This window comes from Calliopsis andreniformis, unplaced genomic scaffold, assembly GCF_051401765.1.
Source record: "Calliopsis andreniformis isolate RMS-2024a unplaced genomic scaffold, iyCalAndr_principal scaffold0001, whole genome shotgun sequence".
NCBI classification, from domain to species: domain Eukaryota; kingdom Metazoa; phylum Arthropoda; class Insecta; order Hymenoptera; family Andrenidae; genus Calliopsis; species Calliopsis andreniformis.
In genome coordinates, this window is record NW_027480422.1 from 40331075 (window position 1) to 40403163 (window position 72089).

General features: G+C 38.4%; 3 protein-coding genes across 4 annotated transcripts; 2 read left to right on the forward strand and 1 right to left on the reverse strand.

Moving 5' to 3' along the window:
- Nucleotides 1-8718: 8718 nt before the first annotated feature.
- LOC143186471 (uncharacterized) lies at nucleotides 8719-14901 on the forward strand. The gene is made up of 5 exons (XM_076390147.1): nucleotides 8719-9806; nucleotides 9851-10800; nucleotides 10869-14001; nucleotides 14043-14675; nucleotides 14733-14901. Exons 1-5 carry the CDS (start codon nucleotides 8719-8721, stop codon nucleotides 14899-14901), a joined length of 5973 nt encoding a protein of 1990 aa, XP_076246262.1.
- Nucleotides 14902-19239: 4338 nt separating this feature from the next.
- On the forward strand, nucleotides 19240-23998 carry LOC143186503 (MKI67 FHA domain-interacting nucleolar phosphoprotein). 2 transcript variants are annotated; one of them, XM_076390182.1, is made up of 4 exons: nucleotides 19240-19502; nucleotides 22565-22786; nucleotides 23577-23685; nucleotides 23763-23998. In XM_076390182.1, the coding sequence occupies exons 1-4, from the start codon at nucleotides 19368-19370 to the stop codon at nucleotides 23996-23998; spliced, it is 702 nt and encodes a 233-aa protein (XP_076246297.1). In that variant the 5' UTR covers nucleotides 19240-19367. The 2 variants fall into 2 exon arrangements, with proteins under 2 accessions (XP_076246297.1, XP_076246298.1); XM_076390183.1 differs by having other exon boundaries at nucleotides 19419-19646.
- A 129-nt stretch (nucleotides 23999-24127) lies between these two features.
- Btn (buttonless) lies at nucleotides 24128-29832 on the reverse strand (the record flags this gene model as incomplete). Its single annotated transcript, XM_076390148.1, has 3 exons — nucleotides 24128-24267; nucleotides 25512-25672; nucleotides 29499-29832. Coding segments are annotated over 3 exons (585 nt in total), but the record flags the coding sequence as incomplete, so codon positions are not given.
- Between the last annotated feature and the right edge of the window lie 42257 nt (nucleotides 29833-72089).

Sequence of the window (72089 nt, forward strand, 5' to 3'; positions counted from 1 at the left end):
CGCGACGGTGGGGTACCATCTCCGGTGGGAACAAGTCCCGTAGGGGTGTACACCCCACCGTTTCATCCCATGCCGCCTCCCTTCCACCCTGGCATGAGGCCTGGACCCCGCCCAGTCCAGTAGTGCCCCCCTCCCTACCCCCAAGGTGGCTCGAATGGCGCCTCCGCCTCCCTCTCGAGCCGACGCTCGTAATCCTCCTTGGGGCCGAGAGTGCCAGCGCAGAATCTTACGAAACTGCGCCAACACTCCCGGCTGACCAAGGCCGCCCGAACGATGGTCTCGGGGGTTACATCGCCCTCGAGCGCCAGCTCGTTCAGGAGGCGGAAGCGCGCTCCCTCCCATCTTCCACACCGCGCAAGGTGGTGCTCCAGAGCGTCCTCCTCTCCGCATCCGAACCAACAATCCCCCGTAGTGGATTTGCGGATCCGATGCCGGAAGGAGTTAAAACGCCCGTGGGCGGTTAGCACCTGCGCGGTGTGGAAGTCCAAATTCCCCGCAACGACCGCTTTTCGCCTCGTCCCATCGCCGCTGCCAGGCCTCGAGGGTCTGCCGTCTGGCTTCTACCATCCGGGCGGAAATCCACCCCCGCAGTTCATCGATGTCGATGGGCCGAGCAGACGCGCGTGTGGCGCGTGGATTTTATAGGTGGTCTCATAGACCACCCGCCTCTCCATAGCCTGAAGGGCTATGGGAGGCACCCCCGCTAAAAGGCACAACGCGTCATATCCGACGCTCCTGTACGCGCGAACCACGCGAACGAGGCCAAGGCGGTGTGTTCTGTCGAGCATCCGTCTGTTGGCCTCGTCGTGCAATGCGTGGTCCCAAATAGGTGACGCGTACAGGATCACCGACTCGACTACCCGCAGGTAGGCCCGTCTCACGACGTATCCGGGACCCCGAGGTTAGTCATGAGACGAGCCAAGGCAGACGCCGCCCGGATCGCCTTCTGGGCGATCCTGGCCATATGAGCCCTGAAGGTTCTCTTGGGGTCTAGTAGGACCCCAAGATACTTCAGCTTCGTCCCAGGCCGCACGGCATGGTCGTCGTGCCGGATGTTGAAGGACCGAGGTACCCTCTTGGAATTCAAGAAGATAGCCTCAGTCTTCTCACCGGCAAGGGATAAACCCTGTTCGACGAGCCACGCCTGGATGAGGCGAATTGCCTCATCTGCAACCTGGGACAGCCTCTCCAGGGCATTTGCTGCGACCAGCATCCCGATATCGTCGGCAAAGTCGACGAGACGACAGCCCCCCGGCAAAAGTTGGCGGAGCAGGCCATCATACACGAGGCACCACAGGAGTGGACCGATCGCCGATCCCTGTGGCACCCCCATGTACACCGGCGTGGTCCGCAACCCCCCCCCCCCCCCCCCCCCTCCAAAATACGCGACCCTGCGCCCCTCGAAATAGGAGTGCAGGACGATCCGCAAGTACCGCGGTACCCCGCGAAGCCGGAGTTCACGGAATATCTCCGTCCATCGCAGCGAGTTGAAGGCGTTTCGGACGTCGAAGGTCATGAATAGACAATAGAGGCCCTTCATCGCTGCGGTTTCCGCACCGGCCGCCACCAGGTCTAAAGCCTGGACAGTGCTACGCCCCTCCGGAAACCAAACTGGTTCTCGGCCAGGGAATCCGGGCCGAGAAACGAGAGTAGTCTCTCCTGGAGAATATACTCCAGCAGCTTGGCCCCGGAGTCGACGATGCACAGCGGCCGGTACGCCTCCGGCTTCGCGGGGTCTTTCCCCGGCTTCCTGATCAATATCACCCGAGTGGTTCTACAGCGCATCGGGGACACCCCCCGCTCCAAGATGCTGTTATACAGCATAAGGAGACGGGAGGGGTCAAAATTCCCGATGCCTCGGAGGACAAGGGCAGGGACACTGTCCCACCCGGGTGATTTCCCCCCCTGGATGCGCTCGAGCGCCGCGCTCAATTCCTCCCCCCTTATGACCCGCTCACGGGGGTCGTCGGTTAGAGCGAACTCCTCACGCTCGACCCCCGCCAGCGGGTCGCGACCAGCCGCGACCTCCGGGATCGGACAAAGTTTTTCCATCACCCGGTGAGCCATTTGCCTGGACAGGTAGGGCGGGGGTTCCCTGGCCTTAACGGCCTTGGTCACAATCCGATAGGGACGCCCCCACATGTCCCGGTCCAGGTCCTGGCAGAGCTCGTCCCATTCTTTCGCCCTTTGGCGAATCAGGGACGAGCTCAGGTCGCGGCAGGCCCGCTTATAATCCTCCCCCCGGGAGGCCCGGATCACTGGCGACTTCTTAGCAGCACGCTGCCAAAGCCGCCGGGTCCGGTTAACCTCCCTTCGGAGGGCGGCGATCTCCGGGGTCTAGCCGACGTCGCCTGCAGCCTTGGACCTACGAGGAGGGTGAACCCTCCTCATAGACTTTTCGCACGCACCCTCGATGGCGTCAAGGTACAAATCGACTTGTCGATTGCCCCATGCGCCACTGAGGGACAAGCTGGCCACGAGCTCGTCGTATGAACCCCGGAATCGATCGCCGTCAAAAGTTTTGACGTTCCAGCGGAACACCGGGACTGAAGGGGTTACCTCCAGCCCCCCCCCCCCCCCCCCCGCCCCCCGCCCGAGCACATGGAGCAGGTACCGATGGTCCGACAAGGTCGCCTCACCGAGTACTCTGCTCCGCCCGGCAGCCCTCGCGGTGGTTGGATCGCAAAAAGCGAAGTCCACCGTCGAGGACCGGTTGCCCTGCTGAAACGTAACCCCCCGCCCTATGGGGAAAAAACGAGGGGTCATCTCGGTGCCCGCACTGGTCATACTGACCACAGCCTGGGCACTAGCCTCGGCGTACTCCAATTCGAGCGTTCTTCATTCTCGCTCTTGACGCCGGATCTTCAACATGTTCCGAAGAACACTTGCCGCATCATTTAGGCGATACAGCTGCGTTTTAATCGCCTCCTTTATGTTCATACGAACATAATGTGAGGCCTGGGCGAAGAGGTCAACTTCCTCCTCGACCTCTAGTGCATTGGCTATTAGTTCCAGGGCCCGGATAATCCCCCTCTCCAGACACTCCTGTCCTCCCACAGGCGAGTTGGAAAGCTCAGGGAAGTCATCTCTGAACCTTCCAGTCGGCAGGATTGGGGCCCTCACTTTGGAGGACATCTTCGACTGTCAGGCTGTATGAGTGTCGGACGGTCCTGCCGTAGGGGTTTCGTACGTCCCCTCTTCGTCCGTATCGGAGTCGCGAATAACAGCCGTGTGTCTTCGACGAACTATCCTGGGAGGCTGTATAACTCCATCATCCTCGGAGTCGTGAGCAAACACTTGGTCCCCCTCCTCTTCTTCCGGGACACACACTATTAATCTGGAAGTAAAGTTAATATAAATGGACTAAGTCTAGAAGCTAATTTTGGGACGGCACAAACCCAAAAAATTAAACTACCTAGCCCGCACCACTTAAAACTAACCTATATCTCCACACCAAGAACTTAAGCCTAGTTATAAGAACTATTTCCTAAACTTACCGGTTGCGCCACCTATCGCAGTGCCAATACGGCGCTGTGGCTTGCACCACTGTGTTTCCCACACCAAAACATATACGAGACGGAAAAAATCCGGTCTCTCTAGGACAATTTTGACCCAAACCACCCTTCACCGGCAAAACTACCCCTATGAAGGGGGTGTCGGGATATGGTCACAGGGTTCCCACAGGGGAGCACTGGGCTATTGGGGGGGGGGGGGGGGGGGGGGGGGGGGGCGAAAATTGAAGGATTTTCGCCTCCGAACCCTCCTTCACCCCGAAAAGTGCGAAAAGGGGTTTTTACCCCTTTCAACCCCTGTAGCTTCGAAACCAGGGGGTGGAACAGGTGGAAAACCGGTCACCACCCTTCTGGTAAGGTCCTAGAGAGGGTTCCCCCAGACGTAACCAGGGTTTTAGCCCGCGGGACACTTAGCCGCCGAAAATAAGGGTTTTTTACCCCTAAAAACTACCCCTTGATAGGTAGGGGTGTTTACCCTACCACACGAAATATAGCTCGTGCCAAGAGCTATCCTCCAGAAAAAAACCCGTCTCTCTACGTGGATTTCGCCAAAATGCCCTATAGACGCGCACAGTATATCTCCGTAGGTAGCCATACAAGAGAATAGGCACGATCACGACCCTACAGTGGCGTAGAGCACTAAGTGCTCTGTCGAGCCGTCTCAGCCCAACATCTATGTCTTTGCGACGTTGGAATTATTGGCTGATGAGGTAAAATCTCCCAAAAGAACATTCTATGCTAACACAGGAGAGGTGCGTGTCGCAGAGTTGCGAGGTTTTGACCACGGACACCCCTGGGTTTTTGACAGATATTGCTGCTATCACCGGGACTGCGCCCGTGACTACTTTCGTCGCAATCCCAAGGGCGGGGACTTTCCGACAGACGCCGTAGGGCTCCTGCACGAGCAGCACGTCAACACTCCTGCTTCGCATTAGACTGTTCACTTCGTCTGTGACATCCCGGGCGCCTCGCATATTATGCTGCAGCACCCGGAGTCTAAACATTTCATCATCGTTCTCGGCTCTAGCCATAATTGGTTCGAGAGATTACCTTCTCCCAAGCGGCCTTGTAGGACGCACAGGTTGTGTCTCTCGTACTGTGGCTGTACTTCTTACCTCCTGCTTTGCAGGTGGCACAAACGGGAGGTTTGTCCCTGCTCTTACAGGAGGCAAAGGTATGCCCGTTCTCGGAGCAGTGACCACATACCTCAGACGACCTGCAGCGCTTCGATGTATGGCCAAATGTCTGACATCTAAAGCACCTAACAACACTGACGAAATCCTGCGCTCGGCTGGATCTCCAGTCAATGTAGACTCTCTCCTGGGCCTTCAGTCTGGTTCGCACTTCCGGACTGACTTCAGTGACCCAGTTGGCAGCCTCCTTATCGCCATTGGACCCGTTTGAGAATTGGGATTTGATAGCAGAGGACACATCCTTCTGGGTCAAGTCGGGAAGATTCTGCTTCCAGCTGCAGCGCGTGACCTCTTCCTTCTTCATCCGTTTAGGAACGTCGTACACGATAAGCGACGGGTTCCTCTTGGACGGGAAGGACACGGAGAGACCCGCTTCCTTGAGCCAGTTATTCCCAGCAATCGCATCAAGATCCTCTTTGCGTACGGTCTCGACGACGATGCCACAGGAGTGGATGCGTCGGACCGCCTGCACGCGGTTCTGCGATTGAGCCGGTTTCACCAAGGAGAGAACGGTGCGCTTGGTGGCCTCACTGTCCTGCTCCTTACCCTTCGGCGGGAAAATGCTCACCGAATTAGTCGGTGGGCGCACCGCGTCTGGGACGACTCTCAAGCGGTCGACCTTTACCTTGTCGGTATAGGTCATCGCACTTGTCACCGTTTGGGAAGATGCCGCCGGACGAACCTTTAGCGTCTTCCGTACCACGTTGTCTACGGCCGCTTGCGAACGTTTAACCTCGCTGAGCACCGCTGCCAGCTGCCCTTTGAGAAAGCTGTTCCGGAGAAGCAGCTATTCGACGAGCTAGCAGAGAGCGTCGGTTTGTCCAAGGATCTTCGAACTGCATCCCTTACTGACCTTCGACTCCGGTCGAAGACAAACGTTACGGATGTCCATCACCTTGGACCTCGCATCGTCTGTAATGAGACGTAAGGGTCTAACAGATCCTTCTTTGAGCCCAGGCGCAGTCTTAGACAGCATCTTTCTTGCGTGTCCGCCGGGGGGAGCGAGGAAGAAGGTGTCGCCTTAGTCGGGCGCCGGGTTCGTGTAGCGAATGAAGGGAGTCAGTTATATCTCGGTTGTGAACAGTCCTTTATTGCTTTCTGGCAATGCGCGGCGGGAGAGGCCGGGTGCCCCTCGTGTGTGACTCGGAGTGGGAGCCGCTGCTCCTTCTCAGCGGTCGGGGGGTGGGGAGTCGCGTTCCCCCATTTAGTCGCTCGCGTTGAGAGTCGTAGCTCCCCGGTTAGTCGGTGTCGGTAGGTTGGGAACCGCTGTTCCCTACGGCACGCGGTAGGGGGGATCGGGTATCCCCAACGGCGATGTCGGCGAGTGTTGGGAGCCGCTGCTCCAAGCTGTGCTCACAGTACGCAGGGGAGTAGGATCATCGGGATCGGAGTCGGAGGCTGATGCTACAGGCCACGGCGGCTACGCCACCCGTTGACCTTGGCCGAAGGGCCCGTTGCCTGTGTCCACCGGGTTACACTACGGGTGGGGCACAGAGACCCGAGGTTGGTGACGCGGAGAGATAACTCTCCCGTCGAGGATTACGGTTATTACCACAAGGAGCGGTTAGAACACCACCTCCAAGGCTCCGTTGGAGGACTGAGGACAGTCTATTACAAAAGAGAGAACCAGCTTGTGTGCTCATTGCGGTATCGCTCGCTGTAGGCACGCTCGGTAACTGGAACGCTCTGCCGCATGGTCCGGCCTGCCCGCCTGTTGTTCTCGCGGTGTCGCGATTTCACTCGCGAGATCGCGAGACTCTGCGGTTGCCGCCTGGCGGACGCGGCGCGAACCAGGGCGGCCTCGAGTGGGGAGTTCGCGACCTTCCTCTTACTCGTTACAAACCTGATCCAAAGAAACTGGAAGCCGTAAAAAATTTCCCAATCCCTAAAACACAGAAAAATGTAAAACAATTTTTGGGACTCTGTGGATACTATCGGCGATTCATTAAAGATTTTTTTAAAATTGCAAGACCTCTAACAAATTTAACAAAAAAGGACTACACTTTCGAATGGACAGGAAACCAGCAGAAAGCATTCGAATTTCTACGGGATGCACTTTGTAAAGAACCCATCTTACAATACCCTGAATTCAACAGAATATTCAACATTACAACTGATGCATCCGGCTTTGTTGTAGGTGCTGTTCTCAGCCAAGGAGAAATCGGCAAGGACCCTCCCATAGCATATGCATCCAGAGTCTTGAACGATGCCGAAACAAGATACTCCCCAACAGCGCGAGAAATACTTGCAGTAGTATATGTCGTACATCACTTTAGGCCTTATGTATATGGCAAGAAATTCCTCCTTATCACAGACCACAAACCACTAGACTGGTTACAAAACCTGGCTAACCCAACGTCACCACTAATGCGTTGGAAATTAAAATTAGCCGAGTACGATTTCAAAATCATCTATAAATCCGGCAAATATAATAGAAACGCCGACGCCTTATCCACAAATCCGACCTCACTTCCTGTATATGCAAAACGAGCAATTACTCACTCTACCTCTGCTTAAAAAGCGGTTATATAACGGGCGATTGGCTCGTCCGTGAGATTCGTGATCTGTTGGTATACGTGACTGACCGAAGGTTGCTTTCAGTAGGAGAATCCGTTGTCCCAGCAGCAAAACACGATCAGTTGTCGTATGACTCGTTTTTATCGTTCAAATTGAAGTTCAAACAAAGTAAGCACTGTCGAGCAACGGTTTTGAACTCCAGGCCCGATGTCGAGTGGGGACATCGGAGCCTGAAGGAGAGAGAGAGTACATCGTACTACATTAGAACGAAATAAAAGATAATTAGTGAGCGCCGCGTAGTGGTAAAATTTAGCACGTTCCCCGCTTTGCGGAGACACACGCGGCTCTTCGCCGATCGTCAAGCATCTCTGAGCTTAGCCAGTCTAACGATTTCAAGTAGTTTGGTTGCCAGACACTTGAACTCTCACTAGCTTTCAACAGCTGAAACATTGTCTCCCGCAACTAGGAATCTGCTCTGCTCGATTCATACGTATAATACGTACGACACAGCACCTAGTTCGTCAAAGGTGATAATTTGGCGAGATTTGCGTTCTTGGAATCGGGGGCTACCCTGATTCTCTGAGTTTCGTCTTCGTCGAGGAGCAACAAAGGCCGCTGTCTGGTTGATCCCTGAGAGACGGGTTACAACAGAGAGAGCTAACGTACGTGCCTATCACCTCTACGTTACTCGCGCTCTGCCACCCCGTTTAGAAGCAACCCCCGTGTGACGAATAGAAGCACCCGGTGAGGTGAACGGAGTCGCGGAGCCTCTGGCCGTCCTCAGCCTCCAGGACTAGCAATTCGCTGGTTATAGCGTGTTCCTCCGCTCACGAATCCCTAAGTTATCGGGATTCGTACGAAACGAACCTTTCCAAAAGGTGCAAGGCGAAGAGAAGAGGTCCCTCCTCCTCTCAAGCCACTCGCTCATCGACTTCTTCGTCGCACCAGAAGAAGAGTCGATAATACAGTCCACTGCATTACCTTTGCGTTACAGGCAAGGTATTGCTATCCCCTCCACATAGGCTCGTGAGCGAAGCCTCGAGTCGGGAATCTTTGGTATAGCTAGACTTCCACTCTCGCTTACCGCCTAGGTCCCGCCGCTATCTCTCTTTTTCAGACGCCAACGTCGCTAAGGGGAGTAAAGGCGTCGCCACCAACAGCAAGGACCCTCCGATGGACCGCCGACCACCTGAGCCGCCGAGGGCCGAAGCCAACCAACCCCCCCCCCCCCCCCCCCCCCCAACCCCACGAGATTTACTATTTTCAATACAGGTCGTTGAAAAGCCCTTATCAGGGCCGACAAAGAGTAAACTTGTGTATTCGTTTCTTTCGTACACCCTCAATCTCACCCTTATCCGGACCTCCGTTGGATCTCTTATTTTAAGCGATTCCAACATAAGGTCCTTCGAGCCGGATAGAAAGGTTGAGAAAGGGTGAAAGAAACGTTCACTTCAGGTTGACCTTCGAGCAGTGTTTACCTCTCGAAGTATATCACCATGTCGAACCCCACAAAGGAGCAGTTGACTCTTCCTGCCCTGGAGGTTGAGATGGAGGATATTCAGTCACGAATTCGGGGAATGACCCGACTCGTGACTAATCTGAAGAAAAAGGGGCGAAATAATTACACCATCTCTCTCCTCAAGCAGAAGTTGGAGTATGTGACTGACGTTTGGAGGGACATCCAAGAGCGAGTTAAACAGCTCAAAAAGGAAGTCCCTGACAGCAAACGGAAGGCCATACCCTTCTTCAGCGAGAGTACGATGGATGATGCCGAAGATGCGTTCCATGAAGCTCAGAACTTCCTGATGACGGAATTGGACAGCCTCATACAGGAAAAGGGATCGGCTGGATTCGGTAACCCCGGGAATACCGCGGGTGCCGGAGCAACCGGCCAGCCTAGTACGCTTGAGCTTCCCAAGCAGAATTTACCGAGATTTAGCGGAGATCCGCGAAAGTGGTGTCACTTTGCGGATCTGTTTACCGCAAGCATAATAAAAGATCAACGGTTGTCAGATGCACAACGTTTGCAATATCTGAACGGCTGCTTGGAAGGAGAGGCACTCGCATCGATTGCCACGCTTGAAATTGCGGATCGTAATTTCAAGCCGGCGTGGGATACCCTGACCGAAAAATTCGGGAACCCACGTCGTATGGTGCTTCAGCTGCTCGCAACGTTCACGAAGCTGAAGCCGATCAGGACGGGCGACATAGAAAGCCTGCAACAGGTCACCGTCGGCTGGAAACAAACGCTCGCCGCGCTCCAGAAGCTGGGACGCAAGGTAGAGCACTACAGCGACGTGTTGGTCATCCTGATCAAATCAAAGTTGGACCAATCCCTAGAATGGGAGTGGGAGGGCACACAAAAGCTCAATTCAGAAGTCCCCTCATTTAATGAGATGTTGGATTTTCTCAGGGAGCAAGAGCACAGGCTGCACGTGTTGATTAACCCGCTAGACAAGAAAGCGGGTGACCCCACATCAAAACCTCGCATACGACAACATAATGCCGTCGTCGAGAACATTCACACTACGTCTCATGGATGCGTGTTCTGTGAACAAGCGCACGAAGTTACTTCGTGCAAAAAGTTCAAGTCGTTTACTCCAGAACAACGCTTCCAATATATTAAAGTCACCAGTGTTGTCTAAACTGCTTGGCTTCCACTCACACAGTTACGCACTGTCCAAAAAGCGCAGCCTGCGCCAAGTGCAACGGGAGGCATTATGCACTCCTGCACTTTGAAGCAAGAAAATCTGGTACTGGCAATCGTCGTTCGACGAATAAGCCACAGCAGGGCAAGCGGGAAGCGGGACGCAATAACGTTTCTGCACGCAGTCCTGCAAACGTAAACACGGAACCTCGTGCTTCTACGTCAAAGGCCGCGGTGACGTCTCACTGTAGTGCGACAGAGAGCGGTACCAGAGCTGTGTTTCTGGCAACAGCGAATGAGCGAGTTCATGGCAAGGGAGGCACGTCGCGTATAGCGCGTGCACTCATTGACCAAGGTTCAGAAGCTTCGTTCATTTCCGCTACTTTAGCAACTGATCTAAGACTAGCGAGAAGGAAAACCCCGGCCACTGTATTGGGCTTGGGGGACGGATTGACTCAAACCATTTCGCACAGCGTGGACATGGAGTTCACTTCGACGAGTTGCACTGCAGAGGCGTTCCGCACCAGTGCATACATCGTGTCGAGGATCACCTCATATGTCCCGCCGTCAGTTCGCGTACCGGCATGCACCGTGCTGCGTGGGCTGGCGTTGGCGGATCCAGACCCTGCATCGGATCGCCCCATCGAGGTACTGATCGGTGCAGAGGTCTACGCCAGTCTTATTCGACAAGGACTTCGTCGGATAAGCAACAAAGGACCGGTCGCTCAGGAGACCGCTTTGGGCTGGGTTTTGTCTGGACCGGTCGGCACAGCAACCTCTGAACCAAACCCCGTGAGGACGCTGCATTGCAACGTCCTCGAATCACTTGATAAAGCAATACGGAAGTTTTGGGAAATAGAGGAGATTCCCTCGAAGTTGGTAAACACCAAGGCCGAGGAAGAATGCGAGGCTTACTTCGCAAACACCGTCGGTTCATCGTCCGTTTGCCCTTTAGCCGAACGGGCCCAGACGAGTGTTTGGGTGAATCTCTCCCAATAGCTCTCTCCGCGTTGACAAGGCTGAGAAAAAAATTGGACCTTGACAAAAATCTCGTGCGAGAATACAGTGAATTTCTCACTGAATATGAATCGATGAGTCATATGACTCGCTTAGAGTCGCTAGACAAAACTCGACTTTATATTCCGCATCGAGTCGTCATACGAACAGAGAGCGCTACGACAAAGCTGCGCGTCGTATTTAACGCCTCCAGTAGAACAGCGGGAGGACACTCGCTGAACGACATCCTACACGTAGCACCGAAATTACAGAACGATATCACCTCTGTACTAACAAGGTGGCGTCTGTACGAATACGTGTTGGTAGCGGATATCGAGAAAATGTTTCGACAAATTCTCGTCGCTCCAGAGGATCGTCGTTTTCAGAGCATCGTGTGGCGCACGCCAGAAACCGAACGCACTATCGCGTTCGAGTTAAATACCGTGACCTACGGTACGGCGTGTGCTCCATACTTATCGATGCGAACTCTTCTCGAGTTGCAAAAACAGGACGGCGACCGTTACCGGCTCGCCGCTCCTATCCTCGAGAAGGACGTCTATGTAGACGATGTGTTTACGGGAGCTCCTGACAAACCGTTATTAGAGCAAATCCGTAAACAAACGTGCGAGCTCCTACAGCGAGGTGGATTTAACCTTCGCAAATGGGCTGGAAATTCGTCAGATTTATTACGCAATATTCCACAGAGCTCGCACTCACATGCAGTCAACCTTAATTTGTTTGATGATTCCGAATTAAAGGTACTCGGACTGCGGTGGATTCCATCCGGAGATTTTTTCTATTTCAATCTACAACGATTCCAACCATCTGCAACACCGATTACAAAGCGCACTTTGTTTTCGGAAATTGCAAAATTATACGATCCTCTCGGCTGGCTTTCGCCAATCGTGATTCGCGCAAAAATCCTGTTGCAATCCCAGTGGCTGGAAAGAATCCAGTGGGATGAGCATGTTTCCGCGGAGACACTCAAAATGTGGAACATATTTTGTGCAGATTGGACCAGATTGAATAATTGGAGACTTCCCCGATGGATCCGATATGGAGCCGACACGATTTCCGTGGAGCTGCACGGATTTTGTGACGCATCACTCGCAGCCTATTCTGCCGTTACCTACTTAAGTGTGACAACGACAGACAATGGTGTGTTTACATCACTGTTGATGGCAAAAACGCGAGTGGCTCCTATAAAAACACAGTCGATCCCAATACTTGAATTGAACGGAGCCGTACTGCTCGCCGAGCTAATTTTGCATGTAACAAATTCACTTGCAATAAAGACAGATCGTGTCGTTTGTTGGACCGATTCCGCGATCGCTCTCGCTTGGCTGAAAAAACATCCATCGACATGGAAGGTTGTGGTAGCCAACCGCGTGTCGAAAGTACAAACATCACTTCCTAACGCTGAATGGCGCTATGTTCCTACACGTTCAAACCCTGCGGATTTGAATTCGCGCGGGATGGACGCTGCAGATTTTTTGCAGTCGGAATTGTGGATGTTTGGACCGACTTGGCTGAAAGAAACGGAAGCGAGATGGCCAGCCATCCCCGCTTCCGTTGAGACCGATGAAGGCAAGCGCATAGCGCATGCACACGTAGCAACTCCGAAACCGGAATGGAATTTTCTATACCGATTTCAATCATGGAGAAAACTGTTACGCGTAACGGCGTACTGTCTTCGTTGGCGAAGACCGTCGCGCGTCAATCAAAGGTCAAACGCCGGTCAAGTAATCGAGGCGGCAGAAATGCGTAACGCAGCTGAGCGCCTCGCACGCCATATACAGGGCTCGCATTTCGCAGAGGAATACCGATGCTTAAAAAATCATCGCAGTATCCCTGTGAAGTCTCCCTTGAAAAGTCTCAACCCGTTCCTCGACGATAAGGACGTCATGCGAGTCGGTGGAAGACTGGAGAATGCGACGCTTGCATGGGAAACCAAGCACCCGATAATCCTGCCTAAGCATTATGTTTCTACATTAATAATTAGGCAGTGCCACGTAGATACGTTGCATGGGGGCTTGCAGTTGACCTTGCACACTGTCAGGCAAAATTATTGGATCCTCGATTGTCGAAATGCAGCGAAAACCGTGGTCAACAAATGCATGCGATGCGTAAGGTGGCGAGGCAACACGTCCACGCAAATAATGCAGCATCTGACCCCGGAGCGCTGTCGCCCGTCAAGAGCATTCGACAATTGTGGAGTGGATTACGCGGGACCTTACCGTGTCCGCGACTCCGCGGGCCGAGGCAAAACAGCTCACAAAGCGTACATCGCGGTGTTTGTTTGTTACGCTACGAAGGCTGTCCATATCGAACTCGTCCATGACTACACGACGAGCGCGTTCTTAGCTGCACTCGATCGGTTTGTTGCACGACGAGGAATCCCGTCCTGCATTTTCAGTGACAATGGAACCAATTTCGTCGGTGCCGATCGAGAATTACAACAGCACTGTCGTGCAGTATTTTCTGCAACAGATACGCATAATAAATGCGGTGCTATGGGCATTCAGTGGCGGTTCAATCCACCCAGTGCCCCACACTTCGGTGGAATGCAGGAGGCCGGTGTGAAATCGGTGAAACACCATTTGAATCGCACGTTGGGCGAGTTCACACCACTGGGAGAGGAAATGCAGACGTTGCTCTGCAAGATCGAAGCGAGTCTTAACTCTCGACCGATCGCTCCCCTGAGTGACGACCCAGACGACTATGCGTCTCTTACGCCCGGTCACTTCCTGACAGGCGGACCACTAAATGCGATTCCGCTGCAGTCCGTGGAAAATGAAAAACTCTCGCGATTGTCGCATTGGAGAGCGATTCAGAAATTTCACGAGCAACTGTGGAGGCATTGGACGCGCGATTATCTCACGCACCTCCAAAATCGCTACAAGTGGCGCGCCACCCAACTGCAACTGCAACTAGGAGATCTGGTGCTAGTGCAGAATCCTCTTCTTCCCCCCAATGAGTGGGAGATGGGAAGAATTGAGGAGGTGTACCCGGGGAAAGACGGAAATGTACGTGTGGTAAAAGGACGTACAGCGAAGTCAACATACACACGCCCAATTACAAGGATGTGTAGGTTACCCGTGGATGAGCCCGCTATGACGACCGACGCCGAGGTCGAGCGGCCAAAATAAATTGCCAAAACAATTTTGGAAAAAATAGGGGAGACACCAAGGTGAGACCGATTGTTCTAGAAGAAAATCGAACGATCGGGACCCCCTCTTCCTTGACCCCCAATCCCCTTGGGAGGGGAGACGAAGTATTTCCGTCTCTATCTCTCCAAGGGAAAAAGCGCCCCCGCGAAATCGCGGGCGCTACCGAAATCGGTTGTGAGCGTCGCGACGGCCGAATCAGTAGAGATCAAGCAATGGAGAGCGACGGACAAAGCACACAAAGCCAAATCTCGGCGACCTTCGACCGCTGCTTAAAGATCGGGGAGCAGGCCCTACAGCAAGAAACGCTCCCACCCACGCCACCGGAGAAGTCGCACCAGGAAGCCGTGCAAAAACCCACACCGGAGGAGTGGGTAATAACAATCGGCCCGCCAAGCATCGGCCCGCAACAGCTAAGGGTGCCGGAGCACGTTCCGCGTACCACGCGGCGGTATCGCTGCAACGTCCCAGGAGGGCGGTACGCCCTAAGATGGGATCGAGAGCAGCGACTAACGTCACTGCTTTGGAGGCCGGCGGTGGACCCCCCAACGCCGAGGAGCCAGGAAAGGAGTGCCGCCCCCGCGGCTGCAACGAGCCAAGCGGGCGGGAAATCACCCAACCGGCCCCGACCGAAGACGAGGGAGTAAAACCGGCAGCCGGCACCCGCACCGACGACCTCGAGGGCCTTGGTGGCGGCTAGGCCCTCCACGACTACCAGCCGCACCCGGCGACCACCCCGGCCTCGAGGACCGACGTTGGAGGAGCTTACGCGTGCAGCGGTCGGCATTGCGGTCGAGACGTCAATGCGGCTGCTGCAACAACAGCAGCAGCTACAACCGCAGCAGAGCGCGTCTCCACCAGCGCATTAGTAAGTTCAGTTGAATTTATATTTTGATTGAATTTACGACAACGCTGCGAGTGAGTTCACTTCAATTGAACTTCACTTGCAGCACCTCTCTCTCTCATTCGCAGAGAAAGCATTAGTCTTTCGAGTCTCGCTCGAAGTAAATATTCAATTATTACATTTTTAATTCTGATTTTCGGGTGTTGTCGTTATCGTTGTTCGTTATAATGCCCCGACAATAATAACAAACCTAATTTTCTGACCTTCGAATGCTACCGGTAATGCAATATATTTTTTGTATACATATGACTTGTGTATGGAATGGCACCACTTGTATTGTAGTTGGCAGCTCTGGATGAACAAGAAAGAATTAAAAGGAGAGAAAAAATAGCAATATCAGTTAACACATTGAGTACGGGTCACGAGAATTGTCGTATATAGCAAGCCGAACGTTGTGGCCGGCTTACGAGAATTCTCGTTTTAATGTTTTTTCGATTTAATCGACAACTCAAAGAATCAAAAATAGATTTTTTTGTTACGTTACTAGGGTAACGAAGTTTCACGTATTCTCATAACAAATGAGAAAAAAAATGTGCGAGCCCTGGAAGCGCATTAAGCAAGCAGAGTGCCGTAAGCAATGTGTTAATTTTACCCATGATTTTTTATAATTTTTATTTATTTCAAAATTAAAAAACATACAATCAGGGAGTGATAGTAGTGTAGTATTTCGATCTCACCGTCTACAATAACGAACTAGGATTCCACAATACAATCCAACATTATATTCTGTCAATTTATTCATGTATTTATTGTACGTAATTTTCATAATAATGACACTCTTCGTAAAAATGTTTAAAGCAGAAGTATTTTTTACACCAAGCATAACGAAGAATTGCAATTTCTCCGCATATGTGACACCTATGAATTTCGATATCTTGTTTGCCGAAACAATAATCAACTAGATTCTCGTAACGATCTGGGAGATTTTCGAGGTATCCACTTTTAAACCATGAATGTTTAAACATATTATGAAATCTAGGCGAAGACAGCTGATTGTGAGTAAGAGATTGTAACTTTATAATGTTATTTCTCTGGTGCAAATTGACGTCGTAATTACGCAGTATTATGTGGTCAGATAAAGTTTTTACGAAATTCTTCCAAATTCGAAAACCAAGAACATCTAAAGGTTGTAGCTGCCCTGTTGTCTTTTTTGGTATTGTAAGAATAATTACTTCCTTATCATGAGATACAAGCTGTTGCGCGTGATTTGGGCAATGTCCATTCCAAAAATCCAAAGGTCAGAAAATAAAGTTTGTTATTATTGTCGGGGCATTGTAACAAACAACGATAACGACAACACCCGAAAATCAGAATAAAAAATGTAATAATTGAATATTTACTTCAATTCACCGTACCAATAACGGCGAATATTACACTACGCAGAAATGAGGCAGCGTTTTTGTATACAAGAAATGGAATAATTGTATATCGCTATACAATGCTGAATTCACAACAAAAAGCTCTTTATTTATCTGAAATAAAAACATTTTTTGTTAGAAAAGGGGGGGGGGGTTTGAATTTTGATAAATAATGCGTTTTTTCAAAATTTTTTTAAAGCCATTTTATAGGTCTTGAAAACAGTAAAACTTTTGTATGAAACTTTTTATAGCGCTTATACTTTGTCAGCTATAAGCACCGAAAGGAAAAGGGCGATTTGGATTTAAGGGTTAGTTTCTCCCTTAAAAGTGCGTATGGGCAGCTACTTTGTATGGCAAAATTCTTAGGTAGGACCATAGAATAATTGTACAAAGTTTCATTAAAATCGGCGATTAACACTTCCCAAACTTCCCTTGCAAGTGAAGTTGGTCGACGATGTGTCTGGTATTTTCAAAGATTTTATACTGTATGCACATACTATTCTGTTTCTCTGTTAATTATTTAATGTACAATAATTTAAACTGATTGAGAAATGTAACGTGGACTAATAGAAAAATTATATGCATTATTTTACATTTTTAATGTTGTGTTACATAAATAAGATTATTTGTAAAAAAATGTTTATGTATGATATATATAATTTTTAAAAACAAATAAAACAATGGCATCTTTTAACTCTACAATGTAAGCTACAAATAATAAAGATTTACCTTATTGTGGAAAAGCAGGAAATGTTAGGCCTCCTGTTAGTGTCAGTATTTTGTTTGATCGCAATAAATTATTTAAAACAACTAAATCTTTTGGATGGAAAGGAAAGGAACAGACAGAATTTAGAACCAAGTTTGCATATAATTCTTAGTAGAGTAATACAGCTTTAATAAACAGGAGGAATGTTTTAGTACTATTGAGATACATAATATTTCTGTTGCAAAGCAGTATTATCTTGACTACTAAACCTGACTGAAGATGTTACAACAATAAGGCAAGACAAATTTTTTTTGAAATAATGTATAATCCCTAATGCTTGAATAATTTTCCCTAAATCGATATCATGAATAATCATATAGCAAGCACCTGTAAAAGGTGCTTAGAAGGTGCAAAGAATAAAAGTAAGCATGTTCTGTGCCATAGTAAAGTAACTTAAAAATGTTAGTAAAGAGAAATGAGCAATGAAATTTACTATACTTCACATTGAAATGGCATTAGATATTCCATTAATACAGGGTCAAATGGTGACATATCTATGTTTGTACCTATTAATTTATAAAAAAATATTTTCTAAATATCTAAAAAAATTCAATACTGTAGAATATTAAGACCATTTAAAATTAACTTACAAGTAATAGTACTTAAATGAAATACCTATAAAACTTTTTTTGTTAATCTTATTTGCATGTGAGACTTAAACTATATGTTTTTATGAAGTTTTTTATATAAGCTTTTGCTTATCGTATAAAATTTTGCTATAATATGACTTCTGCCAAAAATATTATGTATCTCAATAATACTAAAAGATTCCTTTTGTTTATTAAATGCTGTGTTACTCTACTAAGAATTATATTCAAATTTGGTTCTAAATTCTGTCTGTTCCTTTCCTCGCCTTTCAAAAGATTTAGTTGCCTTAAATAATTTATTGCGATCAGACAAAATACTGACACTAACAGGAGGCCTAACATTTCCTGCTTTTCCACAATAAGGTAAATCTTTATTACTTGTAGCTTACATTGCAGAGTTAAAAGATGCCATTGTTTTATTTGTTTTTGAAAATACCACATACCATATATAAACATTATCTTTCCAAATAATCTTATTTATGTAACACAACATTAAAAATGTGAAATAATTTTTGTATTAGTCAACATTACCTTTCTTAATCAGTTTAAATTATTGTACATTAAATAATTAACAGAAAAACATAGGTTATGTATGTGTATACAGTGTACAATTTTTGAAAATACCAGACGCATCGTCGACCAACTTCACTTAGTCATAACCGCGTGATGCTTTTTTGGCTATTCCTCGCAAAAATACGGTTGAGTAGTTAAAAGTAATTATAGGGCATTATGGAGTAATTAAAGAGCAATCGTTTAAATAAACCATCATTTATTGAGATACGACAGGTTGTATGCGTTGGTGTAACCCAGCAGACTACATGTGCTTTGCGTCGGTATAAATACTCCGATGATTTTTTTGCAGATTTCTCAAAAACTAGGAGTGAACAATTAAAAGTAATTAAAGAGCAATTATTGAAGCCATTCTGCAATGAGATAGAGCAATTTCTTGGATCGGTGTAAAATTGTAAACCTGTATGCACTGCCAGCTTGACGCAGTTACAATAGCATGATTATTTTTTTGAAACTTTTCGAAAACTACGAGTGAGCAATTAGAAGTAATTACAGGGCAGTAAGGAGCAATTAAAGAACAATTGTTTATGTTACCGCGCAATATGATAGAGCAAATTTTTGAATTTTCATATAAATATGAATGTATGATCTGTATTAAAGTTACTGGGGATCTACACATGCGTGCCTGGAAGTTACTAGATTTCTATTTCATACATTTATTCATAAAATTTCTTGTTCATTGACCTAATAGTTGCTTATTAAGGGTTGAGAAATTAATTCTAAGCAAAGAACAATTTTTTTGTGCCCTCAATAGATCGTTTTGTGCATTATTTTAGAATATTTCTGATATTGAATATCCGTTGCCAACCTATAAAAGTTCCTAGGTTCCCAAAAAAAGTTTTTTGAAAATATCTCGAAAACTAATGTGATCAATTAAAAGTAATTCATGAGCAATTATGGGCAGTTAAAGAACAATTTCTTTACCTATGTTTTATTAAAATTGATTACTACCGTGAGCTACTTCAGTAGATCCCATGGGTAGACCTGGGTAGATCGTAGATTCTAGACCCTTGAAACTTTCAAGTTGAAAGTCTATACCTCCACTGAGTCAGAGGTAGTTAAAGGCTAAAAGCAGCGAGAACGTGACAATAATAAACACTACTTTCGTTATTCAAGTTTTAAGTAATCAATAGCGATATATTTACTCAAAATGAAGATAAAAAAGAAATCAAATGCAGTGAGAGTTCCACCACTTAGAAAAGTTATAAAAGCCGAACACAAATCATTAGACGTGGGAGATACGGCAGTTTCTAAAGCATTAGAAAATGTGAAAAAAATTTTAGAGGTTAGATTATAACGTGTATTCAGAATGTTCATTTTTTTATAAGACATAATGAGGCATAACAATAGAGCTCGAAATATTGAAGGTAATTATGCTGATTTTAAGAACAGGCAGTTAATAGTTTGTATGGTGCACACCATAGCATATGTAAGTAAATTTAACAAACCAGTGTATGATAGGCTAGTACATTGTACACACATTAATCCACAGACCTCAATATCAAAAGTTCTTTTATACAATATTCAACTTTTCTTTTTTCCACAGTCTTTTATGTAATACATTAGACTGCTAATTCCCCATGTATATCTGCAAAACAAATGTAGCCATAAAGTATGTATTAAATTAGCACATGTGCGATGGAAAGAGACAAGTGTATAGATACCTATACATACATAGTATGTGTTATGTACACAGACTTCTATATGATACTGCTATATTATAGAGAAGTCTATGTTCTTTTATTCCTTTTCGTGGTGCATGTATTTTAATGTATATATGGCTAACTCAATGATTCTGGCTGTCTCTCTCTCTTTTTCTCTTTCTCTTATTCAATAACTCCGATGTAAGAAAAAGATAGAGACTATTGATGCAGCCAAATTTGTCTGACCTAGGTATACTAAATTCATAGATAAAAGTTAGGATACCTCACAGACAAAACCTAACAGTCTAGCGTATTATATAGTAGTCTGTGCTTTTTACTAAATTTTTATTTCATAGACCATAATGTCTACGCAAGGATTAATATTGTCATTTACTAATATTCTGACAAAAGTCAAAATCAGAATATTATTGTTTATGTAAAAAGTAATGGGCTCAGCCCACTGTTTTAGGATAGCTTATAAATTATGTAAATTAGAAACTAATTTGTTTCAATGTCAGTATTATTATCTTCAATAACTCATGCTCTACCAATGTATAAAAGGTCAGAGATAATTGACACTATCATTTTACAATAGGAAGATACAATCATTCTGCTTATAAAAATACTCCATTCTAAGAGCAGATACTTAATATTTGAGATTTTATATTTTCTTAAAATATATAGAATTGAACTAAGCAAATATTGTTGTAGTACTAAGGTAATGTGTTGATCAACCATATCAAGGATGAATGTTTGATCTAAATTAGTTATAACATTTTCAAGGTTTATTTGAATCATCACAATGGAATACTGTTTCTATCCCCACTACTTTCTATGATATGCACCACAGAGTGAAGACTCAATCACAATTTTGTTATTCTAAATTTTTGCTTTATTTTGATGTTTAAAATCTGTAGAATCACTCAGTAAATTCTCTCCTACTAGAGATATCAAATTTGTACAATGTGTATATAGCTAAAAGAATAATATTTATGATTATTTATATGAATTATATTTACTCTAAAAGTTAATAAATATTTAGATAGAAATATATATAGTATTTACAATCTTGTACCAGATGGGAAAAGAGAGGATAATAAGAATGGTTGAAAAAGTAAAAGTAACTAGAAACTTCTAGTAATCAATATTGAAACAAGAAACAAAACCAGTATTAAAAGTATTGAACAGGAAATGAATTTTAATCAAAATAATGTTTTTTGTCTAGCAAATGTTTTTGGTGTTTATGATAAACATTTTGTTAGAGGTGGGTTGGAACTTAATTTTTAAATTTTGGAAACTTGAAGGGGTAGTTTAGTTTTGTTTTGTTCTGTTTGGTAAAGAAATTTTTGGATTTAACAACTAAAGTTTCAATTGTTTCAAAATTTAAATTATTGCATAAATCTTTATTGACCATAGTTAAACAAATCACAAACAGAAACATAACACATATGAAAATATCTAATCCAGACTTTTGTTTGTGAACTCTAATACGCAAACTCTTTTTCAACCTAATCTACCTCTATTCTCTATGTAATATAGTGTTGAATCACAAAACAAGTGCAAAGTATTGAATTCTTGAAAGTCGAACTTAGCTCACATATTCGAGGGGCTTCAATGTTTCGAGAAACCCCTGCCTAATTTGTGTACTTACATAAATACCACTTTTGTATTAGTGAGTATATGCAATAAACAAATTTAAAATCTTGATCATAAATAATAGTATATTATTACAAAAATTTAGTCAACAGCTGCCATACGGTTTTACATATAAAACATGCCTTGGATGAATAAATGAAAACAAAGTAAAATGAAAGATTGAAAAAATGACATGTGAATGAAAGAAATCAAGGTTTGATTTTTGACATGATATTTCAACGTATACCCTTGGAGTACAGTGAAAATTGTGTATCTATCTGCACAATACTGTATTTTTATAAATAGAATTACTAAATTTATCAGTATTCTCGATCAAAGCATGTGTAATTGAACTCTCAACCAAATTGGTGAATTGAAATCCTTATACTATGTTTGTTAGATATACATAAGTAGTTGTGACGTACTCTATAAAATATATTCTAATTCAACTTATTGTTTAATATACACACATATACATATAATACATTCTGAAACGATGTCTCTTTAACTTTTTTGAATACAATATTCTAAATTGTAACACTGTGCATAGTTGTGAGCGACAAAAATACAATTTCTCTCAATGCTAACTATTAAGTGCAACCGAAATAAATTTTCTTGATTGATAATTATTATGAGCGACCGAAATAGAATTTCTCTCATCGATAACTATTATTAGCAAGTGAAATAAAATTTCATAAATATTATGAATGACTAGAACAGAATTGCACACCTTAATAAATCTTATGAGAAACCGAAACATATTTCTCTGACCAATTACTACAAGAAATGACCAAAATAGGATTTCCCTAGTCAATAATGATATCGACAACGAAAAAATTTTCGGCATCTTATAATTATTATTTAAAAATAGAACGATTAAAAATCGATATTTCTTAAATCATATGTTTTATTGTACATTTTTTGATACGTTATGATCATCATTTTAACTTAAACGAAAAACAAGTTAGTGTTAATGACATTTTTCGTAAAAGTTTTTGAAATAATTATTTATAGTCTTTGATTTAAATGATTAAAATAGCATAATTAAACAAATGTTTCTAATTTCTAGGCAAAACATGCAAGTTCAACAAAAATTGGTTCATCATCTAAAAGGTCTAAATTGCGCAAAATTATTAGAAGAAAGAAAAAACAGATCATATCTCAAAAAAGACGTCCAAGGGGTTTAGTATATGTGGGTCACATACCACATGGTTTTTATGAAGAACAAATGAGCGATTACTTTAAACAATTTGGAAAGGTAACAAGAGTGCGCGTTGTCAGATCAAAAAACGTAAGCAAAATTTTCATATTCACTTAGTAACCTATCTATTATCAATCTATGTATCCTATGCCTATTTATTGTTTATCTATATTTTTGTTCATATTGTTTTGTAAAACTATGACTTTATATAATAGAAAGAAGTTGTAGAGTGATAGTATTTACTAGAACTTTCATTGTTTGCTTTAAAAACACTAAATATAGTAGAATATCGAATTTGTTTAAGAAGATAGTTAAATTTCGGAACAAGACGCCAGTTTGCTACTCGAGAATACTAGGATTCTCGGAAAATTTCAAGGATTTTGGGAACCCAGATTTTGTTTCATGATTAGTTTTGCCGAATACGATTATTCGTATTCAAAATATCACAAAAGTGAACTAATCAAATTTTTTCATAAAAAATAATTATTTATATTCTTATAGGTTAAAATTACAGACTGAAATTGTAGGTTATGAGAAAAAATTGTTACATATATGTATTAATTTACACTTATTCTACTTTAGTAAATGTGGATGAATTAATTTTTCTTTTTATTTAATTTGTTTGAGGTTACACCGTCTAATTGAAAAATTGCTATAAAATTAAAAATTCGAAATTATGACCGTATTCAACAAAAGTAACATCGAAACAAAATTTGGTTTAGAGCTGGGTCAAGTTTAGAGTAGCTTATATTCGGAGAATCTTGAAAATTTTCGAAAATCTCGATACTTTCGGAATCTTGTTTTGATCTCGAAAAAAATTTTCGTCTCGTCTTTTGACGATTTTCGAGTTCTCAAAAGCCTCTAATTATATTATTTTTAGACCGGTAGAAGCCGTGGTTATGGGTACATTGAATTTCTCCATCCTGAAGTGGCGAAAATAGCTGCTGAAACAATGAATAATTATCTCATGTGTGGTAGATTGTTAAAAGGTATTGTATGATATTTTATGTAGTACACTATTATAAAGTGGCTTAACTATTTTATATTTAAAATATGTTTGGACTAGCTACATACATCCCACCTGAAAAGCAACATCAAAGGTATTTTGCTGGTACACCATGGACGAAAGACAGTTATCCTAAGTTAACAAATAGAAACATCACTATGAATGTAAATAATGAACAAAAAAAGCATGCAAGTTTTGTACAAAGTACAAAGGATAAATTGTCTGCTTTAGAAAAAAAATTAATAGACAAGGGTTATAATCTAAGAATTACATCAATAGCTGACATTAAAGTGTAATTAGTAAACTTTTTATTGTATTATAGAAAAAAAAAACAGAATTTGTGTTTACAAGTACAACATAAGATTTGGTTTCAAGATTTGAAAAAAGCATTTTCTAATTATATAGGTTTATACAGAATATTATATACAATTATATGCATAAGAAATTTTATAAAATGAAATATTGAAATAAATTGTTAAGATATATTAATTTTTTCTTGTCCGTTTCCTATGCCACCTTTTGTTCTTTTCCACTTCATTCGTCTATTTTGGAACCATACCTTCACCTAAAACATGAATTCAATATTGTATGAAAATGTTAGATAATTTAAATATTAAAAGTTTTAAATCAATTTTAAATGGAGTACAGATTTCCTACAATATGGCTGTTCAAATTTTATTAAAACTGCATCAATGATGTTATTTAATTATACAAACTGTTTGTTTACTAGGTGTCGGAAATTTAAAAGATGATTTACCACTATAAAATAAGATTAAAATTACGAATGATAAAAATGCAGAAAACTATAGCTCCGTACTTTTTATATAAGAAATATTGTAGAAACCAAAAATGAAACATCAAGAAATATTGTTCTTAATGAATTTGTAGAAAGTTTACATTACACCTTCCATAATATTATGTAGAATATGAAAGGAATAAATGAGAAATTTCCTCCTTACAGCAATAAGTCATTTTGCTATGGGCGCTCTCAGGGTATTGTATGTCAGGAAAAAACGGAATTAGGATGTAGTTTCTTTCACTCTAACCCTTACATACACTGCCTCCGCAGAGAGGTGTATTTATGAAACTCGCTTCAATTTGAATTGCTGTTATGTGCCTTTTAATCATTTCGAAACATTAAACATTACAGTCACAAATAGTAATTATTTTAATCTTAAGAATAATGTACATATATGCAGAGTGCATAGTTATACATAAACAACATTATTGACGTAATGGAAAAAGTGATAAAAGAAATGTTTTTCATTTCAAACGTATCTTCTAATAAATCAAAAATGAAATTTTTGTTTTAATGTATTTCCTACGTATTCGATATTAATATGATTCTTTTAATTCTCTGTTATATAAATCTATATAGGTATTTTATTTATTATTGTAATAGTGTTTTTTAAATATACACGCACTTCTCTGTGCGAACAATATACGTAAAGATCAGAGTGAGCCATGCTTGAGGATGAAAAACGCGCTGAATATAGTATGCACTACCATCAATATAATGGCTGGTCTTGATACGAGATCTTATTCCGGGTAATACTATATGTTTGGAAAATTGAAATTTTTTAAAATGCTTCTTTTGTCTTTTCAGAACAAAAACCGAAAATTCAATTAGCGACATTAGTCATTCGAAACCGTTCGCGAGTGCTTATTTAGAGTAAAGTACGAAATTCACGTCCCTTTCGACATTGAGCCAATTGCTTGTTTAGACAATACTTCCAGGTTTTCAATAATGGTAGTTCGATACGAATATCAGTATTTTTGTTCTTGTATAATAATGGTATATTAATTTACCTGACGTTCTGTTAAATCCAATGTAACTGCTATTTCGTAACGGCGTAAACGTGTAAGGTAATTACTATGAGCAAATTCATATTCAAGATACTGAATTTGTTGCTTCGTAAATGCTGTTCTTTCCTTTCGTGTTTTATCATTGGTTGATTTTTTTTGTACCCCTAGAATTTAAACAGTTCAAATCTTATATAGGGTAAGGGTGTTAAATTTCGCCTCATACACATCTTAAAGTTTTATGCGCATTATGCGGAAACTAATGTACATTCTGTGCTGTTATATCTTAGCATGCCTAATGAACCTTGTGATAATGGGTTGGCTTATTTTAATTCAAAATAAAGAACAAGTGAGGCAACTATTTGTTAATCTTGACAATTCTGGGTTTATTCTATTTCTGATGGATGTCTTAAAAGCGTCCGAAATTAACATTTTTCTAGATCCCGGTCTTCTACTTGATACATGTATCGACCTTGTATCGAACGTGTTAAGATATCTTTAAAACGTCTATGTGACGTACTAAAGATGTTTTAGAGACATCCTATTTTGTAATGTAAGGCTTTCAGAAGACGTGTGTAGAATATTTGTAGGACATTACTGGTATCTATAAGACGTCATCATCAAATTATATAAGAAATATACGCCCTCAAAGTTTACAATGTTTGCCGATTTTTACAACTGCTTTCACGTTTGAACTTATATCTCTGAAATTATTATAGATTCAAAATTCTGCTTTGTTTCTATTAATCTTGAAGAATGTGCATATCTGAATACATATTTTTTATATTTTGAAAGTTTTTCAATTTAAAAAAAATACAAATAGTTTTGTTTTGCAAGTTTGAAATCTGTTTCAACTGTCAAAAAATTTGAAAAAATATATTAAGTCTTGATAGCTTAACCCTATCCCCTTAATTGCACATAGAGTACAGGATATTTCAATATTATCAAAATCCTTGACATCGAGGTACAAAAGTGATCGAGTTGCCGTGAAATGACCTGACCAGCCTCGGACAAATTACTGAATGCTAGATGTGCATGTAGGACTCCGAAAAGGGTGTATCCTCCAAAAATATCTTAAAAAGGTAAACAAAAGCGCATCAAGTATTTGCGGTTCCTCGAAAAATCTACTCCATAGAATATCCTATAAAGCATCAATCATTTGAAAAAACCAATTTAAGATATTAGGGCAAACAAATCCATTGAAATCAGGAAAACGCAAAGCGCAAGAATTTAATCTTCTACCAAAAATATTTTTCTCAATCATATTCTACGAAAAATATTTTTGACGCTACTTGCACATGCTACACGAAAATCATGTTTCACCCTATAAAATGCGTCAATCATTTTTATGACAAGAAATCAACTTAAAAGAATCATTGCTCATTCTACAGTTAGTAGCTTTCTTGGCTAAGTTCTAATTCCAATCGAAATTGGAATTTGTCTGAATGGTGGGGCTGAATGACCTGACGTAATTGATGCTTACCTCTGCGATATTTACAATGCATGTTCTGTAATCGCGAACCTATCATCTGTAATTTCGGTTAATTTGGAAAACGATAGTCCTTAAGTAAAATACTAGCGAGGGAACAATCTAGTCTCCTTACATTCTCGTATTCTATCTATTCTAAAAACGCGAGATATATACTTGGTCAGTCATCAACACACATTTGACATCTGCTGGTGAATGACCTGATGACTCTGACAAAGTACCAAGTTACGGGGTCACTTGCATATCATATCGAAATTTACCGGGACGTAACACTAGACTTACAATTAGTCGAAAAGTCGTACCCTCATTATATTGCGATAATGTCATTGAATTTAGATCTGAACTACGGATCCAATGATATACACAATTAAAGTTTTTCATACGCAAAACTCGAAACTATGTACACGGTAGTGCCGGGCTACCTCTGCATACACTTGACGTCGCAGCACTACCGTGCCGCTTGATAGTACTAGCAATACTAGCGAAAATGACGACCTCAGAGTTCAGAGAGTAAATACAGCTTACTGCTAGATAAAGACAGATTAAATGTAATTTTTGTTGCTGCTATATTCCTACATTCCTATAATGCAGTAACCACAAGTTACTATTTCTTTTACATTTTGTATTAATGTTATAACTTTTGAATAAAGTTTTAAATGACCTATGCTCATATAGCATTTTTTTCTTATTTAGATCCATAGAATACTGACAAAGTATGGACGTTAAAACCTGAGACACTCCGTATAGTAAGATGATCGTTGGCCGCATTAGTAAGATTCTTCGAGATGAGTTCTATTCCGTATGAAAATTCAGTTGCTACTGCCGGGACATCATCTACTTCAGTGAAAATTACTGGAAATGATTTTACATTCCACCCACATTATGTTTTTTTTTATGCTATTGAGACGGCACACATGGTTTTCGTTCGTTAAGAACATCGAGTTCTTGACTGGTCAACAAAATGTCTGAATGTAACTATGCTTGTAAAGCGCTAAGAAGACTTTGCAAGACTTGTATTTTGTCTAACGGCGCGTTTAGACATGCTTTAGACGTAGCTAGAAAATGCTCGTCCTTCTGCTACTTCAGCAAACTTCAACTTATACGAGCATTCTTTCATTTAGTTGTCGATTTTATTCATTCAAAATAATTAAATTTTACTGAAAGTGGGAGAAGAACGAGCATTCGCCCGCTTGAGAAAATAACAACCTTGTGTATACTATTCTACACCTCCGATGGCAACTTAACGGCATTGGAAATGATTACAATTTAGAAATAAATACGACTTTTACTCGTAGAAACATTTGATTTATCATGTATTTCGACAGTTCGTTTTGCGTACTGTATAGAGTTAGAAAGATTACGTCTAGAAGGAATGCGGGCCTAATTGGTTTTACAGTAAATGGTACACATAGTATACGAAAAATTACTAGTATATCTCTGCATAGTAGATACGATTAAGTCTCAATAAATTAAACCATCATTACGCAAGGAAACATAAAACAAGAATATATGGAGTTACATCTTTGATAAATATTTAAACTGCACTGTTATCATTATAACCACATTAACGATGTTATAGACGTAAACCAGACTAGCAGATATTGATTGTTAATACAGCGCATTAAAGAAGTGCCAGGTCTTAAACACTTATCTCTTACAAATATGATGTTTTGATTATAAATTCATTCTGAATTTATTTTTATATTAAAAATGATAGTCTTCATAATCATAAGATCTAACTTATTTATACAGGGTGTCCCAGTTTTTTCCGCATAACTTTCCCAACATATTCCGTAAGCAAAATAAAGAAAAGAGTATACAAATTCTTAAAAAAATTATAACTTTCTAAAAAAGTTATAATCAAAATACAAAATAACAACTAATTGCTCTCTTGATAGACTCGCCTAGGAAGAGGTTGTCGGTTCACATTATAATTTCATTTCAAAATGTAATCTGTTTCTACGAATACACGACATCTAAAAAATAAAATTTTTTATTCGTTATCGTTAATAAACGTATTAAAATTTAGTACGCGTTTAGGAGGTAATACAACGGATTCGTTACGTATTTGCAGAAATTGAAGTAAATGAAAAAGAAATTCAAAATGCGATAAATTCTATTCTTTAGATGACAGTTGTGTATTCATATTAACGGACGACATTCTGAAATGAAATTATAATGTGAACCAATAATCTATTCCTATGCGAATCCGTCAAGAAAGCAGTCAGTTATTTCGCATTTTTGTTATAATTTTTAAATAATGCGTTTAAGAACCTATATTTATAACAGTTTTGTCTTAATTTTGCTGATAGAATATGCTGGCTAAGTTATGCGGGAAAAAACTGGAACATCTTGTGTGTAAAGGATCTTATAAGTTTAGTAAGTTTTATTAATTGATGATTTCTTAAACAAACAAATGAACGTATGCAATTTTGTAAGAAATAAAGTGTCACTTTCCTGAGACGTATATGTTACATACTTATACAACTGTAATATTATCTTACCGATTTCTCTTTGCTTAGATAATTCATCCTCACCATAGAAAGTATTGGCAGAACTCGTTGCATGCTGGAGATCTTGCCATAAGTGATATCTAACTTCATTTTGAGTATCCAATGTTATGTTCTTTAGAAATGGAAATTCACAAGCATGAAATATTCTTGGAGTAATTTCATGTACTTGGGACTTTTCACACGTATAATCCTGAGCTTTTTCTACGAAATTAATTTCTTCTTTTTTTGTTGATCGTACTGTGGCATCCTCACTAATATTTGAATTTTGATGAGAGTACTGATGCCATCTTATCGTCGTAGAGGGTTCATAAAAAATATAATGACATTATTATTTAACGATAAAATAATTTTTGGAAAAGTTCTAGGAAAGTTGTCTCCTCATTAATTTCGGTGATTCTTAAATATTGTAGAAATGAATATTTTGAATAATTTGTTCCTATACATTTAGCTAACAGTCGATCTTAGTTTTTGCTATGCATTTCTGCTACTTTCTTGTAAACCTCATGTGCTTTGAGCACTTTAATTTGCTGCATTATTTGAAACTTGCCAAACTTGTTGCCGAAGAGATATTTTATACTTTATTTCCGCATTCCTTCAGATACGCGGAATACTCAAGCTCGATATGAGTCAAAGTTATGATAAAGTTTTTATTAAGTTGAAAGTAAGTACTGTATTTTTTAAACCTCTTTTACTGATAACTTTTTAGTAAAAAATAAGCAATACAGTAATGTTGCGGATGAGAGCCGCTCTCGGGTCTGGTCGCGACTCTCGTCCGCGACTGGAGTCGGATTCGGCTTCCTTTGCTTTCGGTCGCCGAGATAATTGGTACACGACCGGAGAAGCAAAAAAAAGGGTCTCGCTCGACCGTCGATGCTCGAGCTCGATGCCCGAAATTAATGACGTCAGAAAAGACAAGGATAGCATTAGGGATTTAACAGGAAAAATTGAAGTTCCTTATTTGCAAACAGATTTTCACGCAAGTAACACCAATCGATTCCTTGTGCTCTCCCGATAAAAATGATATCAAATAGGACATGATTCCTATTATTTATAATAAAGATATTTAAATAATAAAGGTTGGAACCCTGCGACGCTTACGGAGAATCGTCAAAGTTACTTTTCTATCAGTTCTTTACGAGTTAAAAATGACATAAACAGAATTTATGTATATTATATTTAATCGATGTCGGAAAGAAGATATTAAAAATAAAAAAATAAAAATTTCTAAACATTTAAAACGGAACTTATATACTTTTTGTGTTACGCTTTCATTTTCTTAATAATTTCAGTCATTAAATAATTAAACATAAAAATATGAGGGAATAATAGGGAGTTAGCCCTACGACGAGAGCCGCGCTCGTCGAATCGACTACCACTCACGGACGAGAGTCGCGCTCGGGTCTAGTCGTGCCTTAGAATCGTCTACCATTCACGGACGAGAGCAGCGCTCGGGACTGGTCGTGCTTAAAATCGACTACCACTCACGGACGAGAGTCGCGCCCGGGTCTGTTTACATAACGCGATGAGCATGACCTTTCGTTCTACAAACCAAGTTTTATGTATCTTTGTTAAAAATAATCGGAATCATGTCGTGTTTGACATCATTTTAATCGGGAGAGCACAAGGAATCGATTGGTGTTACTTGCGTGAAAATCCGTTTGCGAATAAGAAACTTCAATTTTTCCTATTTAAATCCCTAATGCTATCGTTGTTTTTTATGACGTCCTTGTTCTCGGGCGTCGAGCTCGAACGCGATGGTTCCAAGAATTGGTTTCTCGGCGGCACGTATCAAACGAGGTAGTGGGGATAAACCACAGCTCTCGTCCGTGTAGACGAAACGGCTCTCGTCCGCAACATTACTGTAGTTAAAATTTTTGGAGATTACTCAGGAGAGTGATCTTGTCAATGTACAAACAGGTCAAGGTCACTGAAGCTAACTCTGATGTATTTTTAACATGAGTGGTATTAGATATATTTTTACTAATATCTCGGAAACTAAGACCGATTGTTAGATACATACCGATACACTACAAACTTGTCTAGAATGATGACCTTGACAACATATTTCACTGTCATCAAAATGGGTGAAGAAACAACTTTTCTAGAACTGCACCTAATTTTTAATACAAAATATGTAATTTCAAACATGCATAATATAACATTTATCGTGAATAACAATCTTATAGTCATAAACGCGTGTGTACACATACGTGTACGTACATAGTACGTAAAATAATATTAGTTTCATTAAGGGGCTACGGTAGTCACGTGACTTTTCGAGATTGCCAGGTCGGTATCTGCTATTACAGTTTTCGTTACAGAAATAGTATTACCCACAGACATGTGGCTGCCTGATGAACGCAAGGTGGAGCCATTCTATGATTTCGAATTCGGGACACAGCTTAGAAAATTTCCCCCTCTACTGCACACACTACTATACGAGCTATGTGTACATGAACTCGACGCTTCGCGATCGACTTCGGACATTTGCGGAAAGTAGAGATAGTGCGAATATGAGTCTTCCTCTCTCACTCTTGAAACGCCATATTCAACTGTTCAAATCCCTACAAGCGGCACGAGCCACACGCGATGTTTCCGATTGCTGAGATATTTTCAGTGATTCAATATAGCATTGAATCGTGCGAATGTAGTGGTATTTATCAAACGACACATGTTATTTGTATGTGTATAACTTTTACACGTGTCACATTCTAAATACCACTACATTCATATTATTCATTGTTTGCCCACATCGATGCCTTTCTCGAGATAGACCCTTTTTCTAAATATCGTTTTTATATTAATATGAAGATCACGCATATGTGTGCGTGTGCATATATATACGTATACATATATCTAAACATATACAGGAGAAAATTTATTGGCTATAACAAATTATCCTTTAGATTATTATATTCAAAACTATGATAGTCAGGTTCACAGGAAAACCATTTCCAGAATTTGAGCATCGTTCCTGCAGCAGACCTTCCCGTATCGGTTTCAAGGGACAATGTATGGCATGTGGCACTTGACGCGCAGGCGAGACTTCCTGCGGTGCTCTCTACTCGAGCAGGTTTTCCTGTGCTGAAAAGCACTAAACTTTCGTATGCAATATCTCGAAAACCATTTGAAAACAGATACATAATCTCTATGTCGTTGAATTTGTCTTGACACGCACTACAAAGTGATCTGAAAAAAAGTATTTAGTTCCATTTAAAAAACTAAATTTGATTATTATATCTTTGAAAATAATAATCTAAAAGATAATTTAGTGTAGCCAATAAATTTTTCCCTTTCTACCATGCAAATTTTATGTAAACAGCTTTTTTATGTTTTAAACAGTTTAGGAAATAATGGACTGTAGAGTGTTACGCGGGACACTCTGTATGTATATGTAGATAGATGGTGACGCGCTAGCTAATCGACGGTTTGAGATGTTTCAATTCCCTATGCGTGTCTGGTGGTGTATCCAAACGTACACGACTGTTTTAGAACATACATTATACATGTGATCTACTGCATTTGTTTCTTCATTATACATACATAATCTAACTGCGACATCAGACGTGTATAGGATGTCACAATCTCACCTCCTAACCGTAATGAAATGATGAACGTTAAAATGCACGCATCCTATACCTGTCATCTATCAATTACCACTGCTCGAATTCGAAACCCGTTCAAACCTGCAACTTTTTTTTTATTCTACAAGTTCTCATTTTTTTACAACCAGTCTTTTATGGAATAAAATAATAATTTCAGCCAAAATAATATAAAATCAAATTTATATAAAGATTGGAATTGTATATTAAAATTACTTGCAGAATAAAAAAAAAGTTGCAGGTTTGGACGGGTTTCGAACTCGAGCAATGGTAATTGATAGGTGACAGGTATAGGATCTGTGCATTTTAACGTTCATCATTTCATTACTGTTAGGAGGTGAGATTGTGAATCCCGCAAGCACATCTATCCTTAGAAACTTCCTGATTTTACATCAGATTCGTCCTCCTCTACAATAATCCCAACGGCTCACTTATCTCGTATCAGTTTCGTTCGTTGTATCAACTAACATTGCAAGCACTATATTCTTTGGAAATATATCTGTCCTCACCGGCCTGTCGCGCTGCTTACGTCCCGTCTCGTAACAATAAAGTAAGTGAAAAGAGGAATTTACTACGACATGCTTATGCCCCAGGCGATTTCAAGTGAAAATATTAACGTTTTTAATTAAATAATTAATTTATTTTTACATGTGAAGTCTAGTATCTAAAACCGGAGGTTTTAAGTTTAAAACCCAGTTTTTGAATTTCTCAAATTTATGGAAAAAAACTATTTTCAGTCCCGATTTTTAAAAATCTATAAACCCTATACAGAATCAATTACACTTAACGTCCCTGGAACCTAGATGTCAGATGTTCGATCTCAGATTTGCTCACAAAATACTCAAGAGCATCATAAGTGTACCTGAAATACTGTCGTATTTTAGGTTATATGTACCACGTCCATTGTTTAGGCAACGTTGTCTTCTTAAACGAGAAAGGCATCGGGCTGTTTATAGCCAATGAAACAGGATTAACGGTATGATTAATTATGTTAATGATAGCTTTACATTCTTTTATATTTTTATCTGAATATTTTGGTTTCTTTATTGTTATTTTGTTTCTGTTTATTACGGTATTTTTCTTTAAGTCATTATTCTAGTATATCAGGGTAGTCTGTGAAATAAATAAATTAAATAAATATATGGTAAAGACCGATAGCAGCTAAACATTTTCTGTCGATGCCATAATCAGCTGATAAACTGTGGATACTGATCCTATATTTTGGAACGATCCACCTGAAGGGATTTGAACAGGCAACCTGACGGATACAGTTGGCACACTGTAAAGCTGGGTCTACACTACATGTTACATAACGAAGTTATATAACCTTTTAAAGTACAGAAAAGATAAATGTACATATGTCTTTTATCTATTTTCTAAAAAATTAAATAACTTTGTTATATAACATGCAGTGTAGATCCAGCTTAAGTTTGGCTTTGTGTGTCCGCACGAATGCGAGAGAGAATGTAGTCGCTCAGCGACAAACTTATGGTGTGCCAACTACGTATCGGGACGTCTGTAACTTTAGAAAGGTTCTCGAAAACACTTGCCTTTCGTCTTGTGTTTAATAAAAACGTCCATAGATGTTTGGAAATATATGTTTGGTTTGAGTTTTATAAATGCATCTTAAAAACATCCAAGATTCTACTAAAATCATCTAGATTTATATCTAACATCTGAATAGCATCTTCTAATATCCCTTCATAATTAAAACATTCTAGATTTTAACCCAAAACATCCAAATTGGCAATACTGGCACGTGTCATACTTGCGCAGTTTTCGTATGTGCGCAAGCAATGGACACTTATCCCTATCGCATGGTTTTCGAAAACGATTGCCTGGCCACGACAAAATAAATTTCAACTTAAAAATAAGTAAATAATTAAGAACAGATAAATTTATTTACCATTAAAGCTTTTCTTAATTAGTTTTTGTTTAACTACCTTCTTTTTTATTATATGTCTATTAAACTTTTACCATCATATCTGTAAGATTTTCCTGATTAAAAGGATAATTAAAGGATGATGTTTACTCATTTAATGAGTGATAATATTTTATTAGCTCTCACTTTATGTTCGTTACTATCGAGATGCCTGGCACAGAACATTACATGTAAATATGTCGATAGATAAGTATGATCTGAATTATGTTGTATTTGGTGTCATTGTAATCAGAAAAATTGTATAAATATACGTTTCATAAAAAAATAATAAAAATCAAAGGAACTAGATCGTCCAATTAATATTGTTTCATCGACACGTTCGTTTTATCTGGTATCGAATTCTTAGGATCAATGGGAACACAATTTTCATAGGTATTTATCGTAATGCTTGGTACTACTCTTATAGAGATATTGCTACATTAATATTGTTGAAACATTTTTCAAGTAAACCGACCACTTTTTAACTAGTCAGTATTTAGCGTAATGTATTGTTAATTCTATTATTTTTCAGACATTGTACATATACATATATAGAGATTTCACGATCTGAATGAGAGCTTTTCCGACGAAACTGAACTTAAATTGTTCAGATAAATGAGCAATTAACTCCATCGAATTAACTATTTCTTTAAAAAAGAGTTAAAAGTATTTGTACAACCGTTTATCGAAGAAAACGAAATCTTTTGCAGCACTTTGTTTGGCGTTAGACTTAACGACAAAAACCTGTAATTTTTAGGGTTCGCAGTTTACGTCTCTGCCGTCGAAACTTTATTTATCCATTTTTTAATAGTTAAAATTTGCGTTATTCTTGGAAATAGCCTATGTAAAATTCAAGTACGGTAAATGTTTTACAATTTGAGTTCGGCCCTATTGAAAATATGCTCATCTGGATCTGGATCGTGACTTCTCCTGTACCTACATATATCACATTAATACTATATATCACATTAATTTTGATATCATTTTAATAAATAATGAACTTATAGAAAGTGTGCATTCTATAAATTTTTCAATTTAAATGGATGTTACCATACCTGTATTTTTTATTATTTTGGTTAATATCGATGTGTTGAAAATCTGTAGCATCAGGTATAGTCAGATGAATATTTGATTCGTTGGCTAATGCTGTAGAGTCATGGAAGCTTTGATTATTTGAAAATCTTTTGCATGAAGTTTCTGATCTTCTAGAATTCCTAAAATGTGTTTGAAGAACAGGTGCTCTTAGTAGTGGTGAGGAAGATTCAAAACTATCTCCGATTACTTGCTGATTCATTGGAATTATATTCTCAAGCCAAGACATTTTCTCTAAAACAAAAACATAGATGCACTTATTAGGAGCATGCGGGCTCGTGAATTGTTGAAGTCCGAATAAGATGAAATTCAGGTTTAAATACGTAAAGCAATTATCATCAAATAATCGCCAAAAAGTAAATGAGTCTAACTTGTAGTAGAGAGTAGGGTAAAACAGAACGCCTAAGAAAAATGGAATATCAATAATAATAATAGTAATAACTGCAAACGAATTAACTATCGTGTAACATAAAACTACACAATTGAAACGATCCTTGCAAACATTTGTGATTGGTAATAAATCCATATATATTCTATGTTGTTTTATATTTGACGAAGTTGGAATAATTTTTGATATCTAAGTTTTATTTTTTCATGACGTTATCGCTATTTCTTTCAATTTTCAGTTGAGAAATTTATAACAGCGAGTTCAGCATTGCTTTCAATAGCTCTTCTAAAGTATTTTGACATTTTACTCAATTATTTATCTCAGGTTGAAGTGTAAACATTAAATATTTACTAAAATACCTCATGTGGAGCGAAACGTAACATTTCAGCGTGCAGTAAAACGGAACAGCTAATTACAAGACAGAACGGAAATATCTCTTCGTGTTAATTTATGATTATCTTTTTTGCAATTAGCAAACCGTAAATTAAATTGTAAATTACTGAATCCTAGTTTCCAAAAAATTTTGTATAAAAAAAATTCAATGAATTAGGTGTATATTGTACATGTTGTGATATGTGTTCATAAAATAACAAACCAACTTCATTATTAACCGTTTGCGTAGCAGAGGGTTTTGAAAAAACATGATCGAAAAGCGCCAAGGAACGCGACCGCGCGTCAGTTGTTTGTATCAGCCAAATTCGCTGGCTTTTCCGACACAAAATCTGAAGAGCGCGAAAGTGGCTCGTTGTACGCAAACGGTTAAACCAGTTTTATATTTAGCTTTGTATATCTTTAATATTGTTCATGTTACCTTGACAAATTTGTTTCATCTTCACAATATATATTTTAGTCATATATATTATGTATAATAGTTGTGTTTAGAACATATATCTATTTATAGTTTTTTCATAAACGAATAGTTTTTGATTCATAAAATTAGAAATCTGGTACATTTATGTGGTTTTAAATAAGTGTTCCGTTTTAGCTAACCATTTGAATGAGGCAGATATTTCAATGCCTCTGAAAAATCTTAGTTTCCCTGCAAGCTAAACATTCTTTTTAACAAAGTTCTTCATTTTCCTATAATTTAAAATCTATTTGAAATTTCTAGCAAAGTCTCATACTTTTCTTCGCTTCTGATATTTTATCAGGATAGAAAGTTAAGTTGTCCACTTTACCCCACTTTCCATTATCATATAATTTTACATCTTCTACTTTAAGAGTTGTGAAACTAAAACAAAATTTTTACTTTATTACGTGTCCTTTTAAGATGAAATCTGATAAAAGAATATTAAGTACAAAAGTTTTTTCTTTCCTTCATAAAATAAAAATTTCTAGAAAAATATAAGTTTCTATTAAAAATAAAAGTAGAATACGGAAAAAAGTTAACTTTCAGAGAGCTTTGGTACATTCCCCTTTTAAAATCATGAAACTGTGCACCGATGTTCTCAGGATATTTAGGTACGATGTTTCGAAATGAACACCGTATATGTAGTTAAAGTTCTGTTTAAGAATACGACATTTCATATGCACTAACCTACTACTTTTTTTTAGAAAATCGGGGTCTCGACACAGTTTCACGATCTCAAGATGGTCTCGGGATCTTGAGGCGGTCTCGATCTCGAGTTCTGTGAACATCGAAATTTCCAGATGATTTACAATCAGTGTCTTGAGATCAGTGATCCGACTTCGAGTTTGTCCGAATTTTGTTGACCTGCTTGGAATTGTGGTTTTTTGAGATGTTAATTTTCTCCATATCTTTAATAATTATCCACTTTAACGTTTTGATATGACTATATTGCTAAATTTGTTTTGTTATAAGTAAACAAATGAATAGAATATTAGTGCCGTAATTTATTTCAATGCTGTACAAAATTATTATTTACTAATATTAGAAGACATAACCGGCAGTTCTGCAATCTTTATAGTTTTCTTGTAATAATACTACTAAACGAAACAACATAAAATTATTATGTTATTAAAATATTCTAATATGTATTATATTGTTCAGCTTTTTTGTAATAAAGTTATATATTAATATTTAGCTGAATAACTATCTTATTTAATAATTTTTTTATCGTATACATATATGTATATATTTTATTTAATTAAATTAAGTATTAACAATTAATATAAGCTTTTATCATTTCCATCTGTGTTAAAATAAATCTTTTCAATGAATTAATTCTCGTTCTTGGAACAATAGTTTTACACGTACGATTTTCTTTTTACATACAATGCGAATGTTCTTTTGTTTTCTACGTATTTCTTGGATTGCTCAAGAATATGTTTCTGTATTTCTTCTTGTGTGCATGTGTATTAAAAAGTTCTGAAATCGATTATAACAATTTTAGATGTAATTTAGTTATTTAGTGCAAACTATATTTAAAATATGTTTAAACTGGATAGATTAAATTTAGAATAATATTAACTGATAAAAATGTCAAAATGATCGTATCAAAATAACATTCTAAATAGGTAGTAATATTTAAAATTATAAAAGCAAAAATGGAATTCTATTGATTCATGATAAGTAACAAAATTTATTTCGAACTTATAATTTAAATAAAATAGTCAAATTACGTGTCTTCTGAAGTAAATTTGTCTTGCTATAAATAATACTTATAAACATAATCACTTCTACAAAGTGTCTAAATATTTTCTGGCTACAATTAGTTTATATTATTTTTTTCGTTTCTATAATACTAATTCTCCTAAATAATGTTTGTAGTACAAACCGATTAATAAAAGATAAAAATTGCAATATTATGGCATAAAAGTAAATATTTATAGATACTCGTAGATGCTCATAACATTTACGTTAAGAGGATATTGAATAATTTTTATATTTTAGTGTTCAAGTTTACTATATTTTAAAATCATACAAATGTTGTATATGCCGTTGCAAACTATTCAGTTCGTTTATTATAGCACAATAATGAAATATATTGTAATTATATAAATAATAAAATGTAAATAATGGTAACTTATTTTACGTAGATACATTAAATATTAATAAAGGAAGAAAAAAAGTGTTTAGAAATATGATATATAATCGATAAATAACTTACAATATTTGCTGAATACAACGAACGAGAGTCTTTACAATTATTTAGTTGTCCACACTTTTCAAGATCTCACAAAAATAATCACACAAAATTTTTAACAAGATTCAGAATAGGGCAGAATTAAACGTTTAAGTTATTCTCATACTTTAGTATTTACATAACTAACAAAAAGAATCACTGTTCTAGAGTTACCATACGACAGTTCATGACATGTGATTCGACTTAGCACCAACTTAGAAATGTCAAACGTGCACGTATGACTGCGCTGCGATAGGCTGATCAAAGTTAGGGTAAATGTGGTTAAGAAACATGGAAGTTGTAGGAGGACTGGGAGAATAGACCACCTTTTTTGTAGAGTTTTTCTAATAAGATCAACCGATCGATGCAGATTTGAATAAATACTATAGAGCATAAATTTCTTCTTAACAATAAATTCTTTCCTATAAAATGTAACATGTGTTTATTATATTACATACTTACAGGCTATCTAGTCCACGCAACGGAGAAAAACAATATCTCTAAGATACTTTACATGGAAAAAATATCAACCGGGACAGTTAAATGCTTTCAAATGTAGCATTCTAATATTAATTTTTTACAGTTTTATACATTAGGGCGTGGAAACCACTTAACTGTACCCATTTTTTATATCGTACACCATAATTTCAAATGCATTAATCGATGTATTTCTCTTTCTCCTGAAGAAAGTATTAAGAGACTCATATCTTAAAATTACTAGCTCAGCAGTTACTGCTATTTAAAATTTAGAGTTATTTAAGACATTAAGCAATGTATTTTAGAAGAAACATAAAAAATTATTAAAGAGGTTTAATTCGTGTCATAAGTAATGTAAAAAAAAATGGTATTTAAAAATATATGTTCTTATTTAAGAACATAAGATTGACTATACGTCACTTATGCCTCACCTGTAAAAAAATATTATTAACAAAAATACACCACATCATCGAAACCAACTTAGGTTTTTTCTGATAAATTCTTTTTTTATTGTTATTTTATCGATGTATATTTTATCTATAATGAAAGACGAATCAGGAAATATTATACGTAAAGATGATTTAAATACATATAGATACATATACTTACCACATACATGTGCATATATGTAGCTACATATTTTGTTTACAATCGGTTTCGAATGTATTTTATTGGTGAAGATTGAAGATGGTATTACATTATAGCCTATCGATAAATTAATTTTGGATAAGAACAAGTGAACAAGTTTTTTTACAGGAAATCAGCCTGCTCACTGTATCATGATAGGGTACAAGTTCTCGCCTGGAAAGATACCCCTAACAATTTATTGTATCATTAAGACTAGTGTTTATTATAACAGCTTTTTATTTACCTTACGAGATATTCTAAAAGACAGTTTATAACACGAAAATATCTATTCGAAATAAATGAATGAGGAGAATTACACGTAAAAAAATGACATAATATCACAATTCAAAAGTACATCGAATATCAGGTTTATATCGATAGAGGTGAACAGTACTTCAAAATGGATCCACAGGTATAGCGTTTACATTGCATTTCGTACTTTTATTAGAATATCCTAATCAAGCATTCATCGACTACATATTACAGGACATTTTAATTTTGTTTTTACCACAGAATACATTAGTAAATTTTGTACGGGAAACTGTAAGACACGCCGTATTTTCAAATTTCTGTTTTAAGGTATTTTATGTAATGAGAAATTCGAAAATATAGGCATTAATAGAACTCACAGAAATATTCGAAAACTATATATGTATGTGAGTAGGTATATACGTATACCGTTCTGAATGATGTTTTGAATTTGAACTCTTGGCACGTCGGTCTGTTATGGTCTTTGCTAAAGCCCTTGTAAGTGTGAAGGTTGATCACCTACGTTTTTTAGTCATATACTTCGAGTTATTTCAGGCACTATGCACATATGCATAACTGTGTCAATAGATAGTAGTTTCTTCTGTGCCTCGATCGATATCGGTAGCCATCCCTACTGTTACCCTTTGTTTACTTAAGCTCTAGTGCTCTTTGCTCGACGATTCCCGACCCTAAAATCAGTATTCACTAAAGAAGATTCTAAGTTATATATTTTTCATTAGATTTTTGTAAAAGTAACATCAATCGGTTGCATATACTACTCCGTCAAAAAAGATATTAAACACAATATGCATAACTTAAACTATTTTTTATTACATTAGAGCTCATTTCCTTAAAAATAGACTCATCTCAAATTTCGTATCATTTTAATCAGGAAATTATCAATAATTCGTTGTTACCTTGATAATGACACAATGTAGGATAGAAAACTTAAATTTTTCGTAGAGTCATACATTATCGTGTTGAAAATAGTGTTCTTGATTTCTCGACATTTTTTATTACGCATGTGAGAAATTGGATTACATTTCTCGAGAATTCTCAAGAAATTGAAAAAATATTGCAAAATTTATGTTTTTAGAATAATGTTGATAATATCTATCAAAACCACGCGAAAACTTTAACCAAATGTTTATTCCTGTCGAATTTATATAAAACTTGTTGAAAAGAAAAAAAATATTAAATATTTAGTACAGAACTCTCACAAAGCGGAATATTACATTTTGTTTTAAAATAGTTTTTCAAGAAACACAATGCATCTAATGTATATTATATAGGAAAATTTCTTTCGTTTTGAGTGGATGTTGACTTAATCGTATGTACAGCATTCAGAACCTGTTGCAAGTTGGGTGTTCTTTTTCCAGTAGTTTTAAAAATATGAAATTCCTTCGTTAGAGTCAAAAATTTATCTTCTTCTGAGTTAACGTTAAATTCTCGGAGGCTATCTGCGATTGTTAACTCGAATTGGTTTTTTTAGTAAACATTTTTCATTTCCACTATTTTAAGGATTTAAAAATTTTTCAGTATTTTCAGGAAAATCAAGACTACTGGTATATTTTCTGAAAAGTCTATTTAGAATTTGTTTCACCATTTTATACATATCTGTATTGGATGATAAATGAAAAAAGTAATCTTTTAGTTTCCATTACTTTGACATCAGAATTTGAATCGACTGAATCGTTATTAATATTTTGTGAGAATGCGTTGTTATTATCGGAGTCACTGGATGGCGGTTCATTATTATTTTTTTACGTAAAGTATTTTGAAAATAGCTAAACGTATTCCATGATTATAACAAAGCTATTGATAACCCAGAGAGAATCATCCAAAGTTTTACATAACCGTTCGCTCTACCGCTTATAACCGTTAGGTCTTTTTTCAGCGAAAAATTGGAAGAATTTAGTTTCACATCAATTAAATAGTTCTAAAGTTTTTTCAGATGTACAGCTTCTATTAATCTTTTAATTTATGTTTGTTTACTTTAAGTTAAGTAAAGTAATTACGAAGAAGTCTGAATCCTGTAACGGTTATACTTTGTTTAATATGTTCACTTTTTGCTATATGGTGACATGAAAAGCAATCAACAACTGCCAATTTCCGACAAAGTTGGTCGTGTAATAAATTGATCAATCATTTCATTACCGTTTGAACACTGGAATCGTCTAATTGATTTGAAACTAGAACTACTGATACTTGGCTCATCTATATTTTCCAATTCTTTAAAACCGTGAACATCTTCAAGATGCCTACGAAGACGTATCGTTGCCGAACCTTTGCGTGAAAGTTGTTTTTCGCACAGATTGCAGGTGGCAAATTCCTTGCTTTTATTTTTTTTTAAGCATTCCCAACAATCTTCGTAAGTTTTATTCATATCGACAGACTAAAATATTGATTAATCATATTATAAAAATAATAAATAAATAAGTTAAAATAACATTATGATACCAATTTAAAACAAAACACACACAAATGAACACAAAAAATGAATCTTCCTATTTAAAAGGCAAATGTAGACTGCTTATTTGTTACGCAGAGTAGTGAGTTATCAGTGTGGTGATCGTCAATTTTTTCTGAAATCTGATCACCGACATCAAAACATTATGTTACATTGTATCACGAAATTAACACGAAAGTTCTAAGCGCATTATTTCATTTTATTATTTCGACATATATTTCTAACATTTATCATAAATTGTAACATACATAGATATCAACATATTGTCTGCAGATATTTTTGTACGTCCGACGATTGACGATTTTATACGATTGACTAGTAAATACATGATTTAAACTGACTGAAAATTTGTTCTCGAAAATAAATGAGATTTATAATACTTTTCCTAAATTCAAATTTCCCGAAGAATAAGAAAGTATAACTCCTCAAGAAATGAGAAATAAGTCTCTTTAAAATTTCTCGAGAAATTCTCGAGAAAGGATTCTCAAGAAGAAACAGTAGTTGGATATTCGAGAAACATTTGGACTTAATATGTAAGAGGTTTCACTCTAATCATAAGTTATAAGAGTTAAAAGAATTGTGACCTCTATTCTAGCATTTTTATTTTTATGATACAGATTGCCTGGTTTTCTTCTTCTTCTACTTCTTTAATTGGCTCCCAGCTGAACAATTGATAAGGCTAAGGTTGCAGGATGTCAGGTAACTGGTGATACAATCGGGCAGGTGGTGTTTTCAAAAGGATTACTATCTTAGGCTGCGACTGCAGTGAATGCGTTTTCGGATGAATATGTCTGAATGTGCGAGCATTTTGTGTGTATATCTCGTGTATACCCAAGTCAGACGAATCTGGCTACATCGATACTCCCTATCATTTTCTTACACGGGAACCATTCAATAAGAGGAGGGGGGGGGGGGGGGGGGGGGGGGGGGGGGCAGAATCGTTTGGATTGGTCGTACATAGGCTTCATCGTATGAGCGAGTCAAGTTTAGACTTTTAGACATATTCGTCAGAACATTAGTTCGTCTAGGCTCGTTGCACACGAGCGGTATTTTTACGCACGATCTCATTGCGATCATATGTCTGTCTTCGTTACTTGTCATTGGAAAAACAAAGAACGATATACGATCCTAATGAAATCGTGTGTCAAAATAACGGTATTTTATATATCGTGGTTAATGGGTTTAGATATACTGTCGGTGTCATGTTTGTATAAATGTTGAACAATTGAAAGAAAAAGTTGTTTTAGGATTCGAAAAATTAAAACTATGAAATGAAATAACACCTTACGGTGCGTTTTCACTAGCAGTCAGGAAATTAAATTTCCTAAAAATTGCCTGTTTGCATCTCTATTTGCGTACTGTTCTTGAGCTGTTGAAAAAACTCTTGTCGAAATATCGATTTTGGAAGATTTTTATTAATAAAATTACATGGTAAATTATTTTCAGTTTTTCTATATGTTTCTATTTTATATTCAAGTAGTTATAAAATTTGTTTACAGAAGATCCTATTCTATACGAATATATATGTACATTTATATATTTAGACATTCCGTCTACATATATTTTCCTCAATTATCGTCTTTCTTTTTTCACTGGTTAACATGGTTTAAAAAAATATTCGGTCGATTGACTTGAAATTTGTACTGCAAAAGTTTTACTTAGGTAGTATAATTGAGAACGTACTGTATCCCTCAACTATTTGACAAAAGTGAACAGTGATACATCGTATATTCTTTTTTATATTACAAACAGGTCAAATCATTGTCAGAACAATCGACTGTTTGTACTTAAGAAGCCACCATGATCTCAAATATTTTTACCTTTTTTATTATTCTTCATCAAACAATAACTACCAATACATGTATATATAAAAACCCATCTTATTTGACAATTTTACATAATCTGGAAGAAAGATATTGTGTCAACCTGTGAAAAAAGGATATGATGATTAAGAAGAAATGTAATTGAAATGTGTAATATTTTATAAAGTCTCTACAAAAATGTTGTAGTTACTTGAACATATAATAAAATCATACAGAACAACTAAAAATAGTTTACTATAGTTATATTAATTCAAAACTTTTAAAAATCAGGTTTTTATCAAGAGAAAAAGAACTTTCTCTCTTCAGAAATTGTTAAAATTTTCATATAAATACTAAATACAAACAGATAATGGCCAACTCTAGGTTTGTGATAGCTTTTACAGAGATAAGTTTATACAGCACGATAGTAAGTAAAGAAAGTAAAATATATGCAAAATAATATTTGATTGTAATTTTATTTAAGTATACATATAAAGGTCAATAGACATAATTTATTAACTCTTGATTATATAATTAATAGAGCATACAATTAAGTTATTAAAAAATTAAATCATAACACTAGAAAACTGTTTAATTAAATGGGTAGTTACTTTAATCCAGTGAATTTGTCTCAAATATGTAAGTGTGTAAATTATTGTATATACTTACTAAATGGTATGTAGTCAGGTTACTATTATGATTACTAGTAGAATTTTCATTAGTAAGTACTGTATTGCCCAATTCTCATTTTCGCTTTATATAATACTTTATTTATGTCAACTGAATGGTTACTTGAAGTCTAGTGTTTGCAACATTTCTCAATTTGGTAGCTAGATCCTCCCCAAACGTCGCAAACTTATCGTGTGGCTCTAATACAATATTTTTCCTTATATTGTATGCTTTGTTTACTCTGATATGCTTCGATTCTCAGTCATTCCCCGCATTTTATTATTATAATTATATTCCGAATTGGAATTGTTTTCTTCAGCATTTTCAATTTCCCTTCCTACTTCTTATTCTTTTTTCCTGAATAAAATAAACCCAAACGCTATGTAAATCGCACTAGTTTTAGCAATAACCAATATGAATATTATAATGTACCAATATGTAACGTAATAATTACTATAAAACATACGAATTAAGACATTACAGTCAAAACTAGCCTCGTTAACAGACAACTTCAAAGGTTTACATGCTCAGTTTGAATGTTCAATGTGTTAAAAAATACAGAGGTGTCTTTTAAGATGTGCTTTACATTATTTATCAATATTCTGCCGACAAGGACTTAAGCACAATACTAGTACTAGTATTAGTATCGCTTCAAAATATTTACGATCTCTCTTATTAAACAATTTAATCTTTTTATTTTGCATTCCGTGTGTCTTTTTCTCTTTTGTTGGACTCCGGGTGTTTGGGATTAACAACACTTTTGTTAGGATCGCTCAAGGGGATCTAATGTCGGTCCGGATTGAGTGAGAAGGCGGGTTAACCAAAAGAAATGGTACGACTTTAATTCCTTTTGTCTGTCCTGAGAAGGACAGGCGTTTATTGAATCCACATTGTTCAGGGGGGCTGAAGGGGGCTCGGGCGACGTCCTTGGCTGGACGTCTGGATGGTGGGATTGTTCTTGCCTCCTAGGCGGATAGTCTGGCCGCTGTCTTATCGTTTCTGACGCCTAGAACTAAATCAGCGGAGCCGCGCCGTCTAAGTACGATTAGCTTGCACTAGATTCGTCTGACCCGTTTCCAGGCAACGAGCAGTCGTGCTTTTTGGGAAGGGGACCCGATATCTCGTTGAATAGCGCAAGGTAGTTCAGTGGACTGTATTATCGACAGTTCTTGCCAGTGAAGAATCTGTCGGATGAGGTGTGTATAGAGAGGAGGCGGGGCCTCTTCTCTGCACTCTGTGCCCTGTTAGGCGAATTGCCTCGAACGAAGCGGAGTGAAAATTGTACTTCGTAAGTCGGAAGGACCACGTTTACTAGCTGTGCTAGTCCCGGTGGCTGTTAACGGCAGTCTAACTCGCTTATGCCATGCAACACAGCGTCCACTCCACACCTGTGCATATATTCATCACCCGGGGTTCTTTCCTGTGGACACGGGCGTAGAGCTGTACTGCGGATGCGTGGTCTCTGATGCTGTCAAGCCAAATAACAACCGCTAGGAATCAAAGTAACTTATTGATTCCTATGGGTTTTTCGTATGGGAGAAACATCTCTCTTGAACGCGATGCGCTTCGTCTGGGGCACGTGCAATGCGTATGGTTCATCCAGAACTAAATGCACAGATCGTTAGAGACAAAGATGGCAGCGTTTAGAATTAACTAAGAGATCTTGCGCGTTTGGTAACCAAAGAGCGCTCACTGAGGTGTACTCTGTAGTGGATATTCGCTGACTAATTGTTGAAAGATTAGCAGGCGTTTGGCATAAGCGCAAAGTACTAATGAGCCACTATGCGGCATTCGCTGTCTTCTAATATCTCTGTCACTGTTCTGTTACATGTTTTCTCTCTTTCTCTCAGGCTTTGACGTCCCCACTCAACGTCGGGCCTGAACTTTGAACAGCTGATACAGGTCATTCACCCGATCGACAGTAACTAATAACCGAAAAGAGTCATACATCGTTTGTACCGTGTCTGTTATGAGCTTATGATACTTTTGGTAGATCACGTATGCTAACTGACAACGGGTATTGCGGACGAGACAAAGCCTCGATATAGCTCCATTTTTAAACAGTTTGAAAATGAAGGTATTTTCTTAACAAGAAAATAGGACTGCCTCTAGGGTGATTGTTTCTCTCCACTCTAGTAAAATTAAAACCGAATAGATTAAACGATTTAGTCGCACATAAATTGGTTTGAACACTGATAAACACATCAACATTCGAGAGCTGTTTTTGAAGCTCTTCCTTGCATTTGATTAAACTACTGGCGTTCTAAAAAACGATGTTAATTCCAGAGCTAGAAATTTACTTATATGTACGTAAATCCATGTTCCACCTGCTGCTTGCCCTCTGTGGTGAACTGGAATAGAATGGCACCGACCCCCAGCGAACTTACATCTGTGTGCAATTCCGTGCGAAATATGGCGTCGAATATTGCCAATATCGGTCGCGTGGTAAGCACTTCCTTTATCCGTGAGACTGCCCCTTCTTGTTCGTGTCCCCACGTCCACTTCGTCTCCTTCCTCGTCAACATTATCAACGGCGCCACTATCGTCGCATATCCATTAACAAATTTCCTAAAATATCCCGCCAGGTCCAGAAACTGTCTAATCTCCTTAACGTTCGTTAGATTCGGCATGGCCAAAACAGCTTCCACCTTTTTACGTCCTGGCTTGATACTATCGGCACTTATCTCGCTACCAAGAGAATCAATGCTGGTCATCAGGAACGAACATTTCCTCAAGTTCAGCGTTAGATTCTGCTCCCGCAATTTATCCAGGACCAGTGTCAGTCGTTCCAGTCCCTCCTGTATAGTCCTCGACGGTATGATTATGTCGTCGGCATACGGAAACGCGGTAGTGTTCCTCAATGGGCTGAACACATCATTCATGAGTTTCTGGAACGTAGCGGCGCGTTGGTCAGGCCGAAAGGCATTCTCGTATATTCGTAGTGGCTATCGGGCGTAACGAACGCGGTCTTCTGTATGGAGTCGGCGCTCATCGGTACCTGATAATAACCCGAGGCCAAGTCCAAACCCGTCAAATATGCTTCCCCAATCGATCATATTGGTCTTGAATCCGTGGTACAGGGGATCGATCCTTCACGGTTATAGCATTTAAGAGCCGGTAGTCAATACATAAACGGTAGTCACCGATCTTCTTCTTGACCAGGATAATTGGACTCGCGTACGGATCAGAGTAAGGATCAGAGCGAGAAATGACAAAAGGATGCGTTCTGTTAAATGAAGATTTATTCTCTCTCGGTATGACACAGTTTTGTATCATGTCTCGTCGCTCGCGAACGCCATCCAAGATTGCCCCCAATTAGCGGGGCCTGGCATCCCGTTGTTTAAGTCTCGCTATCGCCTCGTCCAGTGTTCCTGGAACGCTCCACTAAACACCCTCCTCGATTGTATATAAAGCCCGCGTTTCGGGTTTCTCAACACATATATATTATTTCCATGTTTCTGTATTTAATGTGTTACGCGTATGTTTCTTTTCCTTTACATGTATTATTATTATTTAGCTCAAATTATATGTATTAGTATTAATATTCTGTTCCATGTCTGATGATATATGTAATACATATTATGTATACATGTATATGTACTGTGACGTGGCACAAGTGCCAGTCACAAAGCCGAACTCTTCCCGGGGTAAGAGAGGCCTTTAGTGCGCACCATCGGGAATGTAACGCGTTACTAAACCTCTTTTACGCTCAAGTTACCATGGTTACCTTGGCGGCCTAGATGCGAACATTGGCAGGAGACAGGTGCGAGACAACAACGGAGCCATCGACACGGTCTGTTGCGGCGGATTTTCCTAATCGGGGAGCGGCCAGAGTACCAGCAGCTCCAGAGTCACTCCACCCAGCGAGTGACGCGACGCCTAAATTGGGAGGCTGTCATGGCCCATCGAGCCAACCTAGGGAGGACGCACGATGGGAGGGCTGCACCACGGTTATACGAGGACGCACCGACGGATGGGAACCAGCCGACACGCGCGAGGTTGGCCACCTCGTCCCGCGTTCCGATGAGAAGTCCTTACCGGAGAGGCGCAGAGACGTTGCTACGGGAGCCATCTCGCGGGCAAATGATGGCAGCGAACCCTGGAAGTGCACCGTTTAATACTGCGTCTCGGATCCTCGCCGCAAGAAGAGTTCCAGGGGGACTCAGGGAGTCCCTGCCAATCAACAATCGTCATTCGAACGGCGCCAATAATTATTGGTCGTGAGGTCGCGCGGCACGAGCGAGCCAATTGGAGCACGGTGGGGGAAGCGTCGTGTGCCGAGATCCTGCCGCACGCAGCGATCTCGGCCTTCTTCTTGTACGGGACGACGGGACGCCGACCAGGTCGCAGGTGGTAAGTCTTCTCCCATTGTTGTCCCCGGTTGACTCGAAATGATTCAATATAGCACTGCATCGTACGAATGTAGTGGTATTTACCAAACGACACATGTTATTTGTATGTGTATAACTTTTACGCGTGTCACATTCTAAATACCACTACATTCATAGTATTCACTGTTTGCCTACATCGATGCATTTCTCGAGATAGACCCTTTTTCCAAATATCGTTTCTATATTAATATGAAGATCACACATATGTGTACGTGTACACACATATACGTATACATATATCTACTCATATACAGGGGAAAATTTATTGGCTATAACAAATTATCTTTTAGATTACTATGTTCAAAGATATGATAGTCAGGTTCACAAGAAAACCGTTTCCAGAATTTTAGCATACCGTTCCTGCAGCAGACCTTCCCGTATCGGTTTCAAGGGACAATGTATGGCATGTGGTACTTGACGTGCAGGCGAGACTTCCTGCGGTGCTCTCTACTCGAGCAGGTTTTTCGGTGCTGGAAAGCACTAAACTTTCGTATGCAATATCTCGAAAACCATTTGAAAAAAGATACATAATTTTTATGTTGTTGAATTTGTCTTGAACCGCACTACAAAGTGATCTGAAAAAAAGTATACAGGGTGTAACAAAAATGTCGCAGTTCCTTAAAAGGAGTGATTCAGGGGGTGATTTGAAACAACTTTTTCCTTAGCGAAAATGTAAGATGAGGCTTCGTTAACGAGTTATTAATGAAAAACACCGGCCAATGAGAGCACGAGTTTGCCACCCGAGCGACTGCAGTAGCGTTAGGTACGCGCTGGGCATGAACTCTGAACAAGAAAGTCGGCATGCGTCGAAGAAAATAGCATTAGTACGAAAATATTTGCATAGCGTATAAACGAAAAAGCAATGCAACAAAAGAAATGAACGGAGAATTGGAGAATTAACGTTGAAGATAGAAACGTTGAAAGTAGTCTGCGTTAGATTTAAAAAATAATAACCATTAATGAATTAAATGCAATTCATCTGTAGTTTGTATATCTGTGTCACTGGGTCACTGTACCAATCCTGGTCATCGACCGTCGAAATGGTTTATGGCAGGGTAGAATTTTTCCAAAGAAGCTCCTTGTATCCCCCATGTAGTTTAAGCACCTCAGACCTTCCTTGTTCGGACAGTCCGAGATCATGTCTCCTTCGAAACTAAAGCAATACAGCCATAAATTACCTAAATGCGTGCCCCTGATCTCTGCTAAGGTGGTTAGACTGGCCCTAGCAGCGACAACTCGACACATGGTGCTAAAAATTTGTTTCTTATTCTTCAGGGACGGAAAAGACTTTCTCTTCTTCGCGGACCCTTTCGGACCGATGCACGATGTGTCTGTTTTCTGTCTCGAAGCACTGGATACGTAGGCAGTAAAAGAGTGGAGTGAGCGCTTTTGTAAAACTGCTTGTTGGTGCTCGTTGTGCACTTCTGCAAAGCACATGTTCTCTTGACAGATACTGATTTCTCTCTCTCTCAGTCTTGTGGTCGTAGTGAAAGTTAACTCATAATAGAACAATGGGAAACTATGCGAGGGTAGAAGGAGCTTCTTTGAAAAAATTCTACCCTAGCATAAACTATTTCGACGGTCGATGACCAGGATCGGTACAGTGATCCAGTGACACAGGTTTACAAACTACAGGTGAAGTTTGTTCTCCTCTTCCTTTATTTTTTGTTATATTGTTTTTTCGTTTATACGTTATGCGAATAAGAAATTTACATATTCGTGTTTTTACGTTGCACGTAGTTTTCCTCGATTTTAAGTAATTATTCACTTCAAGTGATAAATAAAAAAAGGACTAGGTATTATTTATTATGTCGCTTTCAGTTTTCATACTAATGCTATTTTCTTCGATGTATGACGACTTTCTTGTTCGGAGTACAACCGTAGCATCTACCGCGCGTACCCAACGCTACCGCGGTCGCTCGGGCGGCAAACTCGCGTTCTCATTGGCCGGTGTTTTTCGTTAATAACTCGTTAACGAAGACTCATCTTACATTTTCGCTAAGGAAAAAGTTGTTTCAAATTACCCCCTGAATCACCCCTTTTAAGGAACTGCGACATTTTTGTTACACCCTGTATAGTTCCATTTAAAAAACTGAACCTGAGCATTATATGTTTGAAAATAATAATCTAAAAGATAATTTGTTATAGGTAATAAATTTCCCCCTTGTACCATGTAAATTTCATGTAAACAGTTTTTTTGTATTTTAAACAGTTTAGGAAATAATGGACTGTACAGTGTTACGCGAGACACCCTATATGTATACATAGGTGGTAACGCGCTAGGCTACGAGCGAGCGATGCGATGCGCGACGCGAGCCGTACACGACCGATTGTTACTCGAAATCGCGTCAGCTAATCGACGGTATTGAGATATTTCAATTCCCTGTGCGTGTCTGGTGGTGTATCCAAACGCATACGTCTGTTTTGAATATACATGTGAACTACTGCATTTGTTTGTTCATTATACACAGTCTAACTGCGACATTAGACGTGTACAGGATGTCACAATCTCACCTCCTAACCGTAATGAAATGATGAATGTTAAAGTGCACGGATCCCATACCTGTCATCTATCAATTACCATTGCTCGAGTTCGAAACCCATTCAAACTTGTAACTTTTTTGTTATTCTACAAGTAATTTTAATATACAATTCCACTCTTTATATAAATTTGATTTTATATTATTTTGGCTCAAATTATTATTTTATTCTATAAAAGACTGGTTGTAAAAACATGAGAACAGTGCAACTGTATTTTGTGGCTATCTGTGTGGCTAAAATATGAATTATATTTGTCCAATATTTTATAAATGAAGTAATATATAAAACGAAGAATTCTAAAGTTAAAAAATTAAAAAAAAATTATGTATGAAACAAAAAAGTCACAGATTTGAATCTGCATAATAGTAAAAGACGGGCTCCGTATTCTTATCTTCACGAGCTTCCGTAAATGTCTAGGCAAATGAAAACATCGCGCGAGGTTTGTGCCGTTTGTCGGCAACTTGGATAGTATTTCAAGAGTGAGAGAGTAAGGTTCATTTTATATTCGCGTTCTCTTTTCAGCCGAGCTCACGTACACGTGACTAGTAAGGTGGTGTGTGTATTGGAGGGGGAAATTTTCAGTAACTCGCATCGCCAATTTGGGTATCACAGATTCCGATTCCACATCGGCAGCCTATCAAATTAGGCGTCGCCTGGTTCGCAAAAGCCCAACTAAATTTGTTACATTTTTTGCTCTGTTTTATCGATAACCCAGCCAAAAGCAATAGTGTAGTATGGTTTTACAGCCTGACACTTTTCGTCCTTATATGAGAACATTTTGAAGTGGAAAAGGGTTCATTCGACAGAAAAAAGTACAACATAGCGCAGTCGACTCACGATTTCGTTCAGAATATTCTCTATATGACATAAAAATGTTTAAATTTCTGTAGCTGATATTTAGCATTCTGCTAAATATCAGCAGAATGTCGTTAAATCGTGAGTCGATTGCGCTGCATTAAACTTTTTTCTTTCGAATGAACCCATTCCCAGCTTAAAATCATCTCATATAAGGACGAAAAGTGTCAGGCCATAAACCCCTGTTTTTGCCTAATTTTGTCGGTAATGTCGCCGCTCTGACATATCTGATCGTACCCCCTTAAATTGTCCTTTCTTCTCGGGTGCAAGGAAAGAATTGATTTATGTAACAAAAGGATCTTAAAACACAAACGGAAAAATGTATGACCATTAGATGCAACGTCATGTTAAACTGTATAACGTGACGCGCCATACACATATTGCGGTTGTATGTCAGTTTTCATTGCGAACATTGCGAGCATGACGTCATTCACTATGCTTAACTGCTACTCTTCTATTTTTTCCCCAGCATATCGCAATACTGCTGCCAATAACGTTCTATTTCAACGAAACACTTTCAGGCAGTTACTGTAATGACGTCATGTTCGCAGCATTCGCAGTGAAGAATGAAAAACTGTCTGTATCATGCGGCGATTTGCGCCAAATTTCGTATCACGTTGTCACGTATGGATATTTAGAACATATTCATTTAGTATAGTTAATGATAAATAAGCAGGATGAAAATAATTGAAGAATATATGTATGAATGTGTTGCAAATGTCACTGCCAATGCAATTTATGTTTAAAATAAACTTTCAAGATGAGCTATTTAATATCAATTATGGATATGAACAATGAAATACTCATTAATCGGTTTCAATTCCAATAAATATCTTGTGTTACTTTAACTTCCCAAAAATTATTTAGTTATGACAGAACGGCAAGCAAGTTTTCTCATTATATTAGTCACAATTTGGTTAATGCATGAAACAGCTCGAATTATGAATGATATGAAGTAAAGGTAAGTAGAACGTTTTGTGTAATTTCTGAACTTTAAAGCAGACAATATGTTAAACAATTTAAGGGAAAAAGATTATTTAAATTTATAACACAAATAAGGTAAATCATATAATTATATATTATTTTCAAAGGTTAACCCTTTACTCCGCAAGGAAAGTGATATAACTTAAAAAACTTAAAAAATAGAGAGATTCCATGAACACCCTTTAATTGATCGTTACGAAGTTCAGTAACTGAACTTTGAAAATAACAAAAAACTTCCAAAGCATTCAGTTTTATGGGATCTAAAAAATCCTAAACATACTAACAATAAACGATTATTAAGGAGTATAAATGAAAAATATGAACGTGAATTTAACTATTGCTTTTTAAAATTTAATTTTTCGAGCATTTGTTTTATATAGCAATTAATTTTGTTTATTACGCTTAATTTTTTACATCCTCTGAAAAACATACTTTTTTTAGTTATGTCACCTTCCTCGCGGATGTTTGATATATATTTTATAGATTTTCAATATAGTAAAAAACGTAAAAAAGTGAATAACAAATGTACAATTTATGATAATATTATAGATTTTCATCAAATTTAGAAGGATTCTTTTCGAAAAGTAAAGCCAAACTGATCACACTTATAACGTAAGATTTTTGCTAATTCTGGTGGTCCACAGTAAAAAACTGTCACTTTGCCTTTCTTCTTGTCTTGAAGCTGTTTGAAAACTTTATCCCAGTTTGGTCGACCAGCATTTGTTCTTGTTTTTAAGCCTGTTATGAGATCTCGTTTCTCCTGAAAAATTAAACGACTTTTTAAATGCTTTACACAATATACTTGTTTGAAAACGAACTTTTTAATATATATCATCATTGTCTAACTACAATTTATTAAAGTCGGGGGCAACCAGGCAACCTAATGAAGGAAACTACACGCACAATTTGTGAGAAGAGGTGACCTTCAGTAGACTGCCTAATCAATGATGTCACTGGTATAGTGTGATAAACTGTGACATTGTCGAGATTCTGGTCACGTGACGAATGATAGAGAGACAGAAACTAGGATCAGAAACTTCCCTCTCCATTTAACATACTGCGTACCGTTACTCTGCCTGACTGCTTCCGATTTTAAGGAAGGTTTGTACCACATTTTGTTCATTTCATTAAAGCTCAACGGCTGAATGTACATATTTTGTCCTTTATACTTCACCTTAACTATTTGAAAGAATTTGAACTATTTCGAAGAAGTTTTGTTTAAAAGAATATATTTTACACATGTTTCTGACGTGCTTTTTTGTAACAGTAACCCTGAAAACGCTTGTACAACATATAAAAAATGAAAGACTAAACGAGTGCTACCTTCAACATATTAACGGCTATCTGATATCCAAGGGAATTGTCAACATTCTAAAAAATAAGGGAATAGTGATATGCGAAAGAAAAGATTCGGTTATTTTGAAAGAAAAATCAACTTTCTTTCTAATTGCAAAATGGGGAATTATATCGAAAGAAGCTTTTGTTGCCAGATACAGAATCTTACGATGGACTTGCATACAAGATTGGAAGTCGGTTAGTTGAATATACATAAGTTATCAGGGCCACCGTATCGAAAAATGTATTGTTAAGAAAAATGCGTTTAAATAACCTGGACAAGCTGCGTGGCTATTTGCATCACTGCCTTTAAAACTCTATAACTTCACTAATTTTTCGAATTCTTTCACAGGATTTATTTTAAAATATTCTTAAAATGTCAAACTATGTGAATATGTAAAACACAAAAATTTATTTTTCTGAAATTTTCAAATGGATTATTTCCTCTTAATCTAATTTCATTTCAGTATACATACATTAACGTTTTGAATACAAAATTGCGAACAATTTATACAAACCTTTTTATGGAACAAATTCATAGCTAACTGTAAGCAAACAGCCCTCATATCACTTTTTTGTAATGCACTAGTTATGTACATATGCATCTCAAGAAACCGTTCCATGCCAAAACCAATTTCTGCTTGTTTCATTTCTAACTCAGACAGTAAATTCACAAACCACTCAAAGGATTTTTGATCTCTGTTAATCCAGAAGAAGTCTACCTGTAAAGAATATGTTCAAACATGTAATACTCCGCATTGGCTTTAGTTAATATACGGCACTTAACCAGTACAATGGTTATTGTTAAAACCACGAGGTCACATATTTGGGTTCACTTTGTGTTGATAGTGAATAGTGTCGTCTTTGAGGAAGTCAATTAGTCACGGATTAGTGACTTTTGACACAGTGCATATCACCGTCCAGTTTTGAACAAAAAGGTTAATAATTAAAGCTACTATGTATAAGTATAATAATAAATAAGATAACAGAAACAATAAATAAAAAAATCGAGGATTTTTGTAGCAATATGCCCTAACATAGGCACAAAACGAAGTTGTTACAGAATAAAGAATGAGTTAATACAATGTTAAATTTTGCAGGAGACGTTGTTCATGAGTGGTCAGGTACTATTAATAATCGTTTAAAAACTTAATAAGTACAACATCAAAGCTGTGCCTATTACGACATTGCAAATAGCTTCGAAGACGTACAAAGTTATTAGTGCTATACGTCATCATGACGAATCTATTCATAAAGGACAGTATACTTGTCTCTTAAGGCAAAAGAATTCTACATGGATGCATGCAGATGATTGTAACATTCGTCAGACGCGTTGGCTACGAGGTGCCAAAGACGCTTATACATTTATCTTAAAAAACATATCACACAAGGTTATCAGAAACCACAATACATACGTACAATAAGTAAGAAAAAACAGATAGCATGCTATATTGTATAGAAATAATAATTTTCAACATATCAATAGCAAAAATAAATGAAATTCGTCCGCAGAAAACATTTAGAATGTAAAAGCACCAAGTCGTTGAGTACGGTTTGAATTCTGGTTTCCACAAAAAATTAAAAAGAAAAATCTCCAATAAATTAACCCACTCAAAAAAGCGCCCAAAAGATATTAATCCCACAGAAAATTTCCAAAAAAAAATGAATTCCTCCAAGGAAATATCGAAAAGATATTAATCCCCTCAAAAAAGTATCCAGAAGGTATTAAATAACTCCCAAAAAGCATCCAAAAGATATTAATGAACGCCGTATAAAAGTACCTTAAAAAATATTAATCCACAGAAATAAAATTCAAAATTTTAAAGGAATATAATAAAGAAACATCCCAAAAAATGTTTATCATCATTTGATTCGAAAAAAGTACCGAAACCAAAAGTAGTTGCCCCGTTCGTATATTGTGCTCCACATTGTGTTATTTAGAAAATCTCAATAAAGCATTAATATTTTAAATGCATTCACAAATAACAGGTACATGTGAAAACCAGATAAATTAAACCTAAGTTGCACTTAGCGGGCCTTTCTTATCAAAATCGGACAACGAACTTGTAGCGTTATGTATAATGTCCTCGGTACATAGTATGCAAGTAAGGACATTATTTGAAACATTATTTGAATATACACTTTATTATCTTTAATCTTATTTGTAGAGGTTACATGTTTTTGGAGTTTATCTGTTGGATAATTGAAGAGCTTTCTGTGAAAGAAGGACTACCATTTATGTCGCATATACATATACAGGGTGTAACAAAAATGTTGCAACTTTTTCCTTAGCGAAAATGTAAGATAAGGCTTCGTTAACGAGTTATTAACGATAAACACCGGCCAATGAGAGCACTTTTCACGAATTTTCATGAATTTCTTAATATGTTTGATCAGAGCTTCTCCACTTAGCAACTTTGTTAAATAGCCTGCCGCCATTTCTTCATTCTTCATTTTTTACCTTGATTTCATGTGCTCTTATTGATTTTCTTATGTAATGACACTTTGTTGAGAGTTAATTATTTTTAAGTTAACTTTAAGTTAAGAGTTAATCTTTATGCATTAAGTTCAAATTGCACGCCGAAAAGTTCGACCAAAATCGGACGAAACCAAAGAAACACAAAATAAAAGACCTAACTTCCGTCCGGGGTACACCGTTCGAAAGATGTAAGACGCATGTACGCGTGAACGTGTCGGTGGCAAGAGAGATGCATAAAGAGTGTAAAATCATATTTCCTTGCTGAGTTATTTGAAAACAAATCTTAAACATGTTATGTTCGCAAGATTAATGTGCAGTAAAAAGGTATGTTCATTTTTCTTTTCTCTTGCGTCTCGTACACATGTAATAATTAGATTAAGTCGTTGTTGCTTTGTCATAAGTGACCCAAAACATTGCTATGCTTTGCAGGCGCCTTTTTTGTTTAACCATTCTGCCGCCAACAAATAAAGCCTTATACACGAAAAGCCATTGACTGCGTTCGTTGTCCTCGTCATCCTAATATACGTCGCAACACACTTTCTATTCATTAATTTTTTACTGTCATCGAACATAATGTCGCAGTCCGACTTAATTTCTTCAGTTTCTGGAACATTGTATATTCGATATGTATTGTTTATCCCATAAGCCACAAAAATTCCTTTGGTAATTTTTGACTCAAATTTTTTCTTCGAACCATCTTTATCCAATAAATAAGCCATACATCCGAATCTTCATAAATGTTTAATATTCGGCTTTCTCTCATTCCATATTTCATATGGAGTCCTCTCATGTACGCTCGATTTCACTCTATTCCTAATATGCGCAGCACTACAGACCGCTTCTGCCCAAAAATCTAAGGGTATCTTAGAATCTGACATTATGATTCTTCTCGTTTTTATTATAGACTTATTTGCTCTTTCTACTACACCGTTACATGGTGGTGTTCTTGGAGGACTCAATTTATGCGTTATTCCCTTCTTTTTGAACCAGTCATTTAATTCATGTTTCATAAATTCGTCTCCATTATCTGACCTTATCGCCTTTAATTTCAATCCAATTTGATTTTCCTTTAATATGATTAAGTTTATAAATTCTTCCGTAGCATCTCTTTTTTCCTTCAACAACTATGCAAATAATACTCTTGAGTAATCATCTACTATTGTTAATATGTATTTTCTTCCTCCATGAAATGATGATTTAATTGGACCAAACAAATCTGTATACCACAATTCCATTATTTGATTCTTTCTTCTTTTCTCCAATGTATGACGAGGTTTTCTATATGCTGTTCCTTCGACACATGGTTCACACTGTAATCTCATTCTATTTTCAGTCATTTCTACTGTCAGGTTCTCCTTTCTCATTTCTTCAACAACTTTCTTATTTGCATGTCTTAACCTCTGATGACATATATTCATACCTTCAAATGTTGTAGCCTTTTAATTTATAGTTAACTAGCGTAGTACCGGAAGTAGGCAAAATAATCGGTAAACGCCTGCAGTCAGTCCGATCAGAGTCACGCAGTTCGCACCACGTGTCGCCGTTTGAAATAAAATCTTAAGAGGTTAACCACGTTTTGTTCCTAAACCGATCTCCATCCTCAGCCACCTACTACAGCTTGATAACGAAATATTTTATATAATATCCGTTACCAATACGAACAGCTGTCATTTCCACTTGGTTTGGTTCCTTGTAAATTATGGCCACAAATTTGTTAAATTTTACATTACAACCATTATCAGTAATTAAGACGATCATAATTCTTTGACATCTGATAGACCAGGTTTACGATGCGGACGAGTTGGGCCTGCTATTTTTGATGAGGTACAATATTAGGTTATTGGTAATTCTTTGTTAATTTGCCTTGAGGATTAAGGACTCTAGAAGTCACTTCATCCCGAATTGGGATCCCGAGTCTCTGCTCAATAGCAATTGATGCATCGTAAACCTCAAACCCGAGCGTATTCCGTTAGCGTGCTACCCTTGATGTCCTTCGCCCCTTGTGCCTTTCCAGAGTGATGTCACTCCACGGAACATAGCCATCGCCCCTACGTGCTGTTGACAACGGCTTCCCTCCCATGTCTGTGGTGAGAGTTTTGGGCATAACCTATCCCAAAGGGGCCTCTCTCGAAGGAGCAACGAGGGCTCCTATTTGTAAATATTTCCTCCGCCCTCTGAAACCATTTCTGTATAAAGGAAGATTTATCAAAATAAAGTGGCAGATACAACTCAAACTTCATAGGTATCTTTGGTCATTCGAACCAAACCTTAGTCAGCATATGACGTTCAAAACTCCACAAAGCCAGAACGATCTATTGATCAACCGCTGGTCTAAACAGCAGCTAACAATAAATTTGTGTTTAATTCTGGAACGTATAATAAATTTTTAAGCCGTAGTCTATTTTCGCTTGATGACTGCTTTACAACTACTTCTTCAATTCTTATGGAAATTAATGTTTTATTTTCTTTATCTGTTAGAAAGATTTGTCTTTGTTCTGTAATTATTTTACCAAATATTTGTTCTTTATGTGTCATATGACTTGTCGATCCAGCATCTTACAACTATACTTGATTATTTGTATCATTACTTACAGCAATTTCTTTTTTATTAATAACCATTGCTGCACTTTCAGGAGATTGTTCTTCTTACGTTAACACGTGTTCGTCAGCTGTTTTCATGGTACCCTTTTGTCTTCCTTGACTTTGCCATGTTCCTTTTCCACGATGACTTCCTTGGAATCCTTTTCTATTTCCTCTTCCACGTGACGACACAAATTTTCGTTAGTCTTTACACGCTATTACAATATGGCCAAAACCTTGACAATTGTAACATCTCTTTTTATTATAACAGTCACTGACTGTGTGTCCTTTTAATCCACAATTATAATAGTTGAACTTATTTCTTGATTTCTTCTTTACTCTTCTTACATTTTCTTCTCTTACTGACCTTCGATCCTTCCTTTGTTCCTTTCGCAATTCCTCTTGTTTTAGTGTAAACCTAATATCATTTATTGCTGTATTTCTTTGAGTTTCCAATATCCTAACGCAATTCAGACTTTCCTTTTTCGGACACTCCGAGATCACGTCTTCTTCGAAGCCGAGGAAATAAAGCCATAAATTATGTAAACGTGTGTCCCGGATCTCTGCTAAGGTGCTTAGACTGGTCCTAGCAGCGACAACTCAACACATGTTGCTAACAATTTTTCTCTTGTTCTTCGGGAACGGAAAAGACTTTCTCTTGTTTGCGGACCCTTTTTGGGCCGATGCACGATGTATCTGTTTTCTGTCTGGATGCATTGGATATGTAAGCAGTAAAAGAGTGAAATGAACGCTTTTGTAAAACTACTTGATGGTCCTTTCGTTGTGCACTTCTGCAAAAAAGTGATTTTTTTCTCCCTCCATCTTGTTGTTGTAGTGGGAGTTAACTCATAGTAGAACGACATTTTCGCAGAGTTTAGAAAATTGATTACGATCATCTAACTCAGACTAATCAATATACTTATTTTTTCATCTTTAAGTTACACACTATCTTGTTATTGTTTTATAGTTTAAGTATGTTATTTTGTGATAATTTCTACTGTATTAATTGTATACAAGGGGAAGTCCGTTTAAATAAATAAAAAAATATAGCAATACAGCTTTCTATTGATAACATGTTCTTGTTTCACATTATTTGTTTACTTAGTTTGTTTAGTCAATCAAAGTCAGTATCACTAATAACTGCTCGGAAAATAGATGTACATCAAGTAAATAAATTCAATTTTTGCATTCATCCTAACCTATTGCTTTAAGTCAAGATTGAAACAGTACATATTTACCTGTAAAATATTTTTCCGGTGGGTACATGTGATTTGACAGGTAGACAAACCTTTATGTCTTTCTCGAAGGACATCAGGCTTCTAGAATTTATTTGATCATTCTAATAAACAATTTTGTGAGCAACCTTTTACATTCCAAAAGAATATTGTTCATTTATTAGTAAGTAAATATTTTTTAGCAGAAATTGTATTCTCTTTTTTTAGTAAAAAATGCCTCCTAAAGGTAAAAGATGCGTGAAAACTGTTGCACTACCAACTTCCAACGTTTCTGAGGCAGAATATTCAGAGAACGATAATTTTGTAGAGATGCCGACAGAAAATAATCAATTATATGAAAAATTCAAAGTCGAAGCTTGCTACAAAGAAATTTAATGCCAGCCAATCAGCAAAATTGCAATCCTAATGTCATTTTAAAATGATAATATGACTTAGTACTTTAGCGGGATCAAAATTGATCCCTAACTATTAATTTGTTGTTTATAGATAACAAATGCCTTATTTTATGATTGGAAGAATTTGTCAACAACGGGATCTAGGAATCGGACTGAAAATATTAATTATGCAATTGAAACGAGCAAGTCGTTCATTTAAATGGAAACAGAAAATCGTCTATAACTTTGTAAATATTAAGTTTAAAACCTAATGTTTATTAGGACTTTTCTGCTTGATTTGACGAATATTATCTATCCAAAGTATATTCTTAAACTATACTCAGTCTAGTATTATCTATGTTATGTATTTTTTTTCACCCAGTAAATATTTGTTCTTGTCTGAAAATAATCTGGAAGTCGCACAAAAGGCTCATATTCCAAATCATTCGGATAAAGAAAGATTGAAATAAAAGCATGATTTAGCAGTTTTGTAATCAGTCTTCTGTTGCTAACTCTTAATGTTTTGTATACTTTAAAATGTTAAAAATGGTATTATAACTCGTATAAATAATCTCGTATAAATCTCATTGTATTTATTTCCCTCTCTTTCTACTAATACATTATTATTACATAATACCGTGTATTCTATTATTTTAATACTAATTAATATTTTTGTACTGTATATCATATACTAAAGGTTTCAGTTATATTTTAATATAAATATAACGTATGTCGCACCTTTTCATTTACGATTAGAATAAGATCGCCATTATAAATAAGACATTACGCATGCGCGAACTCCGACTGGCGGGTATACGGAGCTACGAAAGCAGCAAGAGACGCACTTCTCCCTGGCATCAGGTTTCGAATAGACGAAGATCTTGGAGGTAGCTGATATACTCGTTTAATGAGATCGAGACCGCTCCTTTAGAGGTAGCGACCATTTTCCAGAGATCAAGAGTATTTAATATTAATGCTCCTTTACAAGTTCAGTCTGAAGTAACCTTACGACAGGTGCACTTCGAAGATTCCGGTTAAATGCAGTACAGACGACATCTTGGAGGTAGCTGATATACTAAAAGATTGAGACTGCTCCTTCAGAGGTACCGACCATTCTAACAAATAGTAATTGACGCTCCCTTAATATAGGGTTCGTACTCGTTGCAAGCAGACTAGCAGACGAATCGCCTGCCAACAAGCGCCAGAACCCATTCCTAATCGGACACATTTCCAAGACCGCTCCTGAAGAGTCTTTTCTCCAGCGTAGCGACTGATGTAGAAAAGATAACGAAGGGCTCACGGATGATGAGGTAAATAAGCAAAGATTACATGTTTCATGAAAACTTGAGACAGCTCTGAGGTTATGGCCACCAATATTTTGGCAGCGAACAAGGCATACGAGATAGGATTTGTTGCAGACACACACAGCATACACTGCGCTTTGTATAGAGAATCCTCTACCTCGAAAAATATAAATGCACAATCACATAACCTAACTCTCGTTCAAGGCATATATAGCGTAGTTGCATAACCCTTGCGTTATTAAGATAATTGATTGATAATTATATGTTAGATGATGTTTAAAAAGCGGTTATATAACGGGCATTTGGCTCGTCCGCGAGATTCGTAATTTGTTGGTATACGTGACCAACCGAAGGTTGCCTTCGGTTGGAGCATACGTTGTCCTAGCAGCAAAACACGATCAGCTGTCGTATGACTTGTTTTTGTCGTCAAAATTAAAGTTCAAACAAAGTAAGCGTTGTTGAGCAACGGTTTTGAACTCCAGGCTCGATGTCGAGTGGGGACATCGGAGCCTGAAGGAGAGAGAGAGTACATCGTACTACATTAGCACGAAACAAAAGATAATTTGTGAGCGCCGCGTAGTGGTAAAATTTGGCACGTCTTCCGCTTCGCGGAGACACGCGCGGCTCTCGCCCCAGTCGTCTGACGACAACCAAGCTTGACACAGTCAGTGCGACCGTTCGTCAAGCGTATCTCAGCTAGCAAGTCTTCAGATTTCAAGTAGTTTGGTTACCAGACACTTGAAATCTCACTAGCTCTAAAAAGCTGAACCTCTGTCGCCGACAAACTAGGATTCTGCTCTGCTCGATTCGTACGTATAATACGTACGAAAGAGCACCTGGTTTGTCTTAGGGGACAATTGAACGAGATTTGCACTCTTGGAATCGGGGCCTGCCCTGATTCTCTGAGTCTCGTTTTCGTCTCGGAGCAACAAAGGCCGCTGCCTGTTGGATCCCTGAGAGACGGGTTACAACAGAGAGAGATAACGTACGTGCCTATCACCTCTGCGTTACTCGTGTTCTGCCACCCCGTTTAGAAGCAACCCTCGTGTGACGAATAGAAGCACACAGTGAGGTGAACGGAGTCGCGGAGCCTCTGGCCGTCCTCAGCCTCCAGGACCAGCAATTCGCTGGTTATAGCGTGTCCCTCCGCTCACGAATCCCTAAGTTACTTGGATTCGTACGATACGAACCTTTTCAAAAGGTGCAAGGCGAAGAGAAGAGGTCCCTCCTCCTCTCTAGCCACTCGCTCATCGACTTCTTCTTCGCACCAGAAGAAGAGTCGATAATACAGTCCACTGCATTACCTTTACGTTACAGGCAAGGTATTGCTATCCCCTCCAAATAGGCTCGCGAGCGCAGCCTGGAGTCGGGAATCTTTGGTATAGCTAGACTTCCACTCTCGCTTACCGCCGCGGTTCCGCCGCTATCTCTCTTTTTCAGACGCCAACGTCGCTAAAGGGGGCTAAAGGCGTCGCCACGACCACAGGGCCCTCCGATCCACCGACGACCACCCGAGCCGACGAGGACCGGAGCCAGCACCCAGCCCCCAGAAACAGTTTCAATAAACGTCGTTTTAAAAGCCCTTTTCAGGGCCGACAAAGATTAAAACTTGTGTCTTCGTTTCTTTCGTATACCCTCCAACTCACCTTATCCGGACCTCCGTTGGATCTCTTATTTTAAGCGATTCCAACAGATGATAATCACGGTCAATGTAACCTCACATTTATATAATCACATATAATATAACCTCATATTCTCTTATGATTTTATTAATATTTAGCCAGATCAGAATAGATATCAACATTGTATTAATATTAGGATTAGAATAAGCTTTTTTTATTGAATAAATTATTGTTAAGAAAAATATAAGCCGTAGATTTCAACTCCTTAACCGTACGTCATACGAACTCCCACCTTTTCGTTCATTGGAAAGCCGCTCTTCTATGGACAACGTAGCATCGCTTTAGGGGCGTTATACTTCGAAAAATTGCGTTTTGGTTAGCCTTTGGATGTGTTAACTCATCGTGCAACGCCCGCTACGAATACCATTTTTATTGCCACTTATTCAATTATCTTACTGTAATGATGTATCATTATACCGTGTGGACATCATATACATATGAGTCATTCCACGCGAAATCCGGCACGTTTTGGAGTAAGCTGTAAGATCGACAATTTTCAAAATTTTGAAAAATACTTTGGGGTACGTTTAAATATCGTTAAAGACTACAACATATTCAAATTTGAGTAATCTACAAAATCTTACTCGAAAATGTGCCGGATTTCGCGTGGAATGTCCCATATGCATGCAGAGTGTAATAAGTATACGTTTTATTATTCTAAGTGACATTAGGAGACTCAAATTGGATCATAAAATATAGGAATACACTAAAGGTGCAAATACATTACTGTCACGTCATATGAAATCACGTTACATATTAAAGCAAATTTGTTTCATATTATAACACAGTAGGTCTAAAACAACGGAAAAAACTCTGCTCACACTATGTGTTTGCTACAGTATGTAACGCGAGTTCATGTGAATTAACAGTAATGTGTTCGCACTCCAAAGTTAACATGCTCATACGATAAGCTAATAGTCGGAGGATTTTGTAACTTTGCACATATGTACATGCCTGACCCTGTAAGAATTGCTTCACACTATTTGCTGGCGTAATGAGAATACCAGCAAGCGGTTACCAGCTAAAATTCATTGGAAAAAAATTTGACGATGTCTGGCCTGCCACCGGTTAAACAGATAATATGAAACAGCCATAATGAGCTATTTTTGTAAAAAGAATGAACAAATACACAAATGTTCGAAATCGGTGATCCAAAGGTTTGGCACTGTTTGAACATGATAAAATGCGAATTATACATCACAAGTTTGAACATGATAAAATGCGAATTATATTTGTGATTAAACATTATCCTAGTCAAGCGTTTCAATATGCAATGCATCGAAAAATGTCTGAAAGTAATACTTCTAGCAATACTTTTACAAAGTTTTGATAAGACTTCGAAAACTTGAAAACCTTCCTTTGACTTTGAATATCGATTATTTGTATGAAAAACATTTATATCGAATAAAAATTGCAGCAATGATTACCCTTAATTATAGTGAAATATTAACAATTAACAGAACTATTATACTTGCCTGTCGTAAATGCATTATAGTGGACGGAATTTCATTAATCCATGAAAATTTACAGTTTGGACAAATATGTTTGGCTTCGCAATAACGCTGCATAATAGACTGTAATATTGAGGCGAATGGTGTGACTCCGATTCCTGTTGCAATTAGAACGGCGTGTTGCGCTCGAAATATGTGACTAGAAGGAGCTCCATATGGGCCGTCAAGGAATATCTGGAACATTATTCAAATTCAGTATTTCATTAATTTCTTTTCAGTCAGCAGTTGAAAAATCAGTTTTACATTTGCTTAGCGAACTTGTTAGGAAGATGCCTCCACACTAACTTCAATGATTTGTAAGTATGTTACAGAAATTATCATTTTGAATAACTTTTTTATCTACGTATGAGCAGCGATCAATCTTAGTTTTCAAGGTACTAGTAAAAACTTTAGACATCATTACATTAAACTCGTATATCGCACTATACGATCACCGCTTATTTACTTACTGTTTGTATAATTACTTCACGGCAGCAGGCAACCACTATGTATAACGGGTGTGATTAACACTCAGTGGATGTATTTGGGATGTTGGATGTGTGATTAGCAGTAACTAAGTGGTGTATGTACAGATATAGGGTATGCAATACGAAAATTAAATTATAATAATAAAAATTAATTCTCTCAAACTCACTAATTAAAACTTCGTTCAAACCACCAAAATTATAAGAGGTATTAATACCACCCACAATCAGTGTTAACCACACATCCGACATTCTCCTACACTCCAACTAGTGCCAGAGTTGTACAGAATTCAATGTAATAGTAGCTACAGAAGCCTATTATGGCCGCATATTATGTATACAAAGTGCACCAAATAAAATGTTACAAGCTGTTTTCTCAAAATATAATGAAGATATCGACTTCAATTCCTTTTTTAAATTAAATAGTTCAAATTCTTTTAGTTCATAACATTTCTGAGAGACAACTGCTGGGAGAAAAAGGCTCCCAACCCTCCACATTTTTTTAAACGAAGAGTAGCATTAATTGTTTGTTATTGCAATAGCCTTCATCAAATTGTATAACATTTACTTGAATTATTTTTTTCTATTCTGCATAGTTACAGAACTATAGCGAAAAATTGTTCTCAATTTAAGAAAACAAAAGAAATACGAAAAGCGAGAAAAATTATTTTATTAATTTTGAATGTGGTGTCCTTGGAGTAACCGTTGTATAAGCAGTACGTAGTTTTATTTTCATGTCTTCCGCAATTATAAAAGCAGTTGAAATTACTTTATCTTTTATGTAACGCCATAGAAAGAAATCTGAAGGGGTTCAATCCGGTGATAAAGGTAGCCATCTTATAGAAACAACTCGACCGATCTACTTATTTGGGAATTTTTCATCTAAAATCCCCTATGGGTTTTAATAGCAAAATGTGCCGAACTATTATGTTGAAACCACGAAATAACTGTCTGTATTACTGTTCTATAACTGTCGAAGACATGAAAATAAGAATATGTACTGCTTATACATCGGTTACTCCTTCAGTGTTATCAAATGTTTGAACGAGTATTTGTAAAACACTTAATAAGTGCTTGGAAGTCCAAGGACAACATATTGAACATTTAATACAATAATTTTTCACTCTTTTTTCGTATTTCTTTTGTTTCCTTAAATTCGGACCCAGTTTTTCGCTATAGGTGCGTAATTATACAGAATACAAACAAATGGTTCCAGCAAATATTATTTAGCTTGATGAGGATTATCACAATAACAAAAAATTAATGACACGTTCCGTTTTAAAAAATGTGGGGAGTATTTCCGCACGTCCTACCAGAAACAGAAGACCTGGTTCCGTACGTCTTATCGAGACAGGGCGACCAGACTTACGGGATCTACAACGGCGGTCCCCTTCACCTTGGCTCGCCCGTACTAGAATTGGTAGTCATGTGGTGACGCGTTAGACGGTGGAAAAACGATTTTCTCGGCGAGCTGGCAACGTCGGTTTGACTTGTAGGCCCTCGCGCAGGCCATGCAATAAACCGCGTGGGCCATGTGTTTTGCCTCTGTCGCCACGTCACCCTACGAACAGAAAATCGAGGTCCCAAGTTTTGGGTACTGCTAATGAAGAGGCAGATTGCTACGAAGCGTCTCTTGAAACGGTCGTCTTAGCTGTGGCTCGCTTGCCATTCAAATATCGAACAAAATAAAGTATTTTGTGTCAAATCAGTATTGATTATTTCTCGCGTAGATTACCTCAGTCACTTCTGTCATTCTGTCGGCAACATCTGGAACCGGATTTTATTCAGTTTTACTCCGACTTCCCTTAACTTTCCACTTGCTTCTTAATGTTTCTTGTGACCTTGTTTCTTTTCTTCTTTGGTTTAGTTCCTTTGAAGTTTTGCTCGTGCTAAGCGAATTGATCATTCTACCCTTCATTTTCCCTTTGTTCTTCGTGGCTTGAACTACTATGTATTCTCCCCTCGAACAAAGTTGATTACCTGGACATGGCTATCGTACCAGGTGTTCATCTTCGTACTGCTCAAGCCTAGACAAGGACAAATGAACTGATAGATCCTCGTCATTCCCTTCCTGATACAGACAGTGTATTTCGCTTCTACATTGACGTGTTCTTTTTCCGGTGAAAAGTCATTCCAGAGATTGCATTTCTGGACTGCATTTCTTATCCGCACAGCACTATGGACGGTATCATTTGTGTTGATTCGTTCTTGGAGGATCGATAGGTTACAAGGAAAAGCTGGATCTATTCATCCCAGCCCCGCTGATGCTTCGAAATAAACATAGCTTTGTATTGCAGCAGAATTCAATTTAGGTGTTATACTATTCCGTCGGACTGCGGATGTAGCTGCGTGGTCTTAGTTTTATGGATCGCCAGTAGCTGCATCAATTTCTGGAACACGGCTGATTCGAAGTTCCTTCCTTGGTCCGAGGATAGTTCCAAGGGGACTTCATATTGATTGGTCACGTACACCAGAAAGGCTTTGGTAAGTGTGATGGCCTGCTGCTTTGGCATCGGAACTGTTTCCGGCCACCTTGTGAAATGCTACCAGTAGATATGTGTTTCCAGAACTGGACTTTGAAGGTGAGTCCACAACGTCCAACGCGATTCTCTGAAACGAGTCTCCGACGTTGTAGATCTTTAGGGCTCCCTCTCCTTTCTGACCTAACACTTTTTTTGCAGCGTAAACTTTACAGCGCTAGCACCATTCTTTCACGTTTTATCGGCAGGTGGTCCAATAATACTGTTGCTGCATCTTCGAGAGTGTCTTAATGATGTCAAAATGTGTTACTGTCGTGGATCCATGACATTCGTGTACGATCTGTGGCATTTTTCCTCAGTGCCATACCAACAACCAGGTGGACATTGCACTGTTTGCAGAATTCCATTTCCGAAATAGAATTTTTTCTCTGATCTCTAAAGAATCTCAAACTGACCAGTAATATTTCATCTGGGACGAAAATTGCGCAACTTCCTGCCAGACGGGTTTGCTCTCTTCCAATTTCCGTCTGATGATGTTCCCGATGTTCTTGTCTTCCAATAGTCTGTCATCGCAACCTCACATCGGGTTCTCAAGACTCTTGCTCTCTTAAGCTCTTCCTTTTTTTCTGTATTACTGTAGTCATTCAATTCATCAAGCTACTTGTCCTTTGGGATTCCTAAAGGACATCAGCCACTGTAACGTTGCATGATCTGTTCTAAACATGAATATTGGTCCGTACAGATAGTAGTGGAAATGAACCACCGTCTTCACTACTGCGAGAAATTCTCTTCAAGTGACGCAGTGGTTACGCTCTTGTTTCCCAAGTGTCTTGGAGAATTAGGCAATGACATTTTCCTATTCGTCTTATATCTAGGAGAAAACTCCCGCAGTGGCGAAACCCGAGGCATTTGTATCCAGTACGAAGTCGGTACGATCCCTGGAATCGGATACGCTAGAACAGGGGACTCTGTCAAATGTCTTGTTACATCCGGCCTTCACCTGATTCCTTCTTTCGGTGTCAATCAGCGAGGAATGATGATACATTTCGAAACATATAACTAAGCATGCGAATGATTACAATCAACTCAATTGAGCTGATTTGGTAAACCGATGCGTAAGCGTTCTCCTTTTTGATGTTATGACCCAAAAAGGAATAGTATAAGAACAAATACCGTCAGGGCGCGACATAAGTGACAGAAGTGAAAGAGAAGCGGAAGAGAAGTTGAATAAACTCAAGGATCAGAGCGAATTTCTGATTACCACTCGCGCGAGAGCTATAAAATTATAAAAGGGAGGACGTATTATTACGTTTAACCGAAAACCGTGTAAGAGTCATAAGATATTGCGAGCGTACTCTGTGAAATTCGCATCCGCCTCCTTAGACCGTGTTAAGTGAATCCACGAAATTCAAAATAGGATAGTGCGTGCGATAAGGAAACCGCGTCGAGAAGCGACCAGAAGTGACCAACGATCCGTTAAGTTACAACGTGGCAACGTTGGGACTATACAGACAGTAAGGAGGAGTTGGTATGCAATTCGTAACTTATTAAATATATGAAACTGACAAATCTAAGTGTAATCTACCAACTCACTTCTCCCTCTTTTCTTTCACTACACATTTATAAGAAAAAGTTTAATCAAGGTGTGCTTTAGCACTTTAAAAGAGCAGGAACCTTTAAAGTCGATCTTCACCACTCCAGAATACCGCCCGTCTAGCTAGGACGTAACAGCCTCTTCAGTTCTTCAAAGGCCTCTTGTGTTTCTCCGGTCCACTGCGATGCAGGTACTTTATGCTTCTTAATTCTGATACATTCTTCAAGACTGTCCAATCCTGGATCACTTTGATCTTCTTACGATCCGGCTTCACTCTCACCTCTGTCACTACGTGCTCAAGATACTAGATTTCCTTCTTGAAACTGAAGCATTTCTTGGGTAACATCAGCAGCTTTGTTTTTCGCAATCGGGAGATCATCAGCCTTAAAT

Bases quoted from the DNA above. Each gene is read 5' to 3' on its own strand.
- LOC143186471 (XM_076390147.1), top strand. From the start codon at position 8,719: ATGTCGAACCCCACAAAGGAGCAGTTGACTCTTCCTGCCCTGGAGGTT. The intron at 14,002-14,042 runs GCGGCCAAAATA...TGGAAAAAATAG, and splicing joins ACGACCGACGCCGAGGTCGA to GGGAGACACCAAGGTGAGAC. The intron at 14,676-14,732 runs GTAAAACCGGCA...GGTGGCGGCTAG, and splicing joins CCCCGACCGAAGACGAGGGA to GCCCTCCACGACTACCAGCC.
- LOC143186503 (XM_076390182.1), top strand. From the start codon at position 19,368: ATGAAGATAAAAAAGAAATCAAATGCAGTGAGAGTTCCACCACTTAGA. The intron at 19,503-22,564 runs GTTAGATTATAA...TCTAATTTCTAG, and splicing joins ATGTGAAAAAAATTTTAGAG to GCAAAACATGCAAGTTCAAC. The intron at 22,787-23,576 runs GTAAGCAAAATT...TATTATTTTTAG, and splicing joins GCGTTGTCAGATCAAAAAAC to ACCGGTAGAAGCCGTGGTTA.